At 45.9% G+C, this 71,520-nt stretch overlaps 1 protein-coding gene across 1 annotated transcript; it reads left to right on the top strand.

The window, feature by feature from the left end:
- The first annotated feature begins 30,119 nt into the window (after window positions 1-30,119).
- Window positions 30,120-66,062, top strand: FBXO41 (F-box protein 41). Its single transcript, XM_060687208.2, has 12 exons — window positions 30,120-31,134; window positions 38,248-38,482; window positions 42,494-42,573; window positions 44,139-44,494; window positions 45,108-45,343; window positions 48,223-48,338; window positions 50,073-50,225; window positions 58,253-58,348; window positions 58,548-58,666; window positions 59,434-59,592; window positions 62,991-63,106; window positions 64,155-66,062. The coding sequence occupies exons 1-12, from the start codon at window positions 30,389-30,391 to the stop codon at window positions 64,215-64,217; spliced, it is 2,475 nt and encodes an 824-aa protein (XP_060543191.1). The 5' UTR covers window positions 30,120-30,388; the 3' UTR covers window positions 64,218-66,062.
- Window positions 66,063-71,520: the final 5,458 nt, after the last annotated feature.

The following is a 71,520-nucleotide window of genomic DNA, read 5'->3' as shown; positions in this document are numbered from 1 at the left end:
ATAGAATAGAATGGAATTAGAATAGAATAGAATAGAATAGAATAGAATAGAATAGAAAATAGAAAAATAGAAAAACAGAATAGAATAGAAAATAGTATAGAACAGAAAATAGAAAATAGAAAATTAGAATAGAATAGAAAATAGTATAGAATAGAATAGAAAATAGAAAAATAGAATAGAATAGAATAGAATAGAATAGAATAGAATAGAAAATAGAAAAACAGAAAAACAGAATAGAATAGAAAATAGAAGAATAGAATAGAATAGAATAGAATAGAATAGAATAGAATAGAATAGAATAGAATAGAAAATAGAAAAATAGAAAAACAGAATAGAATAGAAAATAGTATAGAACAGAAAATAGAAAATAGAAAATTAGAATAGAATAGAAAATAGAAAAATAGAATAGAATGGAATTAGAATAGAATAGAATAGAATAGAATAGAATAGAATAGAATAGAATAGAATAGAATAGAATAGAATAGAATAGAATAGAATAGAATAGAATAGAATAGAATTCTTTATTGGCCAAGTGTGATTGGACACACAAGGAATTTGTCTTGGTGCATAAAATCTTTTTTTCTGTGTGCCCATGTAGAGGGCTCAAGGGCTCCCCTTGAAGAGCACCCGGAGGCTCCAACTGGTCCAGAATGCGGCCGCGCGGGTAATTACGGGAGCTGCATGGCGCTCCCACATAACACCGCTCCTGCGTGAGCTGCACTGGCTCCCAGTGGTCTTCCGGGTGCGCTTCAAGGTGTTGGTTACCACCTTTAAAGCGCTCCATGGCATAGGACCTAGTTATCTTTGAGACCGCCTGCTGCTACCGACGACCTCCCACCGACCCGTGCGCTCCCACAGAGAGGGCCTCCTCGGGGTGCCATCAGCCAAACAATGTAGGCTGGTGACCCCCAGGGGGAGGGCCTTCTCCGTGGGGGCTCCCACCCTCTGGAATCAGCTCCCCCCAGAGATAAGGAGAATCCAAGACCTTAGCGCCTTCCGCCGTGCCCTTAAAACCTTCTTTTTCCTTTTTTTTTTAATTTTAAATTAAACTTTATTGTTTAAAAGAAAAAACATTTAAAAGCATACAAGTTTCTCACAATTGAGAAACAAATTTACATATACAGTACATAAACATCACCTATTAACTAATTCCCATTATTCTATATAAATATATTTTATGTATTATATGTACATATATACAAACATACAATAAAGTATTCCATATTCTATACCTCTGACAGTGCTGTTTTTTGTTATATTAATTTCTTCTAAATTTCATCTCTACCCATTTCCTTTCCTCTGGTTTATCCATTGGTACCATCTATTCCATGTTTCATAATATTTAGAGTCCTCCTTGTCCTGTAACTCTAAAGTTAATCTATCCATCTCTGCGCATGTATATATTTTTTGTATTAGTTCCTGGTCCGTTGGCAGTTGATCGCTTTTCCAGAATTGTGCTAATGCTAATCTTGCCGCCGTGATTATATGAAGTATTAGGTATTTTATGTCATTTCGGATGTTCTTTTTGATCATGCCCAATAGGAAAATCTCAGGTTCTAATTCAATTTCACAATCTGTAATTTCTCTTATCCATATCCTTACCTTGTTCCAGTATTTCTTAAAAACCTTCTTTTTCCAGCAAGCCGGGCTGGCTTAAGAAGAAATTTTAAATGTTTTAATTGGTTTGTGATTTTTAATTTTTGGGCCAAATTTATATATATTTTAATTGTTTTTAATATTTGTATTTTATGTTCTTAATTTTGGCTGTACACTGCCCTGAGTCCTCAGGGAGAAGGGCAGTATATAAATTGGAAATAAAATAAAATAAAAATAAATAAATTAACCGGCTGAGTGACTTTGGGACAGTCACCAGGAGACGGTGAGTTCTAGTCCCGCCTTAGGCATGAAAGGCAGCTGAGTGACAGCCATATAAAATTATTCTGTGAGATGGGTAGCAAGCAAATTTAATGAATTAAAAAAAGGCTAAGCACTCTGGGAATTGCAGATCAGCAGAGCCTCGTCTTAAGTTAAGCTGCCTTACCACATGCAGATTAGTGGCAAATATTCAGCAAATATTCCACGTTGCTGTTTTGTACTAAATACCGGCAAATACTTTTAACTGGGCTCAGGAAGGGCTCACCAGGTGTCCCAAAAGCATTTTAAAAAATTCAGGTTCAGCGAGCTAACATTCACCATTCTTTGGGGTTATTCCCTGGCCTTAGAAAAGTGGTTAAAAAATGCTATAAAAATGAATACTTTTTAAAGAACTTAGTATTTTCTGTAAAAAATGAATATGTTTCAAGTGTCTGGGTTCTATGATTCATTTAGTGACCGTTCCAAGTTACAACGGCACTGAAAAAAGTGATTTATGACCGTGTTTCACACTTACGACCGTTGTAGCAAACCCTTGGTCACGAACGGCAGTGATTCGCTTATTGACTAAACTGTGGCAAGAAAGGGGGCAAAACTCACTTAACAACTGTCTTGGTTAGCAACCAGAATGTTGGGCTCAACCGGCCTTCTCCCTTGGCTTTGCTGGTCAGAAAGGAGATGATGTGACCCCGGGACACTACGACCGTCATAATATGAGTCAGTTGCTAAGCTTCTGAATTCTGGTCATGTGGCCATGAGAATGTTGCAATGGTCGTATGAAAAATGCTCATAAGTCACTAAATGAATTGTTGCAAGTCAAGGACTACTTGCAACAATAATACAAGTATTATTATTGTTGTTGTTGTTGTTATTATTATTATTATTATTGGTTAATCTTTAGTGAGATTCACAGCCTTTGAGGCTGGTTAATAGCTCAGCAGCTCGAGTCCTAACCAAGGACCTAGGAACTGTTAAGGTGGTATTATTATTATTATTATTATTATTATTATTATTATTATTATTATTATTATTCACATCTGCTCTACTACCTCTTCTTATTGGTGTTATTATTATGATTTATTATTACCTTGTTGCTTTGCAGGTATAACTGAGAGTTTCTGCACCGGGGACAAATTCCTTGTGTATTTAATCACACAATGAAAGTATTTTATTCTATTCTACAAACAAATGTAAAAAATCTGCGTAAAAATGAAGGATCTTGGCCGCCACAGAACAGGAAACAATATGTGCTGCCCCCTAGTGGAGCTCAGAAGAAAAGCTCCATTTTTCCGATGAGTAATGAAGAGGTACAGCTTGTTTCTCGACTTACGACCATAATGGAGCCTACCTATCATGGGCATTAGTCCTGAATGTCGTAAAGGCGGGTCATTGTGTGACTGACCAGATTTTAGGGCCTTTTCCTTGAGGCGGTCGTTAATCAAACTCGGTGGTCGTTAAATGAACTCATTGTTAAACCACCGCGTGGTTTCGCCGGAAACCGGAAGTGACTTTCATTTTGAGGTTGGTCGAAGGCGGTCATGTGACAACCGCCCGCTGCAATTGGCCGAGAATGCGGTTGTGTTGACATGTCCCTGACGTGCCGACATGTGGGTGAGGCCATATCGGAAGCAGCTCCCAACACACTTTTTCCAGATAGTCATAACTTCAAACGGCCACTAAGGGATCGGTCGTAAGTAGAAGACCACCTCTAGACCAGGGCTGTCCAACCTTGGCCAGTTTAAGACTCACTGTGGACTTCAACTCCCAGAATTCCCCAGCCAGCTATGCTCCTCCTCCTCTTCTTCCCCTCCTCCTCCTCCTCCTCCTAACAGTGAGGACAATTAACCAGTGGAACAGCCTGCCTCCAGAAATCGTGGGCACTCCGTCACTGGAAGCTTTCAAGAGAAGACTAGACTAGAGTAGACCAGACAGTCACTTGTCTGAGATGGTAGGTTCTCCTGCTTGAGCAGGGGGATGGACTAGAAGACCTCCAAGGTCCCTTCTAACTCTGTTTCTTCTCTTCTCTTCTCTTCTCTTCTCTTCTCTTCTCTTCTCTTCTCTTCTCTTTTCTCTTCTCTTCTCTTCTCCTCTCCTCTCCTCTCCTCTCCTCTCCTCTTCTCCTCTCCTCTCCTCTCCTTCTCTTTTCTCTTCTCTTCTCCTCTCCTCTCCTCTATTTCTATTCTATTCCTCCTCCTCTTCCCTCCCCTCCTCCATTTCTTCCTCCTCCTTCCTCCTCCTCCTCCTCCTCCTCTTTCTTCTTCTCCTCCTCCTCCTCCTTTTCCTTCTCCTTCTCCCTCTCCTCTTCCTCCTCCTCTTTCTTCTTCTCCTTCTCCCTCTCCTCCTCCTCCTCCTCCTTCTTCTTCTCCTTCTCCCTCTCCTCCTCCTCCTTTTCCCTCTCCTTTTCCCTCTCCTCTTCCTCCTCCTCCTCTTTCTTCTTCTCCTTGTCCCTCTCCTCCTCTTCCTTTTCCCTCTCCTTCTCCCTCTCCTCCTCTTCCTTTTCCCTCTCCTTCTCCCTCTCCTCCTCCTCCTTTTCCCTCTCCTTCTCCCTCTCCTCTTCCTCCTCCTCCTCTTTCTTCTTCTCCTTGTCCCTCTCCTCCTCTTCCTTTTCCCTCTCCTTCTCCCTCCTCCTCCTTTTCCCTCTCCTTCTCCCTCTCCTCTTCCTCCTACTCCTCTTTCTTCTCCTTCTCCCTCTCCTCCTCCTCCTTTTCCCTCTCCTTTTCCCTCTCCTCCTCCCTCTCCTCTTCCTCCTCCTCCTCTTTCTTCTTCTCCTCCTCTCTTCCTCCTCCTCCACTCTCTCTTCCTCCTCTTCCTCCGCCTGCCTTCCCCATTCTCCATCTCCTTCCCTTTCTCCTCCTCCTCCTCCTCCTCCCCCCCCCCCGCCTTCCTGCCTTGACTTCCTGCTGTTTTAAGTCTCCTTGCAGAGACTTTCCAGCTTAGCCTCCGGGGCGAAACCTCCCGCTAAGTCTCTTAGGCTGGCATCTCGGAGATACCTTCTTCCTCCTTCATGCTCGGCTGCTTCCAACGTTGCCTTGGTGCCCCCCGATGCCATTTGGAAGGCCCCATCTGCTCAGAGCAAAGAAAAAGCACATTTTGTTAAAAACACACATACACACCAGGAATCACAGATTGTACCAATTGAATCTCACACACACACAGAGTCACACACATGCGGAGACAGAGAAGCTGAAAATAGAAGATGGTAATAACCCATGGAGAGGAAAATATTATTATTATTATTATTATTATTATTATTATTATTATTATTATTATTATTATTATTATTATTATTATTATTTAACAAAGAAACAAGCTAAACCATCAACAAACGAAGATAAACGCTGAAGGCAGACGGACAGAAGGAAGGAAAGAAATGGTATCTTTTTCAGGAAACGCTACCCACACTCCAATCCTTTCCAATTTTCCCCTACATTACGCAGGGTTCAAACATTACAGAAGGCCTTGGTGCAGTTTAAGTTTGTCTCCCGTTATGCCAGCTGCCCAGCTACGGCGTCGCACACAACATCCTAAGGATCATAAGCCGAGATTGATGGCTTGGGCGTGACGAGGGAAGTCAGCTCTCTCGCAGATGATGTGCGATGGTGTCAAATCGGTTTGCGATGTGGGTCGTTGTTGGGTGTTGGCTTAGCATCCTCGGGGGTCGATGGCTTTGCGAGTTGTGCATATCCCGTCCGTGGTCTTGTAAGAAGTTAGCACCTACCACTTTCCTAGAGGAATGAAATATTTTGGGAAATATTAAAAAGGCAGAATATTATGTTTCCTTGGATGAGAAATGGAGAAGCATGTTTTAAGGATGAAGCAGCTCCCATCATCCTGCCCCCACCCTTATGTTAATGGGCCAGAGGCAAAAACTCAATCTTTGTCAATGGACCATCATCTGCAACACAATAGGACCCATCTAGCAACAGAAACTAACACAATAGGACCCGTCTGGCAACAGAAACTCACCACATGGCACCTGGGAAGATTACATCAGCCAACAAGGCTAGCTAAGACCCCCACCCCCTGGGAGTCTGACAACCAATCAGGATACTCTTTCGGGGTCCCAGGAAGTTCAAAGCCAGAGAGGGCATAAAACCCGAAAACTTGCTGTATTCCTCCCCTTTTCTGTTCAGGAACTCAAGCCATGTGATCCTGTCCACCATTAAACCATCTTTCTAAGCAGTCTCCATGTTTCCAGTGTCTTTTTCCCCACTTGGAGCTGAACCCAGAAGGAGAATTCTTCTTACAGTCTTTTCACCTTCCTTCCACTGCTAGGCAGAATACTAATTCATTTAGTGACACTGGGAAAAAAGTGACTGATGTTTTTTTCACACTTATGACCGTTGTAGGATTCCCGGTGGTCAGGTGATCAAAATTCAGACGCTTGTCAATTGACTCGTATTTATGACGGTTGCAGGGTCCCGGGGAGGGGGGGGGCTGTCACGTGATCCCTTTTTGCGGCCTTCCAACCAGTCAAGTCAGCTAGCAACCACGTTGCTAACTTATCAACGGCAACAATTCACTTAAGAGCAGCGGCGGCAAGAAAGGTGGGGCAAAGCTCACTCAGCCACAGAAACGTTGGGCTCAACAATGGTCGTAAGTCAAGGACCCCCTGTATTTAGGCACAGAGAACTGCAAACGGGACCAATGGTAAGACCCTCTAAATCAGCGTTTCTCAACCTTGGTAGCTTGAAGATGGGTGGACTTCAAACGGCCATCAACGGGCACATAGAGACGGACCACATTTACACACCATTCAAAAGAGACAATCCAAAAGCTAAAAGATCACTGCAGTTCCTGGCCAGAAATAAAATACCCACAAGAGCAGAGATTAACACAGTGTTTCTCAACCTTGGTAGCTTGAAGATGGGTGGACTTCAACTCCCAGAATCCCCCAGCCAGCAGCACTCAGGCAAAACGGCCATCAACAGGCACATAGAGACGGACCACATTTACACACCATTCAAAAGAGACGATCCAAAAGCTAAAAGATCACTGCAGTTCCTGGCCAGAAATAAAATACCCACAAGAGCAGAGATTAACACAGTGTTTCTCAACCTGGTCATTTCACACTCATTTCATAACAGAATCACAGAGTTGGAAGGGACCTTGGAGGTCTTCTAGTCCAACCCCCTTTTCCTCAGGCAGGAGGAAACCCTATATCCATGATGGCCAACCTATGGCACGCATGCCACAGATGGCACGTAGAGCCATATTGGTGGGCACGTGAGCTCAGCTCTGGCGTGCATGTGTGTGCCGGCTGGCTGATTTTCGGGCCTTTTCGGCCCACCGGAAGTCAGGAAAAAGGCTGTTTCCGGCTTCCAGAAGGCCTTCAGGGGAGTGGGGAAGGCCATTTCCGCCCTACCCAGCCGCCTAGAAAGGCTCTGGAGCCTGGGGAGAGCAAAAAAACGGGCCTTCCGGTGGGACCGGAAGTCGGCAAACGGGCCCTTTCTGGCCTCCAGAGGAAAAAGGCTGTTTCTGGCCTCCAGAAGGCCTTCAGGGGAGTGGGGAAGGTTGTTTTCACCTTCCCCAGCCGCCTAGAAAGGCTCTGGAGCCTGGGGAGAGCGAAAATCGGTCCTACCTTGCCATCAAATGCCAAAAGTGGGGTGACCATGGGGGGGTCGTGTGCGCATGCGTGGGGGGTGGGCCGCATATAATTGTGGGTGTGGGCATGCGCACAAGTGACACCTCCCCCTGCACTTCCCCTCCCCCCCCCCCTTTTGGCACACGATGGCAAAAAGGTTGGCCATCCCTGCCGTATATATACCATTTCAGATGAATGGGTTGTCCAATCTCTTCTTCAGGAGAGAATCCAGGTAACTTTAAGTCCTGGAAGGTGTGGGGGGGGGAGGGACAGACTTCAACTCCCAGAATTCCCCTGCGAGCGTCTTAAAAGTTATCCAGAGTTCAGACAGACTGGGTTACACACCTGTGTGTGTTGGGGGAGGGGGCCCGAGGTTGCAATTCCGACTTTCTGGATTTTCATCAAACCTCCTTCCAGACAAGGAGGGGGGGGTGCGTGGGGGGGTGGGAGGCTGAGCCAGGGCTTTCCACGGGGCTGTTTGCCCAGGGAAGTCTTTGAGGGTGGGGCTGAGAGGAGGGGGGAGGCCAGAGCTTTGGGGCTTGTGGGCCGCATAGTCCAAAATTTGCGGGGACCTCCCCACGCCCCCACTCCGGCCCGGCCACTACACGCGCGAACACGCCCCCCCCTTGTCGCTCCCTCCCAGCATCCACAGCTTGGGGTGACCTTGGCTGGGTGGGTGGGCGAGGACGGAGAGAGGGAGGGAGGGAAGAGAAGAAAAGCCGGGGGGCGTGCAAGGGGCAGTCACGCGTGGCATCCAGCCTGGCGGAGCCTCTCCCCCAGAAAGGGGGTTTTTAAGCCAGACAGGCAGCCCACCCACCCACCGCCGGGCACAAAAAAAAAAGCGCTGCGTTTGCAGGCAGCTGGGTGGCCCGCTGCGCTGCCGGCTTGGAGTGGATAAGTGGGTGGGGGGCGCGGAGAGGTGGGGGCTGCCAACCCAGCACCTCCCCCCACCACCACCCCACCCCTCTCATCTCCCGGGTGCTGAAGCCTCTGCAGCATCTTCCTCCTCTTCCTCTGCAAGCCGAGCTAGGGGGGGCGCTGCAAAGGCAACAAAGGGCTTTTTTTGCGCCCCCTCCCCAGCCTTTGCGCGCCGCGCCAGCTGCGCTCCCCGGGCACAGCTGCTGAGCGCGCGCGGAGAGGGGGCGGGCGCCCCCTGTGGGAGAGGAGAGGAAGCGCCCTTCCTCCTCCTCCTCCTCCTCCTCTCCTCCTCCTCCTCACCGCCGCGTCTCTGCCCAGCCGGCCAGAGGGTCGGGAGCTGGCCGCCTCCCCTTCCCAAGCCGGGCGGCGCCTCGCCCGCCAGCCCCTCCGCGGGCCCGGGCAGCTCCTGAGCCGCGCCCCCCCCCCCGAAGCAGCCCCTGCGCATCCCTGCATCTTCGCTTGCTGGACCAGGAGAGGTGGCCGCTGCAGGTAAGGCGCCGGGGACCCCGCAGGTGCGGCCAGGGGAGGGGAGAAAGGGGGGGAGGCAACCTGGTGGAGGGGTTGAGCCGAGGAGGGTCTCTATTTGTGAGTGGGGGGTCTCCTTCTCGGAGCCTTTCCATCCTTTTCCCTTTGCAGCCCGGGAAGGGTTAAGCCTCGGCACCGGGAGGGGGGCGGGAAAGGCTCGGCTGAGTCCAAAGGGCAGGAGAAATTGGGGAGGGGTCGTCTTGCTATTCGTGGCAAGGCCGAGGCTTCTTCCCAACCCTCCCCCCCACCCCACATCTCTCTCTTTCTCCCACCCTTCCTTCCCGGCCATGAATTCTGGCTTCTTGGCCAGGTCTCTCTCTCTCTCCGCCTCCCCCACCCCATCCCTTCCTTCCTCGTGCCCCCCTCTCTGGATTTATTAGCCAGGGGTGCCTGGCTGGGACCCTGCTCGGGATTTGGGGGAGGGGGGGAAACGCCTCCGACCCCACCCCCGCCTCCATCCCTTCCCCTGGCTGAAAGAGCTGGGAAGAAAACAGACTCCCGCCCCCCTCCCGCTCGTAGATCGGGGCGAATTTGCTATGGTAGCCTGGCAGGCAGCGCGCTTATCCATGCTGGAGAGGCGGACAGACATGTGGACTATTGTAAAAAGAGAGAGAGAGAGAGAGAGAGAGAGAAGGATGGAGATAGAAAGAAAGAGAGAGAGGTGAGAGAGAGAGAGAGAAAGAGAAATGAAAGAGAGAGATGAGGGAGAAAGAGAGAGAGAGAGAGAGATGAGAGAGAGATGAGAGAGAAAGAGAGAGAGAGAAGGATGGAGACAGAAAGAGAGAGAGGTGAGAGAGAGAGAAAGAGAAATGAAAGAGAGAGATGAGGGAGAAAGAGAAAGAGAGAGAGAAAGAGAGAGAGAGAGAAGGATGGAGACAGAAAGAAAGAGAGAGAGGTGAGAGAGAGAGAGAAAGAGAAATGAAAGAGAGAGATGAGGGAGAAAGAGAGAAAGAGAGAGAGATGAGAGAGAGAGAAAGAGAGAGAAATGAGAGAGAGAGAGAGAATGATGGAGACAGAAAGAAAGAGAGAGAGGTGAGAGAGAGAGAAAGAGAAATGAAAGAGAGAGATGAGGGAGAAAGAGAAAGAGAGAGAGAAATGAGAGAGAGAGAGAGAGAGAGAGAATGATGGAGACAGAAAGAAAGAGAGAGAGGTGAGAGAGAGAGAAAGAGAGAGAGATGAGAGAGAGAGATTGTGACTATGACTGTGTGTCTTATCAGTTTTGACTTCTGCCATTTCATCCCACCAATCAATTACTCCTTTCCATTTCCCCCACACCCCCATATTTTTTTTCTTTCTTTCCTGGTTTGTAGAAATGCTAAGCCACAAGCACAACCATAAATGCCTCTTCATTCCTTTTTTTAAAAAAATACACACACACATATATCTATTTGAAAGAAAGAAAGTAGAATGCAGCTCTCCCCTGGGGCTGACTTCTCCAATGGAAAACTTTCCAGTTGGAATAGAGGACCAGTGAAGTACCCTACAGGCTTAGAAAGAAAAAAATTGGCGTGGCTCATCGAGTTAAAAGACCAACCTTTTATTTAAAAAAAATAAAAATTAAAACCAATTTGGGGGTTGTCGGTCCAGCGAGGGTCTTGAAAAGACGGTGTTATTTTGCGAAGCCAGGAAGTGGTTTAAATCTGTGCGGTGTGCAAGAGGGACCCAGCCTTTGCAAATATTGCGGGCCGCGTGTTGAAAACTCCAGACGCCCTTCTCCCTCCCCTTCGCTTAACTTGGGGGAAAATTTCATTAAAAAAACAGGGATGCCTGGCATGTTTGCCTTCTGGATTATTTGCGCATGAGAGGAAGAGTGGGTTTGGTGGAAAGGGGCGGTGAGATTTTTCTCACGGATCTGCCTGCTTTTTATAAATGGCTGGTGGTGCTACGGCTTAGTTTGCACACAGTGGGCTAAGAGCGCGGAGCGGGTGGTGGGATGCGGGGCCTTAGGGATTTCGGTTTGAACAGGTGCAAAGGTGCACACATATCCCTTGCAAAGGGGCAAATGACCACGCTTGGAATTCGGCATCCGGTTTTTGGTCTCCACGATGTTTAAAAAAAAAAGAAAGAAAGATGTTGAGACTCTAGAAAACATGCCGAGAAGAGCAACAAAGATGATTAGGGGACTGGAGAGATGAAACATACGAAGAACGGTTGCAGGAATTGGGTAGGTCTGCTTTAATGAAAAGAAGGACTGGGGGGGGGACATGATAGCATCCTCCATTATTTGAGGGGCTGCCCCAAAGAAGCAGAAGGGGTCCACCTATTCTCCAAAGCAGCGGTCACCAACTGGTAGTCCGTGGACCACTGGTGGTCCGCGAGAAAATGTTGGTGGTCCACAGAAAAATTATTTGCATTTTTTATATTGTACTAAATTAGGGGTTCTCAAACTACGGTCCAATGCAATGAACGTTTGTGTTGCTGTAGAGAGTCTCTCTCTTCGGGGTCTTCTTGTGTGGGTCGGAGGGGGGCAGGAATTCAGACTCGGGGTCTGCTTCGGCCTCCTGGTGGGGGGCTTTGGGCGAAGGCTGGAGGGAAGAGCCACTGGTGGCGAAGAGCCGGAGGGCCTCGTTCCAGTGGGACTGCATCATGGACTGGAACTGGCTGACCATCTCATCCTGCTGAGCCTCCAGGTGCCGGTACCTGGCCTTGCACTCCCGCAGGTCTTCCCTCTGCTTGGAAAGCCTATGCTCCTAGTCCTCAGTGAGGTGCTCCTTCTCAGCCAGATCCAATCTGAACAGAGCTGTTCTGCCAACTTTTTCTCATGGTGGCTGCTTAGCTCCAACAACTGCTTTCTCTTGGGGCCCTATGGAGCCTGGGCAGGGAGGGGAGGAGGGGCTGGGAGGGGAGGGGCGGGCACCCCTCGATGTGAATGACATTGAGTTGGCCACGCCCATCCAGTCACATGACCACCTAGTCACGCCCACCCACCCAGTCATTTGGCAGATCATATTAGTGGTTCGCGGGGTTTAAAATTATGAATTTAGTGGTTCCCGAGGTCCAAAAGGTTGGGGACCCCTGCTCCAAAGCCCCTGAAGGCAGGAAAAGAAGCAACGGATGGAAACTAATCAAAGAGAGAAGCAACCAGGAATTACAGAGAAATTTCCCGACAGCGAACAATTAATCCAGTGGAACAGCTTGCCACTAGAAGTTGTAGATGCTCCAACACTGGAGGCTTTCAAGGAGAGACTGAACAGCCATTTGTCTGAAAGGGTCTAAGGATCTCCTGCTCAAGCAGGGTGGGGTCAGACTAGATGACCTCCAAGGCCCCTTCCAACTCCGTGATTCTATTATTCGTGGGAAGATTCATTTCTGGCTGTTTCATTCCTTGCTCCGTGTGGCCAAGCAGCTGGCCTCTTCCAAATTCCAGGGAGTTCTTTTTGTGTGTCTTCATTTCAGGAAAAGAACTTAACCATCTTTCCTTTTTTGACACCACCACCCCCCCCCCCGATGTCATAGCAAACTCAACCCTTTCATTACACAGGGAGTCCTCGACTTACGACCACAATCGGTGTAGGAATTTCCATTGCTAAATAAAGCAGTTGCTAAATGAGTCATGGCCCATTTTTCTACCTTTTTTTTTGCGATGATGGTTAAACCAATCACTGCCGTCGTTAAGTGAACCACATGTTCGTCAAGCGAATCTGGCTTCCCCCATTTGTTATCGGAAGCCAGCCGGGAAGGTCACAAAAGAGGACACAAGTACATGCTGGTTGCCAAGTGCCTGGATTTTGATCCCAAGGGGATGCTGCAGTGGTCATAAGTGTGAGGACAAGTCATAAGTAACTTTTCCCAGGGCCTTTGTAGCTTTGAATGGTTGCTGTGGTGGCGCAGTGGTTAGAATGTGGTACTGCAGGCTACTTCTGCTGATTGCTGGCTGCCAGCAGTTCAGCAGTTCGATTCTCACCAAAAGTTTTATTTTGGAAAGGAAAAAAAACTTGCTGGGGTAACCGGGTTTGTTTGGTGTAGTTGGTCGGGCGCTGCCGTCCTGAGCTTGAAGGGTTACCTGTTTGCGCACAAACCATCTTGGTTTGGTTTATAAGCTCCCAAAGGTTTTAGAAGGCAGATGATCCTGGTTTTATTAGACGCTCAAAACAGATAGAAAAGGAAGGCTGGGGGAGGCCAGTCCGAGGTTATTGAATCGTACTTTGGCTTATTCTGCCACTTGGAATGTCTTGATACGTGGGAGGCTAGCAAAGCCACAGCTGCTATAAAAATGACAATCCGAAGAGCGACAATAATAGCAGTAATAATAATGTCACACTGGAGTGCAATTATAATTTCGCACTTAATAATAATTTCACACCGGAGTTTGGAATTAAGCCCGAATTAAGATCGGCTTTTTTCTTAACAAAAAGACACTTTAATTATTCACTTGTACAAGAGACGTTATGGCTAAGGTACCTGGTTTGTTGAAAGTGGAAAGAATGACAGGTTTTAACCTGGCCGCTGGCCAATGCAGGCAGTCCTCGTTTTGCAACGGTTCATTTACTGTCGAAGTTAGGGCACTGACAAAAGTGATTTATGGTGGGTTTTCGTAAAAGCGACTGTTGCAGTTTTCCCATCTTCATGTGATAAAAATTTGGATATTGGGCAACTGACTCGTATTTATGACCGTTGCAGCGTGCTGGGGTCACGAGATCCCCTGTTGTGACTTTCTGGCAAGCAAAGTGAATGGGGAAGCCAGATTCGCTTAACAACCGTGTTGTGGAATGATGAGACCAAACAACATTCCTGGGTCAGTCAGAGACAGTTTTATTGCGCAAGGTTCAGAGCCAGTTTTGTACCTGAAGCTTTGAACAAGGAGAGAACTCTGATACAACTGGTTTTATACATTTCTAAGACAAAGGATTCAGTGAGATCATACATTTTCCATATATGGTTAACATGAGATCATACATCCGATTTTCCCTATATGGTTACATACATTGGATAATATGTTCATCTAATTACTTAAACCATTAATTTTAGTTTATAAAATTATCTTAGCCACACAACTTTTCTTAAGTGCTTGTAGTTGTTAATGGGAGAGTTACTGCTGTCCTTGGGTAAATTTATTGGATTAAGTAACTCTTTTTTAACATATAGGTCTTTGTGTCATTCACAGTGAAGTCACTCAGATGTTTTCCATATGGCGGTCCTTTCGTGACATCTAGGTTTCATCAGAAGATATATTACCATTTAATGAGGTTTAACTGTTTGTTAATATAATCTCCAACAAGCACTTTCCTCTCTTATATTAATGTGAATAGAGAGGTTCTCTCAGAGTTCATGTATCTAAGCACGTCTTCCCCTTATAATAATGTGAATAGAGAGGGTCCTCCAGAGCCCATATATCTGACTCTGTATGCTTCCTTTCTTTTATCCACATTAACTCCAGTGATTCACTTAGCAACCGTGGCAAGAAAGGTCATTAAAAAAGGGGGCAAAACTCACTTAACAATTGTCTCGCTTAGCAAAGGAAATTTGGGGCTCAATTGTGGTCGTAAATCAAGGATTACCTTTAAGATTAAGTGGGTTTAATCTGCAGGTCATTAAAAAAAAAAACAATTAATAGGTGCCATTCCCCACCCAGCCCAAATTCTTAAAAGTACAGAAGCTAGAAACAAGATATAGAGCAATGTTTTTCAATCTTGGCAATGTTAATATGTGTGGATGTAAACTTTCAGAATTCTGGGAGTTGGAGTCCATCCCTCTTAAAGCATGCTGGCTGGGGGATTCTGGGAGTTGGAGTCCACCCCTCTTAAAGCATGCAGGCTGGGGGATTCTGGGAATTGGAGTTCATCCCTCTTAAAGCATGCTGGCTGGGGGATTCTGGGAATTGGAGTCCATCCCTCTTAAAGCATGCTGGCTGGGGGATTCTGGGAGTTGGAGTCCATACATCTTAAAGCATGCAGGCTGGGGGATTCTGGGAGTTGAACTCCACCCATCGTAAAGCTTGCTGGCTGGGGGATTCTGGGAGTTGAACTCCACCCATCTTAAGCCATGATGCCTGGGGGATTCTGGGAGTTGGAGTCCACCAGTGGTGGGTTTCAGAATTTTTTACTACCGGTTCTGTGGGTGTGGCTTGGTGGGCGTGGCTTGGTGGGCGTGGCAGGGGAAGGATACTGTAAAATCTCCATTCCCATCCCACTCCAGGGGAAGGTTACTGCAAAATCCCCATTTCCTCCTGATCAGCTGGGACTTGGGAGGCAGAGAATAGATGGGGGCGGGGCCAGTCAGAATTTTTACTACCGGTTCTCCGAACTACTCAAAATTTCTACTACCGGTTCTGCAGAACTAGTCAGAACCTGCTGAAACCCACCTCTGGAGTCCACCTATCTTAAAGCATGCTGGCTGGGGGATTCTGGGAGTTGGAGTCCATCCCTCTTAAAGCATGCAGGCTGGGGGATTCTGGGAATTGGAGTCCATCCCTCTTAAAGCACGCAGGCTGGGGGACTCTGGGAGTTGAACTCCACCCATCATAAAGTTTGTTGGCTGGGGGATTCTGGGAGTTGGAGTCCACCAGTGGTGGGTTTCAGAATTTTTTACTACCGGTTCCGTGGGTGTGGCTTGGTGGGCGTGGCTTGGTGGGTGTGGCAGGGGAAGGATACTGCAAAATCTCCATTCCCACCCCACTCCAGGGGAAGGATACTGCAAAATCCCCATTTCCTCCTGATCAGCTGGGACTTGGGAGGCAGAGAATAGATGGGGGCGGGGCCAGTCAGAATTTTTACTACCGGTTCTCCGAACTACTAAAAATTTCTACTACCGGTTCTGCAGAACTGGTCAGAACCTGCTGAAACCCACCTCTGGAGTCCACCTATCTTAAAGCATGCTGGCTGGGGGATTCTGGGAGTTGGGAGTCCACCCATCTTCACATGGCCAAGACTGACAAACATGGAAATAGACATTTTCAAGAGCTGTTTCTACTTCTTCTATTGGATCCTGCCTTTTTGCAAGCATCTCTTGTTTCTTTCTATACCTGGTTTTTTCCTCCCTCCTTATTAATACATCTGACCTCTTTTCTTTCCTGAGAAGACGTGAGACAATTTTGCTGAGTAAACTTTCTTGTTGATGACGTACAAAAATGAGATTTGTTTTTTATTTTTTGTTCCTCCTGCCCTCTCTGGAGACGTCCAGTTTGTTGGATTATTTTTGGCCCGTTCTCAATAAGCATCACAGGTAGTCCTCGACTTACAACCACCCGTTTAGTGACCACCCGAAGTTACGGCAGCACTGTCTTATAACCTCTTTTCACACTTACGACCGTGGCAGGGTCCCCATTGGTGCCGTGCGGTTAAAGTTGGGACCAAGTGACTCGTATTTATGACGGTTGCGTTGTCCCCGGGGTCGTGTGAGCACCCTTCCCAGCTGGCTCCCGACAAGCAAAGTCAACGGGGAGGGAAGCCAGATTCGTTTTAACGACCGCTTGGTTCGCTTAACAACTGCAGCGGTTCACTTAAGAACCGCGGCCAAAGGGTCGTAAAATGGAGCGCACGCAACACTCTGAACGGTCTTCCTTAGCAATGGAAATGTGAGGCTGACTTGTGGTCGTAAGGCGAGGACTAGCTTGGTCTGTGCCGCGTTTCCCAGCCCTGCAGCCTTTGGTAGCTCACTTGTGTGTTAAGCTGTATATATTTAGCCTCTGACAAATTTTTCTCGCTCTTTTCATATACTTTACACTTCTGGGGGTGTCATGCCAGGGCCCCGCCTGTTTCTCCCTCATATCCATGGTTTATTTTGGGGATTGGCTTCCTTCCTCCATTACCGGGAGTGGGTGGGGCACAAGGTCCTTTGCCCTGCGGGCCTCGTTGGCCTTTAAGGGTCAGTGCTAATCTTTGCACCTTTTGGCTGATTTCAATGGGACAGCTGAGAACTGCAGATCGGTGGCTCCATCTATTTAACAGAATGACAGAGGTTGGGAAGGGACCTCGGAGGTCTTCTAGCCCAACCCCATTGCTCAAGCAGGAGACCCTGTGCCATTTCAGACAAGTGACTGACCAGCCTCTTCTTTAAAACCTTCTTGATGGATGTATCTTTTCTTTTTATGTACACTGAGAGCCTATGCACCAAAGACAAATTCCTTGTGTGTCCAATCACACTTGGCCAATAAAGAATTCTATTCTATTCTATTCTATTCTATTCTATTCTATTCTATTCTATTCTATTCTATTCTATTATTCTATTCTATTCTATTCTATTCTATTCTATTCTATTCTATTCCATTCCATTCCATTCCTATTTCTATTTCTATTTCTATTTCTATTTCATTCCGTTCTATTTCTATTTCTATTTCTATTTCTATTTCTATTTCTATTTCTATTTCTATTTCTATTTCTATTTCTATTCTTTTCTATTCTATTCCATTCCATTCCATTCCATTCCATTCCATTCCATTCCATTCCAATTTCTATTTCTATTTCTATTTCTATTTCTATTTCTATTTTGTTCCGTTCCGTTCCGTTCCGTTCCCTTCTATTTCTATTTCTATTTCTATTTCTATTTCTATTTCTATTTCTATTTCTATCTCTATCTCTATTTCTATTTCTTTCCGTTCCGTTCCGTTCTATTTCTATTTCTATTTCTATTTCTATTTCTATTTCTATTTCGTTCTGTTCCGTTCCGTTCCGTTCCGTTCCGTTCCGTTCCGTTCCGTTCCGTTCCGTTCCAGTTCCTATTTCTATTTCTATTTCTATTTCTATTTCTATTTCTATTTCTATTTCTATTTCTATTTCTATTTCTATTCTTTTCTATTCTATTCCATTCCATTCCATTCCATTCCATTCCATTCCATTCCAATTTCTATTTCTATTTCTATTTCTATTTCTATTTCTATTTCTATTTTGTTCCGTTCCGTTCCGTTCCGTTCCCTTCTATTTTTATTTCTATTTCTATTTCTATTTCTATTTCTATTTCTATTTCTATCTCTATTTCTATTTCTTTCCGTTCCGTTCCGTTCCGTTCTATTTCTATTTCTATTTCTATTTCTATTTCTATTTCTATTTCTATTTCTATTTCTATTTCTATTTCTATTTCGTTCTGTTCCGTTCCGTTCCGTTCCGTTCCGTTCCGTTCCAGTTCCTATTTCTATTTCTATTTCTATTTCTATTTCTATTTCTATTTCTATTTCTATTTCTATTTCATTCCGTTCTATTTCTATTTCTATTTCTATTTCTATTTCTATTCTTTTCTATTCTATTCCATTCCATTCCATTCCATTCCATTCCATTCCATTCCAATTTCTATTTCTATTTCTATTTCTATTTCTATTTCTATTTCTATTTTGTTCCGTTCCGTTCCGTTCCGTTCCCTTCTATTTCTATTTCTATTTCTATTTCTATTTCTATCTCTATTTCTATTTCTTTCCGTTCCGTTCCGTTCCGTTCTATTTCTATTTCTATTTCTATTTCTATTTCGTTCTGTTCCGTTCCGTTCCGTTCCGTTCCGTTCCGTTCCAGTTCCTATTTCTATTTCTATTTCTATTTCTATTTCTATTTCATTCCGTTCTATTTCTATTTCTATTTCTATTTCTATTCTTTTCTATTCTATTCCATTCCATTCCATTCCATTCCATTCCATTCCATTCCAATTTCTATTTCTATTTCTATTTCTATTTCTATTTCTATTTCTATTTCGTTCCGTTCCATTCCCTTCTATTTCTATTTCTATTCCGTTCCGTTCTATTTCTATTTCTATTTCTATTTCTATTTCTATTTCTATTTCTATTTCTATTTCTATTTCTATTTCTATTTCGTTCTGTTCTGTTCTGTTCTGTTCCGTTCCGTTCCGTTCCGTTCCGTTCCATTCCATTCCAGTTCCTATTTCTATTTCTATTTCTATTTCTATTTCTATTTCTATTTCTATTTCTATTTCTATTCTATTCTATTCTATTCTATTCTATTCTATTCTATTCTATTCTATTCTATTCTATTCTATTCTATTCTATTCCATTAATGGAGCACCCACAATGTCTGGTGGCAAGAGGTCCCACAGTGATTAATTAGTAGAATTGGATGGGACTTCGGAGGTCATCTAGTCCAGCCCCCTTCTCAAGCAGGAGACCCTGTACCGTTTCAGACAAGTGACTGTCCAGCCTCTGTCCTTTTACAGCAAAAGGAAGTTGAACTTCATACACGGGTGAAAAAGAACGCAGGGCAACATAGCCAGTGTCTAAATTAGAGATCGTCCTTGATTTATAACCACTCGCTTAGTGACTGTTCGAAGTTGCAACGCCAGTGAAAAAAGTGACTTAGGACCAGAGGTATTTCTGGTCCTAGAAATTAGGTATTAGAACTGGTATTCAGCCGGTTCGTATCGGTTCGGGCGAACCGCTAGCAGAGAATATGGGTGGAGCCATCCACCTGCCCCGGCTCTATGCCATCCTATTTAAGAGCGTGCAGTGCTTCTGCGCATGTGCAGAGAGTTTTTGACCACGTCCAGATGGGTAGGCAGAGCCTCCCACCACCGCCGCTACCAGTTTGCCCAAACTGGGGTGAACCAGTAGCAACCCATCACTGCTATGTATGTAATGTTGAAATATATAAATAAGCTGTTTAAAAAAAAAGAAATAGGAATAAGTGTATAGAGCCGGGATGGCGAACCTATGGCACGCGTGCCCAAAGTGGCACACAAAGCCATGTCGCCTGGCACGTGTGTGGCCTTGCCTGTTTGTCTTCCGGGTTTCTGATGTGCATGTGCACGGGACAATCAGCTGTCCTTTGTGCACGCAGCACTGCTGAAAACCAGCGTGCACATGCGCGCAGGCCAGCTGATTGTCGGGCGCTGTTCTGCCCCAGCTACGGACCCCAAAGAACGCAGCACACACAAAGTCCGTTCAAAGCTTAATTTACTGAATAAACCAGTCTTTTACAACAGACTGTTGTTAATTAATTGCATTAACAGCCGCCAAGAATTCATAGCATAATAAATGAAAGCTTACTGTGGTTGGCAGAATGCCCAGAAGCAAATTGCAGGAAGCTGGTAAGATAAGCAAGACAAGATAGGAAGGTATGTGAACTAAGTTGTTCCCTGCAAATTGCTTCAGTCGGCGTTCCTCCTTAAATAGGCTAAGGGAGTGGCCAATTAGCCCCAAGCCTTACTCTCGAGGAGACCTCCTCCTGAGGAGCCACTCCTGCCTTTTGGCAGCTCTGCACACCCGTGCACTGAGAAGAGGCTCCTCCTCTTCTTCCTCTTCACTTATGGGAGCTTCTGGAGGTTCTGAAGGCCCTGGCTGAATCCCCGCCTCTGGCACCACATCTTCTCCAGCCTCCTCACTGTCCGACTCAAGCGCCAGCTGCACAGGCTGCTGGCCCAGCACCACACCAGCCTCCTCGGTGTCCGAATCAGCTACTAACTGCACAGGCTGCTGATGGGCCACAACAGGTGTGCATGCATGCTAGAACCCGGACATTTGGCTTTTCCGGAGCATGGCTGACAAGCGCACGCACGTGTGAAGTTTCCACGCAACCGTTTTGGCACTCGGTGCCGAAAAGGTTCGCCTTCCCTGGTATAGAGGAACTGTACAGGCATAACTCCGAGATTGACCCATCCTTCTGTCTTCGTGGTTCTTGGGTCAACAGCGTGAGACCTTCCCACGTGGCAAGGGCGGCCTCTGAACCCCGAGCGCCCAGCAGGTGACCTTCCATGGCGGGTCTGCCCAGCAAGCCAGGGAAGATCAACATGGAGGCCACCCCCCCCTTTGGAGAAAGCTGGTTTATTCCCCAACCCTCTTTTATCTCGATCCGTCACACTACCGCAATTTCCATGACAACCTCTGTTTACCTGCCGCGTTCATCCAGGCAGGGAAAGAAAGAAAGAAAGCCACCATGGCAGCTGCTTTTCACGCAGGCCAGACCAGGCTCCATTCTGGGGTTTCAGTCCTCCGAACATTAAAAACATAGGGCAGTGTTGGCGAAACTTTTCGGCACCGAGTGCCAAAACAAGGGCACGTGCGCATGCCGGAAACCGGAACAGCAGCCGCCCAGTGAGTCTGTGCACACCAGGAAGATGATTTTCCAGTTTCCGGTACACATGTGCGCATTGGCCACCTGTCTTCCGGTATCTGGCACTCCCGCACACATGAAGATCAGCTGGTTGGCGTGCCGGAATCCAGAAGAACTACGGGCGACGGATTGCGTGCCCGGAGAGATGGCTCCGCGTGCCACTTCCGGCACGCCTGCGATAGGTTCCCTATCATGGACATAGGGAAAAATATCCCCGAAGGAGAAAAAGAGAAACTGTGTCCACAACACACAACCGCTGAATCAAGGAACCGCAACAATATTCCCACCAATGCTGACAGGGCAAGCTGGGAGTACAGGATGTCGTCAATTTACGACCGCTAATTGCACTAAGCAAGACAGTTGTGGAGCATTTTGTAACCTTTTTTTTTGGCCATAGCTTTTTAAGCAAATCACCGCCCGTCAGTGAATCTGCCTTCCCCAGTCATCTTGAAGCGTCAGTCACAAAAGGGGATCACACAACCCCAGGACGTTGCAACCGTCATAAATAAGAGTCAGTTGACAAGCGCCCAAATTCTGATCACGTGGCCAACCATGGGGAGGGGCTGCCACTGTTGTAAGTGTGAAAAGAGGTCAAAGTCACATTTTCAGTTCCGTTGTAACTTTGAACGGTCGCAAAATGAATGGACGTAAATCAGGGACCACCTTTATTGACTTTGGTTGAAAGCCAGATCAGATAGATAGGTAGGTAGGTTGATAGGTTGGTAGGTAGATAGGTAGGTAGGTAGGTAAGTAGGTAGGTAGGTAGATAGATAGATAAATAGATAGATAGATAGATAGATAGATAGATAGATAGATGATAGATAGCAGACAGATAGATAGATAGATAGATAGATAGATAGATAGATAGATAGATGATAGATAGATAGATAGATAGATGATAGATAGCAGACAGATAGATAGATAGATAGATAGATAGATAGATAGATAGATAGATAGATAGATAGATAGATAGATAAATTACATAGATAGATAGATAGATAGATAGATAGATAGATAGATAGATAGATAGATAGATAGATAGATAGATAGATAGATAGATAAATTAGATAGATAGATAGATAGATAGATAGATAGATAGATAGATAGATAGATAAATTAGATAGATAGATAGATACCAGATAGATAGAGAGATAGAGATAGAGATAGAGATAGATACAATAGATAGATAGATAGATAGATAGATAGATAGATAGATAGATAGATAGATATTGATAGATGAGATAGATTGATAGATAGATATATAGATAGATAGGTAAATAGATGATAGATAGCAGATAGATAGATAGATAAAGATAGATAGATAGACAGACAGACAGACAGATAGATAGATAGATAGATAGATAGATAGCAGATATAGATATATAAGATAGATAGATAGATAGATATATGATAGCAGATAGTTGAGATCGATAGAGATTGATAGATGATAGATAGATAGATAGATAGATAGATAGATAGATAGATAGATAGATAGATAGATAATAGATAGCAGATAGATAGCAAATAGATAGATAGATAGATAGATAGATAGATAGATAGATAGATAGATGAGATCGATAGAGATCAATGGATGAGATACAGATAAATAGAGATAGATAAATAAATAGGTAGATTAGATAGATGATAGATAGCAGATAGATAGATGAGATCGATAGAGATTGATAGATGAGATAGAGATAGATAGATAGATAGATAGGAAAGATGGATGGCTGGATGGAGAGAGGGAGAGAGTCAAAGGAATCTCAATACAGGCAGTCCTCCACTTACAACAGTTCATTTAGTGACCGTTCAAAGTTACAACGGTGCTGAAAAACGTGACTTCTGAACATTTTTCACACTTACGACCGTGGCTGCATCCCTGCGGTCCCATGATCAAAATTCAGGCGCTTGGCAATTTATCTGACTCATAGTTATGACGGTCGCAGTGTCCCGGGGTCGCGTGAACCCCTTTTACGACCTTCGGACCAGCCAAGAGTCGCTTAACGACCGGGTGACGAACTTAAGAACTGCAACGATCCGCTTAGCCACTGTGGCAAGAAAGGTGGTAAAACAGTGGCAAAAATGCTCCCCTGAACCGATGTCGTAAAAATTTGGAGCTCAATTGTGGCCGCAAGTCGCGGAATAGATTCAGGACTGAAATATATTGGGTGAATTCAAGGCCGCTACGGATGCCGAGAGACCACGGAGGCTGATTTGACACCCCGTTGAGGATGATGGGTACAGGAATACTACGTTAATGTGAGTGACCCCCGCACTAGTGTGGTGGTTTCAGACACAACAGCTGATGATTTATAGCAGAGGTCTGCCAAGTTTGAAGACTTGGCCAAGTTTGAAGACTTGGCAGCTTTAAGACTTGTGGACTTCAACTCCCAGAATTCTGCAGCCAGCTATGCTGGCTGGAGAATTCTGGGAGTTGAAGTCCACAAGTCTTAAAGCTGCCAAGTTTGAAGACCTCTGATTTATAGGCTGTCGACTTGACAGCCGCTGGAGGGGAGGGTTGAGTTGCGTGTCAGAGGAGTCATTCAGTTGTGCAACCGTAGGCTGACCGCTTGCCTGCAGCTCTGGAGAGTTCGATGCAAACCGTCGATTTCAGTCTGGAGAGCCGAAAAGGGTTTGTCCTTGGAGCTCGGGGTGGGATTGATATTCGTCTCTAGCGGAAGATGGCAGCCGGCCACGGCCTTCCCCCTCGACTCCTGAAAATGAAAAAAAATTAAAGTTCGCACCGGTGGAAGACAACCAGAGAAAAACCCACTGGGTAATAATGCAGGCAGCCCTTGACTCATCACAGATGAACAGAGTTGGAAGGGACCTTGGAGGTCGTCTAGTCCAACCCCCTTCCCAAGCAGGAGACCCTACATCGTGTCTGACAGAGGGCAGTCAAGGCTCTTCTTGAAAGCCTCCAGGGATGAAGCTCCCACAACTTTCGGAGGCAACGTCTGTTCCATCGGTTGAATTGTTCTCACTTGCAACCACAACCGAGCCCAACATTCCTGTTGCTAAGCGAGACGGGGGCTAAGTGAATTTTCCCTCATTTTACGACCTTTCTTGCCACGGTTATTAGGCGAATCGCTGCTGTTGTTAAGTTAGGAACATGGTAGTTAAATGAATCTAGCTTCCCCATCGGCTTTGCTTGTTCCTGCCTTCCTTCCTTCCTTCCTTCCTTCCTTCCTTCCTTCCTTCCTTCCTTCCTTCCTTCCTTCCTTCCTCCCTCCCTTCCTTCCTCCCTCCCTCCCTTCCTCCCTCCCTTCCTTCCTCCCTCCCTCCCTTCCTTCCTCCCCCCTCCCACCAGCCAGCCAGCCAGCCAAAATGCCAGTCCTTCCTTCCTTCTTTCCGCCCTCCCTCCCTCCCTCTTTTTCATTCCTTCCTTCCTTCCTCCCTCCCTCTCTCCCACCAGCCAACCAACCAGCCAGCCTGCCAGCCAAAATTCCAGGCCTTCCTTCCTTCCTTCCTTCCTTCCTTCCTTCCTTCCTTCCTTCCTTCCTTCCTTCCTTCCTTCCTTCCTTCCACCAGCCAGACACAGCCAGCCAAAATTCCAGGCCTTCCTTCCTTCCTCCTTCCCTCCCTTCCACCCTCCCTCCCTCTTTTTCCTTCCTTCCTTCCTTCCTTCCTTCCTTCCTCCCTCCCTCCCTCCCTCCCGCCAGCCAGCCAGCCAGCCAGCCAGCCAGCTGGCCAAAATTCCAGGCTGGCTTGTCTTCCTTCCTTCCTTCCTCTCTCCCTCCCTTCCTCCCTCCCTCCCCCCTCCCACCAGCCAGCCAGCCAAAATTCCTGGCCTGCCTTCCTTCCTTCCTTCCTTCCTTCTCCAAGGAGGCTATTGCAAATTGAAAGGGTCTCATTTGGAAGGTAAAAAGCCCTGTTTCTGAGTTAATCATGCAACTTTAAGACTTGTGGACTTTAACTCCCAGAATTCCCCAGCCAGCCATGCTGGCTGGGGAATTCTGAGAGTTGAAGTCCACAAGTCTTAAAGCTTCCAAGGTTGGAGACTGTAGTTTAGATGGCATTTCGGTGTCTCTTATTTCTGCACGCCCACCGTTTTTGGACAGAGCTTTCTTGCACAGGAGGACTAAATTTTGCTTCTTGAAAAGCCTCCGAATCAACGCGGCAGCCGTGAAATCGAAAGAGCCTCTTGATTCCAGTTTACAAGTGATTTAACGACAGGAGAGGGAAGGAGGGAGCCAAGGGAACGGCCCTCTAACGAATATAAAGATGCATAAATGCGATAAGAATCTCTAGCGCGAATCGATGACGGACTTTGCCAAGTAGTTCAGGACGGTGAGCCCGGGAGCCGCTTTCTGGACCGAGCTGGTGAAATATGAACGGGGGTAATGAAATCTAAAAATGGTGCATGACATGCGGGGGATAGAACCCATGGCTGAGAAGGTTTGCATATTTGTGAATAGTCAGCACTGATATATGATACAGCTTTGGGGGGAAATTAATACACTAAATTGAAACATCTTTCTTTTCTGTCTTTTCCTTCCTTCCTTCCTTCCTTCCTTCCTTCCTTCTTTCCTTCCTTCCTTCCTTCCTTCCACCACCCATCCATCCATCCTAAATTCTAGGCCTTCCCTCCCTCCCTCCCTCCTTCCTTCTTCCCTCCCACTCACCACCCTAAATTCAGTCCTTCCTTCCTTCCTTCCTTCTTTCCTTCCTTCCTTCTTTCTTTCCTTCTTTTCTCCCACCATCCATCCATCCATCCTAAATTCTAGGCCTTCCCTCCCTCCCTCCCACCCACCACTTTAAATTCAGTCCTTCCTTCTTTTCTTCCTTCCTTCTTTCCTTCATTCATTCCTTCCTCCCTCCTTCCCTCCTTCCTTCCTTCCTCCCACCCACCACCCTAAATTAAGTCCTTCCTTCCTTCCTTCCTTTCTTCCACCATCCATCCATCCTAAATTCTAGCTCTTCCTTCCCTCCTTCCTTCCTTCCTTCCTCCCACCCACCACCCTAAATTCAGTCCTTCTTTCCTTCCTTCCTTTCACCATCCATCCATCCATCCTAAATTCTAGCTCTTCCTTCCCTCCCTCCCTCCTTCCTTCCTTCCTTCCTTCCTTCCTTCCTCCCACCCACACCTTAAATTCAGGCCTTCCTTCTTTCCTTCTTTCCTTTTTTCCTGATTGTTGGTCTAGTATTAATCCCTTAATTAATTAATTCCTTTTGAGTCTTTCTGATGGTCTCCCTTGAGTGGTATGTAGAATTACACACAACAACCTACTGTTGGATAAAGTTGATGGGGTCCCTGGCTTGTATTTCTTTTCTTTTTTTCTTACTATTTCTTACTCCTTTTCTGGGCTTTTCATGGTACTACAGGTCTCAAAATGGGAAGGGCATGATGGGTATGTAGGTATGAAAGCTAATAGATTAATTGGGAAGCTGCCATTCTCGCCTGCTGTCCAAGGTCCTGAAATTTTCCTGACTTGTTCTCATAATCCACTTCACTCAGTCTCTGGTCTTTATTAAAGGTAGTCCTTGACTTACGACCACAATTGAGCCCAACATTGCTGTTGCTAAACGAGACAGTCACTGTTAGTTTTGCCCCATTTTATAACCTTTCTTGATGCAGTTGTTAAGTGAGTCTCTGCAGTTGTTAAGCTAGGGACACGGTTGTTAAGTGAATCTGGTTTTGCTTGTCAGAAGGTCGCAAAAGGGGATCACGTAACCCCGGGACACTGCGACCGTCATAAATATGAGTCAGTTGCCAAGGGTCTGAATTTTGATCACATGACCCTGGGGATGATGCAATGGTCGTAAGTGTGAAAAACAGTCATAAGTCACTTTTTCCAGTAAGTTTGAGTGGTCGCTAAACAAATGATTGTAAGTCAAGGACTATCTGTATTTCCCTTTGGATCTTCTCCAGCATCCTGCAAATGTCAACAAAGGGGGAAGAATTTTGAAGCTCAGGTAGTCCTCAATGTATAACAGTTCATTTAGTGACGGTTCAATGTTACAATGGCGCTGAAAAAAATGGACTTAAAAATGGATAGAATAGAATAGAATAGAATAGAATAGAATAGAATAGAATAGAATAGAATAGAATAGAATAGAATAGAATAGAATAGAATTCTTTATTGGCCAAGTGTGATTGGACACACAAGGAATTTGTCTTTGGTGCATACACTCTCAGTGAATCACTGAGAGCATATGAATCATAAGGTATAACACTTAATGATAGTCATAGGGAACAAATAAGCAATCAGGAAACAATATCAATATAAATAGTAAGGATACAAGTAACAAAATTACAGTCATACAGTCATAAGTGGGAGGAGATGGGTATATAAGCATATAACTATATAGGTATATAAGTCTATAAGTCTATACTTATATATGTTATCTAATACATGCTTGATGAAATAAATAAATAATAAATAAATTAAATAATAAATAAAGTGACTCACTTTAACGTCATAAAAGGGGGCAAACTTCACCAATTGTCTTACTTAGCAACAGAAATTCAGGGCACAATTGTGCTCGTAAGTCGAGGGAAGAAAGAAAACAAAATATACTAGTGGTATTTGTCAATCTTGCCCAGCTTTAAGATATATGTGGACTTCAACTCCCAGAATTCCCCAGCCAGCCAGCCAGAAATTCCAGATCAAAATATTCCCAGCAAACAGTGGTTTAGCTTCCATCTGAACACTTAATACTGAAGTGGAGGTCAGGATCTCAGCGGATGGTTGATTCTACTGTTGAATTACTCTTATTTAAACCGTTAATCTGTGTTTTGTTGGGGTTTTTTCTCCCCCTTCTCTGTTCTCACGATCAAAGTTTTTGAAAAGCCTTGAATGATATGCAGGAAATTCAAATCACCCATCCCTTTTATGCAACAACAAGAACAAAAAAAAAAGACGAGATGGGACAGATATAGTTTTAAACTCCAGACAGCGAAGTAAACAAACATGGATAGATCAAGCAATTATTAATTATTCTTATTTAAATTTATAGGCTGCCAGACTGCCTGCAGCTCGGGATGATTTTCAAACTGTTTAAAAGATGAAAGGCATGACAATAAAAACGAAGAGAAGCAACCAAGAAATGGATGGATAGGAGGGGACGGAATAAACTGTGTGATAGGAAGAAAAGAAAAGAATCTAAGTTAAAAGAAGGGAGGAGCAGCTCTTCAGGTGCCTTCAAAGCCACCTGGGGGAGGGCTGTTTGGATTACAGGGGGTGCCCCTTTCCAGAGGACAGTCATTGCAAGAGGGAAGGTTACTGACAGATGTCAGAATTTAGCTGAAGAATTTTGGAGTGTGACAACTTTACAGCATTAAATCAGCTGGGAAAATGTTACGGGAGGCAAGTGGCCCCTCCAATGCAGGTAGTCCTCGATTTACGACCACAATTTTGAGCCCAGAATTTCTGTTGCTAAGTGAAATATTTGTTAAGTGAGTTTTGCCCCATTTTACAACCTTTTTTTTTTTGCCACAGTTGCTAAGTGAATCTGGTTTCTCCATTGCTTGTCAGGAGGTCTCAAAAGGGGATCCCATGACCCCTGGACACTGTGACTGTCATAAGTATGAGTCAGTTACCAAATGTCTGAATTTTGATCATGGGGGTGCTGCAACGGTCGTAGGTGTGAAAAATGGTCGTAAGTCGCTTTTTTCAACGCCATTGTAACTTTGGACGGTCATTAAATGAACTGTTGTAAGACGAGGACTGCCTGTAATCAGGCCTCATGCTATGTAGGGCTTTGTAAGTAACCTCCTATTGCAGCCAGAAGCAATTCAACCAGTAGAAAATCACTAAACAGAGGAGTTAAGAGGGACATACCCAGGGATTCCCCATTATTGCTTCTTCTGCTGCATTCTGGACCAGTTGAAGCTTCAGGATAATCTTCAAGGGCAGTCCCATGTGCAGCACATTGTAGTAGTCAAGCCGTGAGTGATTACCTGAAGGGCCCTCAGTTGACAACAAAGTTTTGAGGACAAACCTTAAAGCTGCTAAGTTTGAAGACGGCTGGAATGAGAGGGATGTTGGAGTTCCTAGTGATTAATCCTTTAAATAGGAGCCAGCCGTGTGCAGCAGCTGCCAAAAAAGCCAACACAGTTCTAGGCTGCATCAACAGAGGGATAGAATCAAGATCATGTGAAGGGTTAATACCACTTTACAAGGCCTTGGTAAGGCCACACTTGGAATCCTGCATCCGGTTTTGGTCGCCACGATGTAAAAAAGATGTGGAGACTCTGGAAAGAGTTTAGAGAAGAGCAACAAAGAGGATTAGGGAGCTGGAGGCTAAAACATATGAAGAACGGTTGCAGGAACTGGATAGGTCTAGTCTAGTGAAAAGAAAGACTAGGTAGCACTCAAATATGCTTTTCCAAGAGGCAACTGGACTTTCTGGTTTTTCTTTGAAGAAGTTTTGCTTCTCATCCAAGAAGCTTCTTCAGCTTCTTCTTGATGAGACGAGCTAATGAAGCTTCTTGGATGAGAAGAAGCGAAACATCTTCAAAGAAAAACCAGTTGCCTCTTGAAAAAGCACCTTCGGGACAACTCTCACCTGGAGGACTGAGAATCTCCATAGACTAGGTAGCAGTCTTCCAATATTTTGAGGGGTTGCCCCCAAAGAACCTATTCTCAACCTCTTCTCCAAAGCACCAGGAGGCAGGACAAGAAGCAATGGATGGAAACCAATCAAGGAGAGAAGCAACCATCACTGGAGGTTTTTAAAAAGACACTGCACAACCATTTGTCTGAAATGGTATAGGGTTTCCCGATGGAGTAGGGGGTTGGACTAGAAGACCTCCCAGGTCCCTCCCAACTCTGTCATTCTGTTGTTCTGGATGTCAGCGTTCCAACGCTGACATATGAAAGGAGAGGAGAAGCTTGAACTTTTGCCTACTTAATTCCTTTGAAGATTCTGTTTCCTCGGAGATGGGAGGAGGGGGGGGACATTCCTGTGATCTGACGGAGATGGGATGAGGAGAGTGGCTTGGAAGATAGCCAATGAGACGCAGAGAATTGGGGATCGGAAAGAGAGGGCTTGGGGGGTAAAGGTCAGTGCTGACCGCGAAAGAGCCAGGGACAGATCACTATGCTCAATAAAGAGAAAATTTCCTCAAAGATCGGCAGTTTGGAAATTCATTCATTTTGAGATAGCATCGAAACCTGACACTGAGTTGTTTGGGGTTGCTTCTCAGCATCTTCCCTAAATCAGGAGATCACTGATGGGGAAGGGGTGCCTCAGACGACATAGGAGAAAATGCTGACCATCTCCTTTCTTTGCAGGGTTACCAGCTGTGCCTGATGCCAGCCCATCCTCCGGCTGTCTCTCTGCCTTGGCTGCCAGGGTGTGCCACCTCCAGGCCTTCCTCTCCTCTCCCTTAGCCAGCAATGACTTTGTGGAACTGGCCTTCTGTCCTCCCACGCTTCCGACTTTCCTGCTGCCCGAATCCCGCGTCTCTGTTGGCCAATCGATCTACACCATGACAGGGTCCCGGCAGCTGGTTCCCGGCGGAGGAGGGCTGCACGAGAGGTTGTGTGGCTTGGGTTGAAGGATGGCCTCTCTGGACCTGCCCTACCGCTGTCCGCGCTGCGGGGAACACAAGCGTTTCCGGAGCCTGTCTTCTCTAAGGGCTCACTTGGAGTACAATCACACCTATGAAACTCTCTACGTCTTGTCTAAGACAAACAGCATCTGCGATGCCACCATCTTTCCCCTGCCGACCGATGCCAGCCTCTTGAGTCCAGCAACCCGCCGGGACATCTTTGAAAGCACTTCCTTCCAGGGTAAAGAGCAGCACCTCACTTGTGACCTCCTAACGGCCGAAGAGCTGGAGTCGTCCTCGTCTACCGCGTCATCCCGCTACTTCCACGAGATCGAGATCCCGCTGTCGGAGATCTTCACCCGCAAAGCCATGACTTCCTCCGCTACACCTCCAGCAGCCGCTGCCACCGCCGCGGCGACTGTCGCGGCGGTGGACGCAGCTTATGAAGAAGGTTTGACCCGTTTGAAGATCCGGGCTTTTGAGAAGCTGGAAGTAGACAAACGTTTGGAGAAGTTCACCGAAGAAGTGGAGCAGAAGATCGCCTCCCAAGTGGGGCGTCTGCAGGTGGAATTGGACCGCAAGACCACTGAACTGGAGAAAGCCAAGCAAGAGAGCCTCAAACTCAGCCGCGAGAAACAAGAACTGGAAGACCGGGCGGTAGAGCTGTCCCGCCAGGTGGACGTCAGCGTGGAGATGTTGGCGTCCCTCAAGCAAGACCTTGTCCTGAAGGAGCAGGAGTTGACCCGCAAGCAACAGTAAGTCCTCATTTTTGAGTTCTTGGGTTGATTCTCCAAATGGGGGGCTGTGTTGGGAACCATTGTGTCCGATGGTTGTACCGTCCGTTGCGTTGTACAAGAAGTTTCAACCTCTGTGGTAAGAGTTATCCAAAAGTGTTAAGGTATTTAAATTTAGTAGCTGAAACAGTGAGGTTGTACAGGAACCTCGATGACAATGGTTCGTTTACTGACCGTTGTTATAACGGCATTGAAAAAAGTGACCTGAGGCCGTTTTTTACAATTTCGACCTTTCTAGCATCCCCATGGTCATGTGATCAAAATTCAAATTGGCAACTGATTCATATTTATGATGGTTGTAGCGATCCCCTTTTGTGACCTTCTGACAAGCAAAATCTCAATGGGGAAGCCACATTCCCTTAACAAATCGGTTATTAACTTAACAACGGCAGTGATTCACTTAACAACTGAGGCAAGAAAGGTCATAAAATGGGCAAAATTCACTTAAATGTCTCTCTTAACTACAGAAATGTTGGGCTCAATTGTGGTTGTACATTGAGGACTAGCCGCACAATGAGTCAGAACACATAGTTATAGCTGATTGGCTGGAGAGAGCTGGCTCCTATGTGAGGCAATCTGCTCTGTGATTGGTTGCTGTGGGTAAAAGGGGGCATTTCCTTGTTTCCCGCCTTTTTCTTCTGTGTGCTCTGTAATTTACCTCATGATAATGTTCCTGTGTGGATTTTACCTCAGGATGCTCCTGTTTGCCTATCGACTGATATAAATATAGACGTTAAATATATTTATTTATATAAAACTACATGTCAGCATCCCTGACTTCATTTGGATGCCTGCTGTGCAATTTCTCGACAAAAAATATGGAGATTCTCAATCATCTAATCATGGTTGTCTCAAAGGTCCTTTTTTCCCCCAAAAAGGCGCCTGGAATTTCTTCATCTTTTTTCCTTTGAAAATATTTCGCTTCTCACTGAAGAAACTTCTTCAATTCTGAAGAAAAAAAGCACCCAGAATTCCACATACTCGGGAAGGTCGACAAGTTGGAGAAATCTGGTTTAAATAAAACCATTAAAAATTGTGTTATAATTAAGAACGCAGTTAGTGACCATGCCAAAGAGCACCTCCAGAGGAGGAGGCATTAGTCAGGGCAATCAAAAGGTCCTTGGAAGGTGGCAGCTCTGCTCTACAGCGCCCTGGTGGTGCAGTGGTTAGAACGCAGTATTGCAGGCTGACTCTGCATGCCACTGCTAGCAGTTCGATCCTGACCGGCTCAAGGTAGACTCGGCCTACAAATTCTGATCTGCAAGCGGGAAAATGATCCTAAGTTCACTTTTTTTTTCAGTGCCTTTCTAATGTCCAACGGTCACTAAATGAACTCTTGTACGTCAGGTTTCAAACAGGAAAGCTGCGGAGGGGAAAATGCTTCAGGGGGTTTTTGGAGCCCCTTTTCCAGAGAAACGGAAGAAAATTTGAAATGCCCTAAATTTGGAATTGACCAGAGTGTTTCGAAGCGAAACTGTTGAATTGTTGCTTGCTTGCAAAGGCTGACTTTTCCTTTTTGCCGTGTGGCTGCCTTGACGGCTCAACGGTTGGAGCAAGGCCTTCAGGAGGAAAGCTATTCTTGAGAGCAGAAGCTGCTCCCTGTAGTAAGTCTCCCTTCCCTGATCTTTATTTAACACCGGCATTTGCATAGAGATGAGAATCTTCGCTTCGTTTCCAATTAAGTCCCTGCAGCAGATCAGCCGGCTTTATTTTAAGTGCAGGAGAAGACGGCGGTGAGGTTGTGCCGTCTTCATCTTTGAAAATCGTAGAATTCTAGGGCTGGGAGGGACCTTGGAGGTCATCTAGTCCAGCCCGCTACCAATGCAGGAGACCTTGAATACCTCCAGTGATGGAGCCAACACAACGTAGGGTGGCTGTTCACATAACAACTTCCAGTCAGTATTACTAGTGGAATGGTCAGGAAATCCAGCTGGGTGACTTTGGGCCAATCGCCAGGGGGCTGTGAGTTCTAGTCCTGCCGTAGCTATTAAAGCTGGCTAGGTGACTTTGGGCCAATCCCTAGGAGGTTGTGAGTTCTAGTTCCACCTTAGGTATGAAAGCCATCTGGGTGACTTTGGTCCAATCATGAGGAAGTTGTGAGTTCTAGTCTCAGACGTGAAACTTGGTTGAATGACTTGGAGCCGATCACCAGGAGATTGTGAGTTCTAGTCCTGTCTTAGTCATTAAAGCTAACTAAGTGACTTTGGGCCAATCACCAGGAGACAGTGAGTTCTAGTCTCACCTTAGGCATGAAAGCCAGTTAGGTGACTTTGGGCCAATCACTAGGAGGTTGTGAGTTCTAGTCTCACCTTAGACATCAGTAGGTTGAGTGACTTTGAGCCAATTACCAGGAGACTGTGAGTTCTAGTCTCACCTTAGACATCAGTAGGTTGAGTGACTTTGAGCCAATTACCAGGAGACTGTGAGTTCTAGCTATTAAAGCTGACTAGATGACTTTGAGCCAATCGCCAGGAGACTGTGAGTTCTAGTCCCACTTAGTCATGAAAGCTGACTGGGTGAGCTTGGGCCAATCACCAGGAGACGGTGAGTTCTAGTCCCGCCTTAAGCACGAAGCCAGCTGATCTTGGTAGGAAAAAAACTTTGCCAAGAAACTGCAGGGACTTGTCCAGACAATCTCGAAGAATTGGACCTTAAGTTCTGAGTGAGATCAGAAAACTGATTGCTTAATTGCAATTTATTGAATAGGCTCTAACTTCTCATTCAGCCATAATCTATGGGTTACAAGCCTGAATGGAACATATCCCAAATATGTTAGTTCTTGTATGAACAAAAATAGTTGCAGGAATGCGGTAGGGCTAATCTAGGGAAAAGAAGGACTAGGAGTGACCTATATCCTCACCTCTTTAAGAAGATCCATCCCTGAGATTATATAAATTCCAACCACATTAAATATTCTGTTTGCTGGAATTTCCATCAGCAACTTTTTGCTATTTCCTTGTCTGCTCGGTGCCAATTAAACTGATGCAATATCTGAAAGTACAGCAAATAATTCAATTTTTATTTTTATTTCGGCTTGCTCTCCCTGACTCGAACTGTCAACCTCAGTTTGAAGGTGCAGACCAAGCAGGAATAAACAGTTGATGTGTGGGAACCTCCCGCGTTTTAAACGGAATTGAATTTTAACAAGGAATAACCTTCATGGCTCACAGGAAGACCATTCCGTATAGAATGCATTTCTTTCCCATCTGCAAACTGGGTTGTTTGTGAGCAGACTGAGTCCAAATATCGTACATCATGGGTCTCATTTGGTTTTTTTTTTGGTTTTGCATGGGGCAGGATTCCAATGACCGGTAGTCCTCGACTTACGACCACAACTGAGCCCAACGTTTATGTGGCTAAGTAAGAAGTTTGTTGCAGTGAGTTTCACCCCCTTTTTACGGCATTTCTTGTAACCGTTGCAAGAAATTGCTGCAGTTAGTAACTCAGTCGTTAAGTGAGCCTGCCTTTCTCATTGACTTGGCTTGTCAGAAGGTCACAAAAGGGGATCACGTGACAAAACCCCCCCACCCCGGACACTGCACTGCATTCCCTCCCTCCCTCTCCCACCTCCCATCCTCCCTCTCACCTCCCTCCCTCCCTCCCTCCTACCCTTCCTTCCTTCCTTTCCTTCCTCTTCCTTCCTCCCTCCTCCCTCCAGGCCATCCATCCATCCTAAATTCCAGGCCTCCTTCCCTTGCTCCGCCCTCCCTCCTTTCCTTCCTCTATCTCCCTCCCTCCCTCCCTCTCCTTCCTCCAAGCGTCCTTCCCTCGCTCCTCCCTCTCCTTCCTTCCTTCCTTCCTCCCTCCCTCCCTCCCTCCCTCCCTCCCTCCAGTCCATCCATTCTAAATTCCAGGCCTCCTTCCCTCGCTCCTCACTCTCCTTCCTTCCTTCATCTTCCTTCCTCCCTCCTCCCTCCTGTCCATCCATCTACAGTATCCTAAATTCCAGGCCTCCTTCCCTCGCTTCTCCCTCCCTCCTTTCCTTCCTCTTTCTCTCTCCCTCCCTCCCTCCCTCTCCTTCTTCCAGGTCTCCTTCCCTCGCTCTTTCCTCTCCTTCCTTCCTTCCTTCCTTCCTTCCTTCCTTCCTTCCTTCTCTTCCTTTCTTCCTCCCTCTTCCCTCCAGTCCATCCATCCATCCATCCATCCATCCATCCATCCATCCATCCATCCATCTTAAATTCCAGGCCTCTTTCCCTCGCTCCTCCCTCCCTCCTTTCCTTCCTTTCCCTCCCTCCCTCCCTCCCTCTCCTTCTTCCAGGTCTCCTTCCCTCGCTCTTCCCTCTCCTTCCTTCCTTCCTTCCTTCCTTCTCTTCCTTTCTTCCTCCCTCTTCCCTCCAGTCCATCCATCCATCCATCCATCCATCCATTCATCCATCTGAAATTCCAGGCCTCCTTCCCTCGCTCCTCCCTCCCTCCCTCCTTTCCTTCCTCTCCCTCCCTCCCTCCCTCCCTCCCTCCTTCTCCTTCTTCCAGGTCTCCTTCCCTCGCTCTTCCCTCTCCTTCCTTCCTTCCTTCCTTCCTTTCTTCCTTCCTTCTCTTCCTTTCTTCATCTTCCTTCCTCCCTCTTCCCTCCAGTCCATCCATCCATCCATCCTAAATTCCAGGCCTCCTTCCCTCCCTCCCTCCCTCCTTCCCTCCCTTCCTTCCATAGAGGGGGCCCCTCTCCATCCCCCTCCCCTGAAGCCAGCCGGCCGAGGGCATTTGGCTCAGCTCCTCTGAAGAAGCCCCGTGAGCCGTTTCCCTGCCATCCACCGTCTCCCTGGGATGCAACTCCGCCTGAGTTTATTGTGGCCAATTAGCGCCTGGTGCTGCCACCCGTTTATTCACCTAAGCTTTTAATTAACATCCGCAGCGTTTCCCTGCTGCTTGCTAGCGGTTTAATGCTTCTCCCTCGCCTTTCCTTTTCCCCGGATTTTATAACATTGCGGCGTTCTTCCTTTTTACGGAATATCCCTCCGGTGTGGCTGCTTTTTCACTTTTCCGAGCTCCGATGGGGAAGATCTGCAGAGACATTTTTACATTTAAAAAAAAAATCAAGGTTGATTTTTAAAAACAAATAATAGATGTCATTTTCAGGCATTCAGGCACGGGAGTTTAGCAGGCTGACACACATCGTCGGAAATATTGCAGGGCCTCTGGGTTATTCCTGTACAAGTTGCCCTCGCCACAATGGAGCCCAAAATATGAGCCGCTAGATTATGTAAAAAGAAAATATATAAATGGAAATCATGAATTAATTTTTATTAAGGTTAAGATTATTTTTATTAAGATTAGTATACTGTCTTTGGTGTAAGCCGCCCAGAGTCCTCAGAGAGTGGTCAGCATAGAAATATGACAAATAAATAAATAAATAAGATATTGGAAGGTATTGTTTGAGAAAATCGATAGCTATAATAATTGGGATATTGTTTAAATATGTCTAGCGATTGCAATAATTTGAACATTTTTTTATTTAAGCAAAAAAGAAAAGGAAATTGAAATAGCATTCTTTGAATTAAGAACTAAGTTTAAATGTCAAATGTTAAATTGCTATATTTTTAAGATTAGAGATAAGGTTTAAATTTGATAAATGAACTATGAGTTATTAACTGATTTAAGATTTTAGGTGGGTTAATAGAAGGGTAATTGTTTTGATTAAGTAAATAAGAGTAAACTCTTTTTAAGATAGTATTAGTTGAATAAGTGACTTAAGATTGAGAAATAAGTGTTATGGCAAAATAGAATATATAAAATTTTGTTAAAGATGACAAAAATTGTATAAATTGATGACTGGATCAAAGCTCTGTTCCAAAAGGATGTAATTGGTATGTTTGGTTAAAAGAAATAAAAAACTTTTTGCAAAAAAAATAAATAAAATAAATATGAGCTGCTTGCCAAGCGTCCGAATTTTATTCACTTTTTCACGGGGGATGCTGCAACAGTCGTAAGTGCGAACAACAGAATCAGCTGCTGTTTTCAGTTCCGTCGTAAATCTGAACGGTCATTAAATCAACCGTTGTGAGTTTAGCACGACCTGAATTCACTGGCAGGTAGTCCTCAACTTACAACCAAGGTTATAACAGAACACACCCCTCTCCCCAAAGGAACTTGTGACTCGGTTCCGAAATAACTCGGTATAAAAATCTAATAAATAAATAAATAAATAAATAAATTCTGAAATGGCTGAGCAAGTCCCATGTTTGATTTATCATGTTTTTGCCAAAAAATCTGGTGTTTTCGTTTCCAGTTTTCAGCAAAAACGCCCCAAAAAAGTTGTACAACTTTGTACAAAGTTGTTTTCAGCAAAAACACCTACAAAAAAGTTGTAGTGAACAACTTTTTCGCTTGATGGCTCTAGATTCGTTCAGCAACCATGAGGATTCGCTTAACAACAACTGCAAAAAAGGTTGCACAATCAGGTCTGACTCGTGATGAACCACCTCATTGCCGTCGCAACTTTCAACCAAAACGATGCAGGCTCCGCTGTGGTTGTTAGCCGAGGACTATAGGTAATCCTCGACTTACAACAGAGGTCTTCAAACTTGACAGCTTTAAGACTTGTGGACTTCAACTCCCAGAATTCTCCAGCTATGCCCGGCTGGAGAATTCTGGGAGTTGAAGTCCACAAGTCTTAAAGCTGTCAAGTTTGAAGACTTCTGACATACAACTTTTCATTTAGTGACCATTCAAAGTTACAAAGGCCGTGAAAACATCATCGTGACATTTTTCACACTTAATGACCATTGCATCATCCTTATGTTGCATCAAAATTCAGACCCTTGGCAACTGATTCATATTTATGATGGCCGCAGCGTCCCGGGGGGGGGTCATGCGATCCCCTTTTTGCGACCTTCTGACAATGGGGAAGCCCGATTCACCGAACAACGGTGTTACTGACTTAACAACGGCAGAGATTCACTTAACGACGGTGGCGAGGCAGGTCGTAAAATGGGGCAAAACTCACTGAACAACGGTCTCGCTGAGCCGCAGAAAGGTTGGGCTCAATTGTAGTCGTAAATCGGGGATTGCCTGTAATCCGTACGTACCTCTCTTAATCCAGGTGTGTGGCTCTAATTCTCCGCTTCTTGCCCGCAGGGAGGTCATCCAGATTGACCAGTTCTTGAAGGAGACGGCCGTCCGCGAAGCCAACGCCAAAGTGCGCCTTCAGCAGTTCATTGAGGAGCTCCTGGACCGAGCAGACCGAGCCGAGAAGCAGCTTCAGATCATCAGCAGCAGTTGTGGAACTACTCCGAATTGTAGTTTGGGAAGATGTAGTATGCCGGGATCCAAAAACACCAACCGAGGCGTAGCTAATGAAGCCAAGAGTGAGGTGGGTCTTCCCGGAAGAGACGGAGACTGTGGTCAAGGCAGGACCTCAACTTCCTAACCGTCAGGACAATTAACCAGTGGAATAGCTTGTCACCAGAAATCGTGGGTGCTTCATCACTGGAGGTTTTTAAGAAGAGACCGGATAACCAATTGTCCGAGATGGTATAGGATCTCCTGCTTGAGCAGAGGGTTTCGACTAGAAGGACCTCCAATGCCCCTTCCTACTATTCTATTCTATTCTATTCTATTCTATTCTATTCTATTCTATTCTATTCTATTCTATTCTATTCTATTCTATTCTATTCTATTCTATTCTATTCTATTCTATTCTATTCTACCCTACCCTACCCTACCCTACCCTACCCTACCCTACCCTACCCTATCCTATTTCTATTCGTCTAGTCTAGTCTAGTCTAGTCTAGTCTAGTCTAGTCTAGTCTAGTCTAGTCTAGTCTAGTCTAGTCTAGTCTACTCTACTCTACTCTACTCTACTCTACTCTACTCTACTCTACCCTACCCTACCCTATCCTATCCTATTTCTATTCCTCTAGTCTAGTCTAGTCTAGTCTAGTCTACTCTATTCCTCTACCCTACTCTACCCTACCCTACCCTACCCTACCCTATCCTATTTCTATTCCTCTAGTCTAGTCTAGTCTAGTCTACTCTATTCCTCTACTCTATTCTACTCTACACTACTCTATTCTACTCTGCTCTGCTCTACTCTACCCTACCCTACCCTACCCTATTCCTATCCTATCCTATTTCTATTCCTCTACTCTACTCTACTCTACTCTACTCTACTCTACTCTACTCTACTCTACCCTACCCTACCTTACCCTACCCTATCCTATCCTTTTTCTATTCCTCTAGTCTAGTCTACTGTATTCCTCTGCTCTACTCTACTCTACCCTACTCTACCCTACCCTACCCTACCCTATCCTATATCTATTCCTCTAGTCTATTCTATTCTAGTCTACTCTACTCTATTCCTCTATTCTACTCTACTCTACCTTACTCTACCCCACCCTACCCTACCCTATCCTATTTCTATTCCTCTAGTCTATTCTATTCTAGTCTACTCTACTCTATTCCTCTATTCTACTCTACTCTACCTTACTCTACCCCACCCTACCCTATCCTATCCTATTTCTATTCCTCTAGTCTAGTTTAGTTTAGTCCACTCTACTCTACTCTACTCTACTCTACTCTACTCTACTCTACTCTACTCTACTCTACTCTACTCTACTCTACTCTACTCTACTCTACTCTCAACTCCTCTGGGTTCCTTCTTCAACTCCGGGAAACTCTCTGCTCATTCAGGGCAACCTCCAGTGTTAAATGCATAAAAGTCCTTCAGCAAGGTTTACACGGAGTCTGTCGATGCAAGCGGGGTCAGCGTGAGTAAATAGAAACTCCATGTTCAAGAGTACGATGCTTGTCAGTAACAGAACCACAGAGTTGGAAGGGACCTTGGAGGTCTTCTAGTCCAACCCCCTGCTCAAGCAGGAGACCCTAGACCATTCAAGACGAATAGTTGTCCAATCTCTTAAAAACCTCCAGTGTTGGAGCACTCACAACTTCTGGAGGCAGGCTGTTCCACTGGTTAATTGTTCTCACTGTCAGGAAATTTCTCCTTAATCCCAGGTTGCTTCTCTGCTTTGATTAGCTTCCGTCCTTTGCTTCTTCTCCTGTCTTGTCTTGATTCCAAACCAGATCACCAGGCTTTGAATGGATGAAACTCATAGTGAGGCTGTTTTTTTATTTAGGAATTTTATTTTATTTATTTATTTTTATTTATTTTTATATGCCGCCCTTCTCTGGAGACTCAGGGCAGCTTACAATGCGTTAAGCAATAGCCTTCATACTTTTGTATATTTATACAAAGTCAGTTTATTGCCCCCACAATCTGGGTCCTCATTTCCCCTACCTTAGAAAGGATGGAAGGCTGAGTCAACCTTGAGCCTGGTGAGAATTGAACTCGCAGTAATTGCAGGCAGCTGGATGTTAAATGCTGCCTTAGTAGGAGGCATTAGCCTCCTACGCCACTCAGGCTCCTTATTCTGGCTCAATTCCTTCATACCAAGCTGAGGAATTCTGAGAGTCCATTAGGTCTTAAAGTTGCCAAGGTTGGAGACCCCTATTCTAAAAGAAAACTATGAGGACAAGCGGATGAATGGAGCTTATTCAGCTTATTGATAGATGTCAAGATGTTCTTAAAAAGATGCACCAAGGGGAACATTCGGCTTATATTTATATCGCGCGGTAAACATCTGTTTTTGCTCTAAGCTCCTTAAAAATCTACGTTTCAATCTGTGAAAAACCCTACGGTGGGTTTTTTTTGCTTCTTAAGCAATCGTGCGAGAACATCATTCTTCTCAGCCTCGGCTCTGATAAGGTAGATTGGCAGACTTTAACCTGTATCCTTGGAGACTGTCGGAGTTATACAACGAGTTGCATAGTTACACATAGTTACTGAGCAATGTGTCGCACCACCTAGAGTGTAGATCAGCATCCATGTTGGAAGAAGATCTTGGCTTTTCGGAACAAAATGGTTCCTGCTGAAATACAGACCTTCCCACATCTGGACCTTTTGTTTAAGTCCTCTGCCGCGGTCAGATTTCATCCAAGTTAAAAGCAGATGATCAAGCAGCCAGGATCTCTGTAGGGGGAAAGAGAACCGATTAGACGGATCTTCTCCAGTTTTCTTAGGAATTCAAACATTCCAATTCAGAATAGAGCTGGAAGGGACCTTGGAGGTCTTCTAGTCCAACCCCCTGCTCAAGCAGAAGAACCTATACACGTGATGGAGAATCGATGGCGCGCGTGCCACAGATGGCACCCAGAGCCACATCGGTGGGCATACGAGCGTTGTCCTAGCTCAGCTCCAACGCACATGCGCATGCTGGCCAGCTAATTTTCAGGCCTTCCGGGCCCACTGGAAGTTAGAAAACGGGAAGTTTCCAACCTCCAGAGGGCCTCCGGGGATGTAGGGAAGGCTGTTTTTGCCCTCCCCAGGCTCCAAGAAAGCCTCTGGAACCTTGGGAGGGCGAAAAATGGGCCTACCGGGCCCACCAAAAGCCAAAAGCAGGGGAAATGGGGGGTTGCACGGACATGCGCAGGGTGCAGGGGGCATTGGATTATGGGTGTGGGCACGCACACGTGTGAATCCTCCCCTCGCGGCCCCCGCTTTTGGCACGCGACAGCAAAAAGGTTAGCCATCACTGACCTATATCATCTCAGACAAGGGACTCCTCTTGAAAACTTTCAGTGATGGAGAACCCAAAACTTCTGGTTCCACTGATTACCGTAATTGTCCTCACTGTTAGGGAATTTCTCCTTAATTTCAGGTTGCTTCCCTCCTTGATGAGTTTCCATCGCTGGTTTCTTGTCCTATTTTCAGGTGCTTTTGGGAATCAGTTGCCCCTCCCTGTTCTTTGGGGCAGCCCCTCAAATATTGGAACAATTCAGAGGTATTTGAATCATCTGGAGGCAGGGTGTCTGGTATTATGCAATGAAATCAATATTGTAAAATACAGATCTATGAAAGAAACTCCCCTTTAAATCGTTACTGGTAGTCCTCAACTTACAACAATTCATTTAGTAACCTTTCAAAATTAGAACGGCAGTGAAAAAAGTGACTTGTGACATTTTTCACATTTACGACCATTGCGGCGTTCCCATGGTCACGAGATCAAAATTCAGATGCATCCTGAAGTGTTGCAATCATTTTCCGCATACATACTGTAAAATCTCCATTCCCTCCCCATTCCTGGGGGAAGGATACTGCACAATCCCCATTTCCTCCCGATCATCTGGGACTTGGGAGGCAGAGAATAGATGGGGACAGGGCCAGTCAGAATTTTTACTACCGGTTCTCCGAACTACTCAAAATTTCCACTACCGGTTTTCCAGAACTGGTCAGAACCTGCTGAAACCCACCAATGAGCGGGAACTAGTGGTTTCATGGACGTGGGGTGAACTGGGGTGACCTCCCTGTTGTCTCTCCTTTCAGAGAGACAAGCATTCGATGGCTGACACAACGCCGCACAGCTCTTACGCCGTTTCCAATCAGAGGTCATCGTCCAGCACCGGGTATGAAATCAACTTGTAGACGTGCGCTTTTGCATGTCTGGTTGTTTCCTTTTTTGCTTTTTCAATTTATTTTCTTTTTCTTTTTTTTTTATTTTTATCGAAAGCGTTAAAACAGCAGGCCCCCCCAACCTTTCCAGCTTTGGAGAACCACCGGTGGCAGGGAGATGGGATGATTCCGCGTGACTCCATTTGCACACGCGCGGCTCCATTGGCACAAGTGGCGGGCTGAATTCGCTCTCTGAAAAGCATGGCGCGATTGTGCCAGACACAAAGTTTCCAGAAACCAGGCTTGGTTCATTTTTATTCCAGCCTAAGTCCCAACTTGTAAAAGGCGATTGAAAATCAGCTGACGTGCATCTTCTAAGGCAGGGGTCTCCAATCTTGGCAAGTTTAAGACTTGTGGACTTCAACTTCCAGAATTCTGGGAGTTGAAGTCCACAAGTCTTAAACTTACCAAGGTTGGAGACCCCTGTTCTAAGGAACACAGTTAAAACATGGCTGGGATGAAACTGGCAAGCTTTGGATTGAGGGTGCGTTTCTACCTGGGCTTAACCTGTAAATTTTTGGAAACAGGGAAAGAAAAAGGCTGCCTCTTATACAATCAGGTCTAGGAAAAGTCGCCATGGCCAACTTTCTGCTCCTTAACTTGCCATGGGAAAACTCACTGTAGACCCGTTCCTCTCTTAATATTATCGAGAATTGAAAGTGGCTGAAACAGCAAAAAGCGAAATTCGACGCTTGACAATCATTATGAATGATAATATTGTCGTTTTCTTCCGTTGAGTTGTCCCACAGCGAGTTAGCGGCGAGTTCTCCGTTCAGTTTGACCATTGGCCAGCCTTGTATCTTGATATTTCTATTGTCAAGTGAGTAGGGTCTTCTCATGAGGCCCCACCACCAAAATACTAGCTCTGCCACTGCACAGCTCAGAGACCAGAGACCCCGAAGTTGGCTTCTCTCTGTGGGTCTTGTCTAGATCAGAGGCCCCTCAATCTTTGGGGCACCAGGGACCGGTTCTGTGGAGAGAAAGTTTTTTTCTGTGGACCGGAGGGGACGTGGTTTCTCATGCTGACTGCATCCCTCGGATGAGGCTGGTTTGCGCGGCCCGGTTTTTGGCATGCCACAGCACAGGGTTTTGGGGATCCCTGTTCTAGATAATGCTGAGTTGATTCTTTGACCCTTCCACCAAGGACCCCTCATACTATCCCTGAGCTACAAATAATCTCCAATTTTCAAAAGAAATTCAGTTATTTATTAGGAGCAACATTTCGGTAATTACCCAAGCGGAGTCAGCTCTGCCTCCACGTAATTTACGGCTCCCTATGAACCTGTCTACCCCTCCCCCCCGGGTGTCATAAATCACATTCTTCGGGCTGTAGAAAGCACATCTTTCCTGCTGACCTCAGTAACCTGGGATACAATCTGGAGAAAGGCACGCGCGGAATGTGCTTTTGGTCGAGGCAGCTGAGCAGCTCCGTCAGTTTTCCCCCCTCCTGCTTATGGCAACTCGAAAGCAGACCTAGAAGACTTGATACTTTATTAGATTTTTGGCTCTCTCACTTCAGGGCCTCCAGCTGCGCCAAGGCGATCTCCCAGAGTTCGGGGTGCTATGACAGCGACAGTCCTGAAGCCTATCATGGGGGCGAGAACAGCAATGGGCCATCCTACCAGTCTCGAGGCTCAGAGAGCGGCTTCGACCGGCCCGCCGGTGTGCGCAGCTCGGCTTTGCGCAGACAGGCCATTCAAAATTGGCACCGCCGGCCGTACCGGAACAGCACCGAGGGCGAAGAAGGAGACATCTCTGATATCGGATCCCGGACCACCGAGTCGGAGGCGGAAATGTGGGAGCTGGAACCCAGGGTGCCCACTGAGGTCCAGCAGGTGAATTTCTCCAGGCCAGGACACAATTCCAGGATGGCAGGTAGGGTATGTCCACCAGGTAGACCAGTGTCCAGTAGGAGTAGTGGGTTAATCATCGGTTAACTGTAACAGAATAACAGAATTAATAATAATTGTATAATAACAGAATAACACAATTAATGGGACGCGGTGGCTTAGTGGCTAAGATGCTGAGCTTGTCGATCGAAAGGTCGGTAGTTCAGCAGTTCGAATCCCTAGTGCTGCGTAACGGGGTGAGCTCCCGTTACTTGTCCCAACCTAGCAGTTCAAAAGCAGGTAGAAAATGCAAGTGGAAAAATAGGGACCAGCTTTGGTGGGAAGGTAACAGCGTTCCATGCGCCTTTGGCGTTGAGTCATGCCGGCCACATGACCACGGAGACGTCTTCAGACAGCGCTAGCTCTTCAGCTTTGAAATGGAGATGAGCACCGCCCCCTAGAGTTGGGAACGACTAGCACGTATGTGTGAGGGGAACTTTTACCTTTAACACAATTAATAATAATTGTAAGTCGAGGACTACCTGTATTTAATCTCTCAAAGTTTGCACCTCTGTTTTGGTGATGCTCGTAAACCACCCAGTGGCTTGACAGTGAGCTGAGCGGCATATAAACATAATTAATAATTTTTTACGCCCCAGCCAGGTCCGATGCTGGAAAAGCGGCCCGGCCGGAGAGGGGAAGCGCCTCCCGTTCCAACGAGGTCATCAGCCCGGAAATCCTGAAGATGCGGGCTGCCCTCTTCTGCATCTTCACGTACCTCGACACCAAGACCTTGCTCAGGGCCGCGGAAGTCTGCAAGGACTGGAAATTTGTGGCACGACACCCCGCAGTGTGGACTAGGGTATTGCTGGAAAATGCCAGAGTCTCCTCAAAGGTAAAACAGAGCTTTCTGCTCCTGAGGTTGGAGGTTCTTCTCTTTTATTACAGGTACTCCTCGACCGTTCATTTAGTGACCAAAGTTACAACGGCACAGAAAAAAATGTCTTATGGCCATTTTTCATATTTATGACCATTGCAGCATCCTCATGGCCAGGTAATCAAAATTCAGATCCTTCGGATTTTGGAGTTTTCAAGCCGCTTCTCGATGTCGAAGCGGCTCTACAGACGGCGGGGCTGGCGGTCCTTAAGAAGAGACCGTCTTCGCCGGCGGCCAGCAAACCGGAAGTCCCCTATGACGGACTTTCTGACAAGCAAAATCAATGGGGAAGCCAGATTCGCTTAACAACCGTGTTGCCAACTTAGCAACGGCAGTGATTCACTTAACAACTGTGGCAGGAAAGGTCATAAATGGGGCAAAAATTCAATAATTGCCTCACTTCACAATATAAAATTTTGGGCTCCGTCGTGGTTAAAAGTCGAGGCCTAACTGTATATGCCAGTTGCCAAATATCTCCATTTTCATCATGTGAACATGGGGAGGTGCGACCGTCGTTGTAAATCATCGTGTTTCAGTGCCGTTGTAACTTTGAACGGTCACTAAACGAATGGTTGTAAGTCAAGGACTACCTGTACCGATATTTGTCACAAGCGTCTCAGAGTCTCTGAGGGTTTTCTGGATGTGGTGTGAACTGATGTTCCCTTTTCTCCTCGTCCTGGGCTGTCATTCCAGCTGCCATTTTTCATTCTGCAGTGGACTTGCAGAATGTCCACTGAGTGGACTTTCATTTGAGTGGACTTGCACGGAATATTTATTTTCCTGGTGGAGTCTGGATTTGATACATGCTTATACTTTTTTTTTTTCTCGATTCAATATTTGCCCTTTGTTGATTGCCAATTTCTTTATTTACTCGCTGTGTCCCAACTTCCTGCTCGTTGAAGGCAGGCCAGCTCGCCATAAAGAACAAAACTTAATATGCCATTTTAAAAAAACCAGTTAAAATTAACTATACATCAGGGGTGAAATGCTCCCGGTTCGGACCGGATCGCCTGATCCGGTAGCGATGGCGGCTGGTGGTTCGGAGAACCGGTAGCAAAAATCCCTGCGCCCTGCCCCTCCATGCCCAGCTGAGCCGCAGGATCATCAGAGGCTTTTTTTTTACTTTTAAAAGCATTTTTTCTACAACCTCTTCCGATGAAAAAATGCTTTTAAAAGTTAAAAAAAAAAAAGCCTCTGATGATCGCGCAGCTCAGCTGGGATCGTCAGAGGCTTTTCAAAGCATTTTTTTCTGCATCTTCTTGGCCGAAGAGGTGGTAAAAAAAAATGCTTTGAAAAGTCTCTGACGATCCCAGCTGAGTTGCCTGATCGTCGGAAAGGCTTTTCAAAGCATTTTTTTAAAAAGCCTCTCTGACGATCCCAGCTGAGTTGCCTGATCGGCAGAGGCTTTTCAAAGCATTAGAAAAAATGCTTTGAAAAATTAAAAAAAAAAAGTTGGCCACGCCCACCAAAACCAAGGCCTTGAATTGTGTCCAGCAAACAACATGCACAACATGGATGTGATGTGCTGCGATACGGTGCCTCGAGATATAACGTGGCGGCCTTTTTTTGTGCCATTGGATGCTGGTGGATAGTGTTCAAGGGTAGCTCCTCGTTCGACTCCTGCAGTAGTCAAGCGGGGATGCTAATCTGATTCTGGTTCCTACCCCATTCCATAAAGTACAGGGAGTTCTCAACCTAAGCTCACAACTGAGCCCCAAATCTCTGTGAGGCAGTGGTTCAGTGAGCTTTGCCCCGCTTTACGACCTTCCTTGCCACGGTTGTTAAATGAATCCTTGGAGCTGTTCAGTTAGCAACATGGTTGCTAAGGGAATCCGGGATACAGTCATAAATATGAGTCAGCTTGCCAAGCGTCTGAATTTTGTTCACGTGACCAAAACGGTCGTAAGTGTGAGAAAAAGGTCATGCATCACTTTTTTTCAGTGATGTTGTAACTTTGAACAGTCACTAAACAGCGTGTTGTAAATCGAGGACTACTTGTATCAGTTTATTGTGGTTGCAAAGCAGACTCCCATTTGGAGTGTAGTGGAGAAATGGAGCCCATTTCTCTTTTTTTTTCTCCAGTGTCTTTGCATAATAGCGCCTCTATAAGATATTTAATCTTATTAAAGATTAAATATTACTGTAAAGTGTACAGTATAATGAGCCACAACACACCATTGTAGTTGATTGATTGGAGAGTGCGGGCTGCTGCATGAGGCAACCTTCGTTATGATTGGTTGATGGGTGTAAAAGGGGAGTTTCCCTTTTTTCCCGCTTTTTTTTCCCTTTTGTGTGCTCTCTATGCTGTTTACCTCACGATTTACCTCACAATGTAGTGATGTGCCCGGCTCTCGTTTGTTTGTTGCATATATACTGATAAGTCCTCGACTTACAACACTTCATTTAGTGACCATTCGAAGTTACCCTATCATTGAAAAAAGTGACTTGTGACCGTGTTTCACACTTAACAACCGTTACAAGCTTCCCCGAGATCAAAATTCAGCCACTTGGCCACTGACTCCTATTTATGACGGTCGCAGTGTCCCTGGGATCACGCGATCCCCTTTGGCGACCTTCTGTCAAGCAAAGTCAAGGGGGCAGCCAGATTCCCTTAACAACCGAGTTACTAACTTAACCACTGCAGTGATTCACTTAACAACGGTGGCAAGAAAGTTGGGGCAAAACTCACGTAGCATAGGTCTCGCTTAGCAACAGAAATTTTTGGCTCAATTATGATCGTAAGTCGAGAACTACCTCTAAATGTGAAATATATAATTGTAGAAAACTACAACTTCGTGCCGGCGGTCTCTGACTCCATGTTTGTTTTTCTTGCACAGTTCCTGGTCATGTTGTCACAATGGTGCACCCAGACCCACTCTCTCACCCTCCAAAATCTCAAGCCCAGGCAAAGGGGGAAGAAGGAGACGAAGGAGGATTACATGAAAAGCACACGGTGAGGAAGAGAGCTGACTTCCAATATCTGAGGGGCTGCCCCAAAGAAGAAGAGGGGGTCCACCTATTCTCCAAACCACCTGAAAGCAGGATGAGAAGCAACGGATGGAAAGTGATCAAGGAGAGAAGCAACCTGGAATTAAGGAGAAATTTCCTAACAGTTAGAACCGTGATGGCGAACCTATGGCACGCGTGCCACAGGTGGCACGTGGAGACATATCTGTGGGCATGCGAGTGTTGCCTGAGCTCAGCTCCAGCGCACATGTGCGCGCCGGCCAGCTGATTTTTGGGTTTCAAAAATTGGGAAATGGGCCGTTTCCGGCCTCCCCAGAGCCTCAAGGGGGTGGGGAAGGTTGTTTTAGCCCTCCCCAGGCTCCAAGAAAGCTTCTGGAGCCTGGGGAAGGCGAAAAATGGGCCTACTGAGTCCACCGGTAACCCTTTTGCCATCATGTGCCAAAAGCGGGGGAAACGGGGGGGGCTGTTGCGCACGCATGCGCGGGGTTGGGGCACAGGGGAATATTGAATTATGGGTGTGGGCATGCATGTCCGCGACCCCCTCCCCTGTGTTCCTCCCGCTTTTGGCACGCGACAGCAAAAAGGTTAGCCATCACTGAGTTAGAACAATTAACCAGTGGAACAGCTTGCCACCAGAAGTTGTGAATGCTTCATCACTGGAGGTTTTTAAGAGGAGATTGGTACACCCATTTGTTTGGAATAGTATGGGGTTTCCTGCTTCAGCAGGGGGCTGGACTAGAAGACCTCCAAGGTCCCTTCCAACTCTGCAATTCTGATAAGATCTATAGAACGTGGGGAGACGGGTCATACAATCCAGTGGCCCTCACTTTTCCTGGCTCAGGAGAGGAGCTACTGACAATGTTCCCGGTGGCCGTCCAAAGACCATCAGCCACTGCTGTTGGCACAGAGGCAGGGCACTAGTTTTGGGGGTTCTGGCAGGGACACATGGGTTGGTGTTTGGTGTTTTCAATGGAGTTTACATTGGGTTTTCGTTTTAATGTGATTCTCTGTTCTCATTGGTTCGCCCCTGAGAGGATCTTGGTGGATAGGTGGGCAGTTGTTAATAAGCTGAAACTTAATAACATCTGGTACAAGGATTCCCATCGTCCCCAACCAGCACAGCTCTCAGGTTCCACTGGGAAGGCTGGCGTTTGTCAATGATTTGGAACTAAGCATTTGAACTCATATTTTTATAAGCTATACGGACTTCAATTCCCAGAATTCCCCAGCCTGCATGCTGCTGGGGAATTCTGGGAGTTGAAGTCCTACCTGAAGAATTCTAGGAATTGAAGTCTATATATGCTGGGTAAGGAATTTTGGAAGGTGAAGTCTACATAGGCTGGGTGGGGAATTCTGGGAGTTGAAGTCCACACATCTTAAAATGGCCACATTTGCAAAACACAGATTTAAACAATCCCTTTTCCAAATAAATTGCATTAATATATTTTTTCCCAATTTTCTCAGCAATTGACAATGTTATAAGTTGAGAACATTGAAAATCAAACACAGGATTTTTTCAAACCACAACATGCAAACAAATCATGGTATAAATTAGGCCTGCAGCTGATCAACGTAGTTTCATATTGATTTAACCCTTGTTTCTCTGAAGAGTTTTAATTTGCAGAAAGGCTCACTACGGGCATAAGCAACTCCACAGAGCCCTCTATTTAAATAATTTGTAATTTTTCTCTTTCTTTTTGGGCGGGATTTGCCTTGCTAGGGGATGCCTCGAAGCAGGACTGGAGTCCTTACTCAAAGCCTCTGGGAGTAACCTCTTGATCCTACGGGTTTCCCACTGCCCCAACATTTTGACGGATCGTTCCCTCTGGCTGGCCAGCTGCTACTGCCGAGCTCTCCAAGCCGTCACCTATCGGTAAGTGGCAGGAGTGGGCTTCAAAAATTTTAGCAAGGAGTTCTCTGCCCGGTTGCTGAGTGGGCGTGGCCATGGTGGGCGTGGCCTAGTCGGCCTCCTGCACCATGGTGGAGGGGCGTTTTTGCCCTCCCCGGGCTCCGGAGGCTTTTCTCAAGCCTCCGGGAGGACGAAAACAGCCTCCCCAGGCTCTGGAGGCCCTCTTGAGGCCCTTCCCGAACTTCCAGTAGGACCGTTTATTGCCCTCCCCGAGCCTCCACACTGCCCTGCACTTACCTGCATCCAAAAAGGACCACATGGGGAAACCTGGGAAGGGCGGGGTGGGGTGGGTGGGGCCAGTCAGGAGTGGGATTTGGGGGTTCTCCGAACTGCACAGACTCTTACCTAGAGGTTCTTCTGAACCCCTGCGAACCCCCAGCAGCCCACCCCCAATAAGCGGGGGCCACTGGGGGCTTCCAAGCAAATCAGAGTTTCTCAATCTCAAGAAGAAGGACTGACCCTGTTTGGCCGGCCAACCTCAGGCCAAGGTCGGTCCAGTTTGACCAAGAAGGTCCTTCTAGCAAGATTGAGCTGCTGTAGGAAAAGGAGAGGCAGAGCTGGTGGCGGAGTCAAGAGAGGAATTAGCCTAGACTCCTTACGTTCCCCCAACTTAGAAGCAGTTCTCCATTTAACAAGCACTCGTTTAGTGGCCGTTTGAAGTTACAATGGCATTTTAAAAAGTGACTTATGACTGTCACACTTAACGACCATTGCAGCATCCCTATTGTTGTGGAATGATGAGACCAAACAACATTCCTGGGTCAGCCAGAGACAGTTTTATTGCGCAAAGTTCAGAGCCAGTTTTGTACCTGAAGCTTTGAACAAGGAGAGAACTCTGATACAACTGGTTTTATACATTTCTAAGACAAAGGATTCAGTGAGATCATACATTTTCCATATATGGTTAACATGAGATCATACATCCGATTTTCCCTATATGGTTACATACATTGGATAATATGTTCATCTAATTACTTATACCATTAATTTTAGTTTATAAAATTATTTTAGCCACACAACTTTTCCTTAAGTGCCCAGAGTTGCTAATGGGAGATTTACTACTGTCCTTGGGTAAATTTATTGGATTAAGTAACTCTTTGTAACATATAGGTCTTTGTGTCATTCATAGTGAGGTCACTCAGATGTTTTCCATATGGCTGTCCTTTCATGACATCTAGGTTTCATCAGAAGATATATTACCACTTAATGGGGTTTAACTGTTTGTTAATATAATCTCCAACAAGCACTTTCCTCTCTTATAATAATGTGAATAGAGAGGTTCTCTCAGAGTTCATGTATCCAAGCATGTCTTCCCCTTATAATAATGTGAATAGAGAGGGTCCCCCAGAGCCCATATATCTGACTCTGTATGATTCCTATTTTATTCACATTATTTCTTTTATCTACATTACTATGGCCAATCAAAATTCTGACACTTGGTAATTGGCATGTGACTTTGACTCAGTGGTGGAATTCAAATTATTTTTACTACCGGTTGTGTGGGTGTAGCTTGGTGGGCGTGGCAGGGGAAGGATACTGCAAAATCCCCATTCCCTCCCCACTCGGGGGCCAGCCAGAGGTGATATTTGCCAGTTCTCCGAACTACTCAAAATTTCCACTACCAGTTCTCCAGAACCTGCTGAATTTCACCCCTGTGACAGTTATAGCATCCTGGAGGTCACGCGGTCCCCTTTTGCGACCTTTTGACCAGCAAAATCCATGGGGAAGCCAGGTTCGCTTCACAACCAGGTTCCTAATTTAGCAACTGTAATGATTCGCTCAAACAACGGCGGCAAGAAAAGTAAACCGGAGCAAAACTCACGTAACTGTTTCACTTAGCAACGGAAAGGTTGGAGTCAGTGGTGGTCGTAAGTCGAGGACGACCCATATTGTCCTTTGGGACCAATAAAAATGGAAACAAGAGGAGCCCCCGGCCCATCAGTTCTGTTTTCAGGGTTTCTCTGCTGCAAATCTGAAGCCGTACTCCCCAGAGGCATCTCAGAGTCCCAGGGAGAACAACGGCAAAGTTGGCAGCGATGCCAACCAGACAGTTCTTGGCACCCGCACAGAGAAGAGAGAGGCGGTGTGAAATAATCACAGCCTTTACTGTCTCCGTCGGGGCTGGAGAAGCAGCAAGAGAACAAAAGATTGGGGGTGGCAGCACCCATCTCGCTAAGGCTCCGTTCTTGGCATAGTTGGCACTGCCAGGGAGACAAGCTCTCCAGTGGGTTGTGACGGGGTTATTGTGGTGTCAAGCTTTGGAGGGAGACACCTTATAATTAGCCCAGCTGGAATCAGGCAATGAGACGGTCTCTGGGGAAGGAAAAAAAAAAAAAAAAAGAGGGGGCAGCCCTCAAAATAGAAAATAAAGGAATAACAGAGAATTCACCCTAGAGGTCATCTAGTCCAACCCCTCCTTGAAATTCGGATGCTTAGCAACTGGCCTGTATTTATGACACTTGTAATGTCCTGGGATCATGTGATCCCCTTTTGCGGCCTTCTCACAAGCAAAGTCAATGTGGGGAGCGGGGGGGGGAGCCAGATTCCCTTAACAACCGGTTGTAAAATGGGGCAAAATTCACTTTACTGTCTGTCTCTCTCTCTCTCTCTCTTAGCAACAGAAACTTTGGGCTCCATTGTGGTCGTAAACCGAGGAGCACCTGTCCTTATAGTGGTTCTCAATGTTTCCTGAGCAGGGGGTTGGACTAGAAGACCTCCAAGGCCCCTTCCATCTCTGTTGTTCTCTTTAGGTTTGATCACGTTCGTTTTCCCTCCGGGATTCAGGCGTGGGAGATTATTTCAATGGCTGCCTGTTTGCAACCCTCTCTGACTCATTTGCTGTGCCATTGTGTTTCTGCCGAAGGAAATTAGCGGCATAGACAACGAGGCTCCTGTCAAAAGGCGGCAGCGGCGAGGTGTGGGCTCGAGGTGGCATTCGGACATGACGCCGCTTCTAAGAATAGAGGGTGCCGGGGACACATAGCTGGCAGGAGAGAGGAGCACGGAACAATATCTCCACTGCAGAATTTTCCACAGCAGATTGTGTGAAAGGAAACACACAACACCCCTGGCATCTGTTGAGTTGGCATCTCCGTCCCTGCCGTTCTTATACTCCAACCAGCCTGGAGATTAATTCATTGTTGGTATCTAAGAGGGCATCGTGTGGACAACCTGTTCTAGGGACCATCTGTTCTGCCCCAGCTACGGACCCCAAAGAACGCAGCACACACAAAGTCTGTACAAACCTTAGTTGACTAAATTAAATCAGTCTTTTTCAAACAAAGGCTGTTTATTAACTTTCTTAACAGCCTATAAGAATCCAAAGAATAAATAATCGTAATCTTACTAGGATTGGCAGAAAGCCCAGAAGCAATTTGCAGGACACTGATAAAAGAACTAAGATCCGGTCGCGAGGAATGTGAATGGAGTTGTTCCCTTCAAATTGCTTCAGTCAGCATTCCTCCTTAAATAGGCTAAGGGAGTGGCCAATTAGCCCCAAGCCTCCTCCTGAGGAGCCACTCCTGCCTTTTGGCAGCTCTGCGCGCCTGTGCATTGAGAAGAGGCTCCTCCTCTTCTTCCTCTTCACCCATGGAAGCTTCTGGAGGTTCTGAAGGCCCTGGCTCAATCCCCGCCTCTGGCACCACATCTTCTCCAGCCTCCTCATTGTCCGACTCGAGTGCTAGCTACACAGGCTGCTGGCGCAGCACCACACCAGCCTCCTTGCTGTCGGAATCAGCTACTAGCTGCCCAGGCCGCTGACGGGCCACAACACCATCTAGCATTCTCCTGATTCCTTTCTTGCCCACATCAGAGCTTTGGTGAGGTAGAAGGTGGTCCAGATTGTGGTCAGGTCCTCTGTGGAGCTCTCCAATTAAAAGTGGAGGAGCTGACTTGGCGTAGGTGGCTTCTGAGGTGGAACGGTGGTGATCCCGGCTTGCAAGAACAGTCAGAAAGCATCTCCATAGGTTTAGGAGAACCCCAAAGATGAGGTTGGAGAACTAAGCGACGACAAATCCGCTTTAATGTTGGGATCTGAAGAAACCTGGTTTTTTTTCAAGGTCATCTCTGGGACTTTAGAACATCTGCAGAAGATGTTGCTGAATTATACCACTCCATCCATTGTAGTTGAGCAACATCTGGAGAAGCAGGGATCTCCCAACATCTGGAGGACTTTAGGTCTCCTGTTTTTGTAATCTTACCCCGGTGGATCTGTCTGTGTTCTTGGTGTTTTGGTCCTCCTGCACCACCAAGACTGAGAGTCGTGAGGTGCTACAGAAAGTTGGTTCCTATCATCTCATCTCGTCCCATATCTCTCGTCTCATCTAGTTTAGTTTTAGTTTAGTTTTATTAAAATTATATACCGCCCTTCTCCCGAAGGACTCGGGGTGGTGTCCAGCCAGGATAAAAAACCAACAATATAATAGTTAAAAACAATTTAAAATTATTAAATAGTTTGGCCCATGATCTAAAATAACATAAAATAACCCATTAAAAATAATAATTTAGGCCAGCCCGATTCACTTAACCATGTTCCTAACTCAACAACTGCACTGATTCACTTAACAACCATGGCAAGAAATGCCGTGATCCCCTTTTGTGACCTTCTGACAAGCAAAGCCAATGGGGGAAGCCAGATTCACTTAACAACCGTGCGACTAATTTAATAACCGCAGCCTTTCACTGAACCACGGTGGGAACAACAGTTGTAAAATGGGACGAAACTCATTTAACAACTGTCTTGCCGTTGGAAGAAATTTCCCCGATTCGTTCCCAGTTGGGATACACCACAGACGCTGAGAAGAAATGGATGCAGAAGCCAGCTGCCAGAAAGTGGAATTCTTTTAATGTAGGAAGGCAAGAAGCAAAAAATGACACAGCTGGAGCGACTCTGGCTTGTTTCTGATTGCCCTGCGTTTTGTTTTCCTGTTTTTTGGCACAGTTTTCCAAGATTTCCGGTGCTTTCCTTTTGGGGTGTACTTCCCACACTTGCTTAGCAACGGAAATCATCGTAAATCGACGATTATCTTTAATTCGGGTTTAACGGTCTGGCTGGGAGCAATGCATCACATTAGATCTGCAGTCCTTCCGGGTGCAAATGTCCCATCCTCCACTCCCTCCCTTTCTCCCTCTTTTTCACTCTGGCTAGTCAGATGTACCTGCAGAATTTGGCAGTTTTCTAATCTGTCAGGATGACTCATCCTTTTAATTAAGACGACTGCCAAACAATTCAGGAGCCTTGGCTGGAGAGGCAGATGAATTTTTCCAGATAATTCATGCTTGCTTATTTTTAGGCTCCTCTCTAGCGTGGAACTGGGTCATGCAACATGACAAAAAAGCCCAAGCCAGTTTTACAAAGGTTATTTTTTTTATTAAATTGATTGATTTGCCACCTCTAAGACTCACAGGGATGTGCAGGAATTTACAATGCTTACCGTTTTATGGAGAGAAAGGGACCGAAGATGGGTGAGACGCCGTAATCTCATAACAGGGAGCCGACATCTTCCCACAAAAATCCACCCATTGGCAAAAGTTTCAATTCAGTTTTCATTTAGGCTTGTTGTCGTCTACGTGGCCTCTTTTGCCTACAGGAATATGTAAGGCACTTCCTACTGGATGGGGGTACTGGAGACCACCCTTTTGTTCTGCCCTATCATGAGATGGTGGTCAACTGGAAATAGGGTACTCTTTGAGCTTGGTGCTTTTCTTGCAGACATTTCATGGCCCAGCTAGGTAACATCATCAGTGCTAGAAGAAAGGGGAATTTGCAGAGTGGAGGAAGAGGAGGAGGACTGTGGGGTCCTTGGTGGCAGTGGTGGGTTGCTACCGGTTCTCCCCGCTTCTTGCGAACCAGTAGTGGAAATTTTGAGTAGTTCGGAGAACCGGTAAATACCACCTCTGCCTGGGCCCGCCCCCAATCTATTCGCTGCCTCCCGACTCCCAGCTGATCGGCTAGAAAGAAAAAATCAGGACTCACTTGACAAAGAAGAGGGAAAAAAAACAAGACACCGTAGCTTTAAATTGAGAAGCCAAGAAGCCTCCCAACTGATCGGCTAGAACCGATCCGCTCCTTGTAAACCGCTCGGTGGTGGTAGATGGGCAATTGAGGCCAAGCTGCCTGAAAGGGGTTTCTGATGCTCTCGGTGATAGCAGAGCAGCAAAAAACTGTTTAAACTCTTGCTGTGGCGCTTCAAAGGGCCGCCCTACAGCTGATCAGTGGTAAGAGGCAGTGTGGTGGTAGACCAGTGTGCTCCAAAATCAAATGGGTAGACCGGTATGGCTCTGCAAGCAGTTAAAAGCTTTGTAGACCAGTACCTCTGCTAAATCCTAAAGCATTGTTTGGTCAAAAAACTCACAGTGACTCTGAGTAATCGAACAGACAATGGCTGAAAGCCAAATCTGCTAGAGATGTTTCTCTCAGACTGACTGAGTCAAAACTGGGCGTGAGAGAAAGGAACAAGGGGCGTGGTCAAAAATCTATGACTCCCCTTGACTTAAGTGACATTGAGTTGACCATGCCTACCCAGTCACATGACCATCAAGCCACGCCCACTGTCACATGACCATCAAGCCATGCCCACAAAATAAGCCACGCCCACAGAACCGGTAATAAAAAAATTTAGAACCCACTCCTGCTTGGTGGTCTCTGAGCTTGGTTGTTTTCTTGCAGATATTTCATTACCCAACTAGGTAGCATCATCAGTGCTAGAAGGGAGTGGGGATTGTGGAGGGAGGAGGAATAATAATAATAATAATAATAATAATAATAATAATAATAATAATAATAATAATAATAATAATAATAATAATACGGGGTCCTTGGTACTCTCTATTGTAAACTGTGGTTTTCTTGCAGACGTTTCATGACCCAACTAGATAATATCATCAGTGCTAGAAGGTAGTAGGCTTTGTAGAGTGAGGAGGAGGAGGAGGACTGTGGGTTCCTTAGTGCTGAGGTTGGTAGTTTTCTTGCAGATGTTTCATTATCCAGCTAGGTAGCATCATCTGTACTAGAAGGGCTGGGGTGTGCTCTCTGTTTACATACAAGTGGCTTGCCTTGAAGTCAATATTGGTAGGAGAATTCTTGGTGATTCCTTAATTAGGCTGTTATTTACTGCTGGATGGTTGGTCTGAGATGGTAGTTCCTTGACTGAGGTGTTGTTTATGTCTTGGTTGTTGGTCTAGTAGTCTTAATCTTGGGGTTAATGCCTGTCCTATTTGCCTGTTGATTGCCGTCAAGAAGGTGGTTTCATCTTTTTGTTTCCTTTTTAGCTTTTTCATTGTCTCTCTTTTGAAAGGTGTGTAAGTGTTGTTTATCTTTATGGCCGATGGCCAATTTGTCTGAGTACCTGCAGGTTTCTGGGAATTCCCTAGGGTTTTTTGGGGGGATTTAGCTTAGTCAAGGATGCTCACACCTTCCTAATGGAAAACTAAGGTGAAGTCTGCCAATCTCTTGTGCAATTAATTCCTCTGACTTCTAGTAAGTCTGGTTTATTTAGAAACAAGTACAGCCTACCTCTGAGAGCGTACAGATAAGGCAACTGGTGACCCAAAAAATTACGGTAAATTGCAAACCAATTTCCTCCAACTCTGCCCTCGTTTTGTGATTTTTTTAAAAAAAAAAAAACACAGACAAATATCAGTATTTGTTTTCCTATGCAGCTCCTCTACCAGGGGTGAGATTGTACCGGTTTGGACCGGTTCGGGTGAACCGTTAGCTCCGACGATCAGCTGGGAGCAAACCGGTTGTCCCCGACGATCAGATGGGCCCACCCGTACTATTTTCCTACCTTTATCTTTTCAGTTGATTCGCGCGGCAGAGCAGATTGCCGCGAAGCGCGCGATCACCAAACCAATTGTTAAACTGGGAGGATCTCACCACTGTCCTTTGCCAAACCTAATCTATGGGTCTCTTTCCCTAATCTATGCCCATTTTCCAGAAGAATTAATCTCTTTTTTCTTCTTCTTCTTCTTCTTCTATTTTCCCGGACCAGGAGCTCCACCGATCCTGTGGGCCATGAAGTCATCTGGGCCTTGGGAGCAGGTTGTCGAGATATCATCTCTCTGCAGGTGGCACCCCTCCATCCTTGGTAAGAGCCACCCCCGGATATTCACAGGTCTCTTTTCTCTTTTTTGGCAACCCACCCACCCACCCCCCGCTCTCTGGAGATCAAGCTACGAAGAAGCTCCAACCAGCTCCGTTGACATGTTCTCTTCCTAATTTGTATCTCCGCGACGTGATCTTCACGATTCGTTTCTTGTCTCTCTTCTTTTAAAAATATTTTCCAGCCAGCAACCCACCAGGTTTAGTAACCGTTGTCTGCAGATGATTGGGCGTTGCTGGCCACACTTGAGAGCCCTGGGCGTCGGAGGAGCCGGCTGCGGCCTGCAAGGACTGGCTTCCTTAGGTAAGTCCAGATTTGGGACCCTTTCTGGCCCAGGAAGAAGGAAGGAAAAGAGGCACGGAAGGTGGTTTTATCATGTCTTCAGGCTGACCATGGTTTAAGGCAGGGGTGGCCAAACCTGGCTATTTTAAGACTTGTGGACTTCAATTCCCAGAATTCTGGGAGTTGAAGTCCACCCATCTTAAACCCTGCTGGCTGGGGGATTCTGGGAGTTGAAGTCCACCCATCTTAAACCCTGCTGGCTGGGGGATTCTGGGAGTTGAAGTCCACCCATCTTAAAGCATGCTGTCTAGGGGATTCTGGGAGTTGAAGTCCATCCATCTTAAATCCTGCTGGCTAGGGGATTCTGGGAGTTGAAGTCCACCCATCTTAAAGCATGCTGGCTGGGGGATTCTGGGAGATGAAGTCCATCCATATTATATCCTGCTGGCTGGGGGATTCTGGGAGTTGAAGTCCACCCATCTTAAACCCTGCGGGCTGGGGGATTCTGGGAGTTGAAGTCCTTCCATCTTAAACCCTGCTGGCTGGGGGATTCTGGGAGTTGAAGTCCTTCCATCTTAAACCTGCTGGCTGGGGGATTCTGGGAGTTGAAGTCCTTCCATCTTAAACCCTGCTGGCTGGGGGATTCTTGGAGTTGAAGTCCACCCATCTTAAACCCTGCCGGCTGGAGAATTTTGACCAGCTTACTATATCAGGACCGTGACCCCTTGACCACTCAGGTGCAACGTCCAGTCCGGTCTGAGTCTCCAATGTTTCTTCTTCTCTATCAGCCCGGAACTGCATGCGTCTTCAAGTGCTGGAGCTGGACCACGTGACGGAGGTCAACCAAGAGGTGGCGGCCGAGGTGTGTCGGGAAGGCTTAAAAGGCCTGGAGATGCTGGTTCTGACATCTACCCCAGTCACCCCGAAAGCCTTACTGCATTTCAACAGTGAGTAGAAGCTCAGGAAGGGGGAGGCAGGCCTTGAAGGTGGGGGCACTCCTCATCGGGGACACCGGGAGGAAATGAGGGGGTCTCTGCAGGCTGTGAAAAGTAGGGGGTGTAAATCTGGGTCAGCCACTAGGTGGCAGCAAAGAGCTAGGCCAGAGATGCCCAACCTCGGCTGCTTTAAGACCTGCGGACTTCAACTCCCAGAATCCCCCAGCCAGCTTTGCTGGCTGGGGGATTCTGGGAGTTGAAGTCCGCAGGTCTTAAAGCAGCCGAGGTTGGACACTTCGGTGCTAAGAGTTTTGTGTGTCCTTTGACCGACCTCTACAGGTCAACCTGGATATTGCAGCCCAGATACAGGCATTCCTTGATTTACGACCGGTCGCTTAGCAAAACCGTTCAAAATCACAACCTACTTATGACCTAGAGCTGAAATGAGGATAGTCAGCCCTCCATTCCACCCGTCCATCCATGCTCACGTGGCCACACCGTGGACGCGTCACTACCTGGCCACATGAACCGATGTTCGCAGCATGCCACCGTCACGGAACTCTGTTTTTTTTTTTGCAGAAAAGCAAGACTTATTATTTCCATTTCGGGCAAAACAGCATCTATTCTATAGCGAGGGACGGATTCCCACTTACGACCCCCATATTTGCTTAATGTTTGCTGCAAAAAAAAAAAAAAAAAAAAGTTGGTCATGTGACCTGATTCATTTTATGACCGTCACGACCTATGACTATAAAGGGCAGGCTCCGTGACAGTCATATGTCAGGGACTAGAGTTAATCCTTAACTTACACCGCCTTAACGGTGGCCTAATTCTTCTTTTTTAAATTTTTAATTTGTGATTTTATAAATTGGGTGTTTTAATCTGTGTTTCGGCCAAGATATTTAATCATTTTAAGGGATTTTTTAATATTTGTATTATTTGTATTTTATCTTGGCTGTTCACCGCCCTGAGTCCTTCGGGAGTAGGGCGGTATAGAAATTTGATTAATAAATAAATAAATTAATTAATTAATTAATTAATTAATTAACGGAATCCAAAAATTCTCTTGCTAAGCAAGAGGTTGCTAAGTGAGTTTTGTCCGATTTTACAACCTTCCTCGCGGCAGTTTTAAGTCAATCCCTGCAGTTAATTTAGTCACATGGCCATTAAATTAATCTTGTCGGAAGGTCGCAAAAATGGATCACGTGATCCCGGGGACGCTGCGACCGTCATAAGTACTGCAAACGGTCGTAAGTGTGAAAAACGGTCATAAGTCACTTTTTTCAGCGCCGTTGCGACTTTTTTTTTTATTGAAAAAGTTTTTCAAATACAGATTTTTCCCCCTTTTTTCCCCCCCTCCTCCCTAACCCCCCCTCCCCCTCCCCTCCCCCTGTGGCTTCTCCAAGCTTGTAAGCCGAGGACTACTTGTATAAGAAGTTGGTGCTTTCAGCAATCTTATTTGTATGTTCCGCTTGGTTACCTTTTATTGTTCTATATTTTTTTTAAAATCCGGGCTGGCTGTTTAATGTGAGTTTTTTTTTTAATGGTTTCATTGTTTGGGGGCCTTTTGTAAGCCAGCTGAAATCCCCTGGAAAGAATGGCCGTAACAAAGCTAATTAAATTAAATTACTCATGTAAAAGTGCCCGGTAACCCATCCTCCTTAAAAACTGAACAAGCCTATCCTTCAGTCCGAAGAGCCCAGGTGCTGATAAAATCTGCTATGAAATTGTCTTGTTCTACGGATTGATGCACACTCTTGATTAACGATGCAATTAAAAACGGGCAGCCCCGTTAATCAAAATAAAAAGCACGTCTTTTATTTTCCATTTTGGGAGACCTCAAAGAGAAATGGGCCTGCTGGGAACAAGGCAGCCGTGAACAGAAATAGCCATTCTTGTCAGCACGAACGACAAACGGTTGTCCTTGACTTATGACCGCCATTGGGACTGAAAGTTCCGTCGCTAAGCAATGCGGTCACTAAGTGAGTCGTGCCCAATTTTGCAACCTTTTGGCTGTGGTCCTTTTAGTGGCTCACTGTGTTTCAGTGAATTGGGCTTTTCCCCCTTAATTGGGCTTGTCGGAAGCCAGCTGGGAAGTCGCAAAAACACTGCAACCATTGTAAGTAAATACACGATTGGTTCAGAGTGCTCAAAATTTGGACCGCGTGATTGTGGAGATGCTGCAGCTGTCGTAAGTGCAAGGACCAGTCCTAAGTCACAGTTTTCAGTGGCATCGCAACTTTCAATGCTTGTTAAACCAATGGTCATAAATCAAGGATTACGTCAACCCACCTCACAGGGTTGTTGTGGGAAAATAGGAGGAAGGTACTTGTGTGTGTGTGTGTGTGTGTGTGTGTGTGTATTTGTTTTCTGAGGTTTTCGCAGGTGTTTGTATGTAGGTCTTTGGTTATTCGGGTCTTCTCCCACGTAAAATTGGAAGTGTCTTGGCAACGTTTCAACGAAGTCTCATTCGTCATCTTCAGGCTGGTGTTCTCGGCTTCGTGCTCCTAGAAGCACGGGAGAAAACCCGAATAACCAAAGACCTACATGCATATATATATATATACATATATATATATATCTATACATATATATATACATATCTATACATATATACATATATACATATATACATATATACATATATACATATATACATATATACATATATACATATATATATATATATATATATATATATATATATATATATATATATATATATATATATATGTATATGTATATGCATATTCTTTCTAGCCAGGTTTTACCTACGTAAACTAAGTTGTTTTACAGCCCAACTTAGTTTACGTAGGTAAAACCTGGCTAGAAAGAATATGCACATAAAAGCCTACGAAAAAGAAAAAGACACACACACACACACACACACACACACACACACACACACACACACACATATATATATATATATATATATATATATATATATATATATATATATATATATATACTTTTAAAAGTATTTTTTCTACAACCTTAAGAGGTTGTAGAAAAAAAAATGCTTTTAAAAGCCTCTGACGATCCCAGCTGAGCCGCACGATCATCAGAGGCTTTTTTTTTTTTTTTACTTTTAAAAGCATTTTTGTAGAAAAAATGCGTTTAAAAGTAAAAAAAAAAATAGCCTCTGATGATCCCGCGGCTCAGCCGGGCATGGGTGGGGGGGAGGAGTGCACAGGGATTTTTGCTACCGGTTCTCCGAACCACCCGCCGCCATTGCTACCGGATCGGGTGATCCGGTCCGAACCGGGAGCATTTCACCCCTGATAGATAGAGGGATGGATGAATGGATGGAGGGATGGATGATAGCGCCTTGCCTTCATGGAAGCCATCTTGTTTTTTTGTGAACCTCGGCGTTCCCAGTATCAAACCAAATTCTCTCCCCCTTCAAGGTGTTTGCCGGAACCTGAAATCCATCGTGGTCCAAGTTGGGATTGTCGATTACTTTAAGGAACCAAATAGTTCGGAGGCCAAGAAAATGTTTGATGAAATGATCAACAAACTCCAGGTACTCCCCCAACCCATTGTGACTTATTGATGGGAATGGCAGGTGTCCCCTTATAACAGGCCTCCAGCCCAGCGGTGGGTTCTACTTACCTTTACTACCGATTCGCAACGGGGCCTCCAGCCCAGGGAGGGCAAAAACACACACACACCCGCAGCGGCCGTGGTGCAGGAGGCCGGCTAGGCCATGCCCACCATGGCCATGTCCACCCATCAACCGGACAGAGAACCCCTTGCTTAAATTTTTGAAGCCCACTCCTGCCACTTACCGATAGGTGACGGCTTGGAGAGCTCGGCAGTAGCAGCTGGCCAGCCAGAGAGAACGATCCGTCAAAATGTTGGGGCAGTGGGAAACCCGTAGGATCAAGAGGTTACTCCCGGAGGCTTTGAGTAAGGACTCCAGTCCTGCTTCGAGGCATCCCCTAGCAAGGCAAATCCCCCCCCAAAAAGGAAGAGAAAAATTACAAATTATTTAAATTGAGGGCTCTGTGGAGTTGCTTATGCCCGTAGTGAGCCTTTCTGCAAATTAAAACTCTTCAGAGAAACAAGGGTTAAATCAATATGAAACTACGTTGATCAGCTGCGGGCCTAATTCATACCATGATTTGTTTGCATGTTGTGGTTTGAAAAAATCCTGTGTTTGATTTTCAATGTTCTCAACTTATAACAGTGTCAATTGCTGAGAAAATTGGAAAAAAAATATATTAATGCAACTTACATCAAACGAAACAATCCCAATAAATACAAATTAAAATATTCTAAAACAGACTAAAAACCAATTTAAAACAGTCCCGGCTAGGGCGTTTAAACAGCCAGGTCTTAAGCTCACGGCGGAAGGTACGAAGGTCGGGGGCCAGCCGAAGACCCACGGGAAGTTGATTCCAAAGGGTGGGCGCGGCCACAGAGACGGCTCTACCCCTGGGGGTCGCCAGCCGACATTGTCTAGCCGACGGCACCCTGAGTAGGCCCTCTCTGTGGGAACGCACCGGGCGATGGGAAGTCGATGCTGGTTGCAGGTTACTTCCCCTCTCCTCTCCCTCCTCTCCCTCCAGGCTTTGAAGAAGAGGCCGGGCTTCTCAAAGATTTTACACATTAAGGTGGAATCCGGTTGCTAACCTTGGCGAGGGACAAGCCCGACCGACCGTCGCTTGCATCTCCTGACCGCCCGTTTTGAAAGACTGTCTGGGATACCCACCAGCAGCCATGCCGGCTTCAGTTGCTCCTGAACTGGCAATCTTGGAAGGCCATCAAGCCCAGCTGATGCCTCCTCATTTTGGAGCAGGTCTTGAGTTCCGGAAGAGATGGGCTCCTTCTCGTGGCGGGAGGACCCGAGGAACATCAGAGGTGACGGTGCTACCAAAACTCACCCGAGACTGCGAAGAAGATCCGTCCTCCCGCCGTCGTCTCCCCCCGTTTTTCTCGCTCGCTCGCTCCTCTGGCAGAGGCAGCTGCGCAACCATCTGCCTCCAACCGTCGCATCGTTTTCGTTGTCCTCTCTCGCCTAAATTTGGGGTGATTTTCTGCAGGAAGGCCGAGAACTCACTCACCAGGCCGGGATCGTGCAGAAAAAGAGGTTTTGCAGTTCCTTGCTGGGCCCTCCTGCACTGACGGGTAACCGTAGTTTCCTGCTGCCCCCAAATTCAAAACTCAGCCACACGGCTGGCCTCTGTCCTTTTGCTTGCTATTCTATTTTCTTTTTTACCAACCGGCATTTATTTTGGATTTTTTTTTCCTATTTTTTAAGGATGGATGAGCTTCTACGGTGTAAAGGAACACGGATCTTTGTCATTGTTTTATTTTGAAAGGATAAAGCAGCATTCAGCAAGAATTTCTCCACTCAAAACATCTGGACAGGTCGAATATCGCTCTCCGCAGCGTGGAACTGTTACGGAATACAGCTTAACGGAATCCACATTTTTTTTTCTGTCTCCAAAGTGAACATTCGCAAATGCACGTCCACTCTTTTCTGAGCCAGGATGCTTAACCCCCTCATCTTGCCCGGGGTGTAAAAAAAGCATTTTGCCAGCGTTCGGGTGGCCTTGTTTTTTCTATCAGTCTCTTCATCTTTTCTGATAGACTGTAATAAATTGGTTCCTCTCCTGGATGGCAGCTCCAGCAAGGAACCCCTGAAATTTAAGATGGGGGCTGGAGGGGGGTGAGAAAAAAAAATGGCCTGCTCGTATGTAGGCATCTTTCTCGAGTTAGGCTGGCTTTGTAAAAGGGACACCAGATCCACCAACTTTCCATTTTTATTTTTAGAGCTCTGTAAATTTCTCCTGGACAAACCTTAGCTTGGATCTGCTGGTTTCTGCCAACCGACTAACGGAGTTGGAAGGGACCTTGGAGGTATTCTAGTCCAACCTTTGGGAGATATCGGCGATCAAGGAGGGTGGAATCGCTTCCCTCCCGTTTCATTTTTTACAACATCGCTTTGATTCCTTGAAGAAAAGCGAGTTTGAAACTCAACAGGCTGGTTTGGTCTCACAAGAAAAAGCTTGCAAAAAGCCAACTATCAGCTGTCAAGGATGGGGAAGCTGACTTCTGGAAGGTGGTAGCTTCTACTCGGGAGTAGCAGAACTTGCCTGGTGGAGCTTGGTTTAGAAGTTTCGAACGGAAGCTTTGGCTCTAAATTTATCCTTTTACGAAGAGCCATTTTTGGGGGAAGGCTTGAAGGCATCAAAATCTGGTCTTCGAAGAACTCTTTTCCCAACCAAACTCCAGAATTGGGTCCAAAAGTCCAGCTGTGCCAAGACATCTCAGGACTCTTGAAGACCAAGGAAAACATCTGATCTGTGGGACATCTACTCATTACACCCGGAGCCTTGTCAAAAAGAGAGTTGGGCTGCCCTCTTCGAGCACAACTCACAACTTCCAAGAAACAACTGGTGCCAACTCTTTTTCAAAGCCAGAGCTGGTGTCGTCTAAACTTTCTGCAGCCAGAATAAATGATGCCAAGAAAATTGGATTCTCAAGGCCGGGAGCTGATAGGAGAGCTTCGTGGCATCTTGTCTTTCGGGAGTGACACACACACACACACCACAAAAAGACACAGCTGTGCCCACAAATGCTCCGAGCCACATTGGACCCTTTGAATCTGGATGGTTACCCAAGACCAAGATTAGAGAATTGAAGGTGAGATGCCCTGTGCCAAGGGCATCCACAAAGGGTCCTAAAAAAAAAAATCAAGATGATGATTGTCATTGCCCCATCAAAGCCTTCTCCATGGGCACCACACCCACCCCAAAAAGGCAGGGCTTTGCTGGTACAGCTGCCATCTTGACTTTTCTTATACCCCTCCTAAGGTCTACTTTCAGGAGCCAGCTCTAAATTGGTATAGAAATCTCATTTTCACTGGTTGCCCTGTAAATAATCTCCCCGTTCAAGGGAAAAAAAATGGTGGGTTTTTTTTGCTTGTTCCATTAAACAGGTGAGACCGGTTAGCGTCCAAAACGATAAAGGCGTCGTAGGAGACACGTTTGACGCCAACAGAGCTTCAAGTCCAGGCATCTTTGGACCGCAGGCCTCAAGTTGTTGAAATGTCATTCCCTCTTCTCAAAGGACCGTGGGATACAGGGTCGGTTTGGACCAGAAGCTCAGCATCCTGGCCAAACAAAAATTTTCTCAGGTGTCTTTGCAAGGAAGTGATGACTGGCCTAAAACTTCAGGTCCGTCTGGAGAGGGGAAACGGTGAGGGCCCAGGCCCACTATTTTTGAGGGTTTAAGAGGAGCTTCAGACAGGAAAGAGAGACCCCCCCATCACCACCACCACCGGCTGCAAATCAAGAGTTGGGAGTTTTTAAGTCCAGATGCAGGTCATTTTTTCTGGACCCCAAGACAGCTCGGGCTGCCCAATTGGTCATCGGTTAAAGTGCTAGGGAGTAGACCAATCAGGATGCCCAGGTCTTGCATGCACGAGACACACTCAGAAAACCAGGGGAAGGAAGGGCATCTCAAGATGTCTTGAGTAATCTTCCAAGCGTTTGTGTCAGATGATACCGCAAGCTCCAGATCTGAGCTGCAAGTCTTGATCTGCCCACAAGGAGGGCAGCAGAGAATGCAATTATTCTGCACCGTTTTGTTTTTGCTGCCCTCTAGTGGTAAGTCGCATCAGTATGCATGGAGGCTGTCACATCTCACAGCCTGGATCGTCAGCGTAATAGCTGCTGAGGTTCCTCTTGCAAGGAGGGGTGTGGGTCAGCCCTGCAATAGGCCACAGCTGGACTGGGTGGGTTCGGTATGGTTTTGAAAGTGAGTACAGCCTCCTAGGATAGGCATAGTCTTGACTACACGCCTGGAAATGGGATGGAAAGAATTTAGGTTGGAGAAATAGCCAAGGAGGAACTGGCCATGTCAGATTGCAGGAGGAAGTCCTTTCGATTGTTATTTTTTTTATAAAAAAAAAAGGGGCAATTGCAAAATTTGTATATCTGGAAGAGGAGGGGGAAAAAAACCCGGGAGGATTTGCACCCAGATCAGTCTCTCCGTCAAACCAGCCTGAGGAAATTATCAAGATCTCCTGTTTTAGAGGGATTTTTTTTTTAATTTTTATTTTTGCCCAAAAGAAAAATTAAGAATAGGTTAGCTCACAATTTCCCAAGCTTGGCAATTTTAAGATCAGCTGGACTTCAACTCCCAGAGTCGGACTTCAGATCAGTGGACTTCAACTCCCAGAATTCCCCAGCCAGCCATGTTGGCTGGGGAATTCTGGGAGTTGAAGTCCATGCATCTTAAAAGTTGCTCGGCTTTCTATTCCCAATTGCATAATTTATTCAACCTGTGGCAGGTTTTTCTTTTGGAAATAAGGATTGCAAGCTTTGGATGATTGTTTTAATTTTAGGCCTGGCTCAATGGAGGGAATTTGAGGTTTTTAGGGAGAAACCCTGGACCCAACCCCAAAACCTGTCCTGTATCAAAATGTGTTGATTTGCTAAGTTTGAAGTTTTCCAGCCAGGATTCCACAAACGAATTCGGCACTTTGCAGATTTATAGAGTAATAATTAGCATAATTAGCATTTAAAATGAGTGGACTTCAACTCCCAGAATTCCCCAGCCAGGCTGGCTGGCTAGGGAATTCTGGGAGTTGAAGTCCACCCATTTAAAGTGACCACAATTGAAAAACACTATTCTAAAACCTTTCTGAGTTGCTTTCATAATTCTAATTGCAAGCTTTTAAAAGAGACTAGGGTTTTTTATCTCTGGAATGTCAGGTTTGAATAAAGTTAAGTATCCATAGCTTGTCCGCTAAAGCTAAGCCAGGATACAAATTTCCATACTTGAGGCACAATTTTGGAGTCACTGAATTGTGCTAGCAGAGATTTGGAGATACTTATCTGGCTGAAACTGCTCTGTTGAGCCCATACAGGTAGTCCTCGACTTATGACAGTTCATTTAGTGACCGTCCAAAGGTCGTAAAATGGGGCAAAATTCGCTGAACAACGGTCTCACTTAGCAACAGAACATTTGGACTGAATTGCGGTCGTAAATCGAGAACTACCTGTACTTGATGGCAAACCGACTTTGGTGGCCAAATAATATGAATAATATTTCCCCTTGGTTTTTTTTTCAGTGCATTTATTCAGCCGTCCTCGATCGGCTGCCTCCCAAACCTTTTGGGCTTCACCTCCCATCATCCCCAAGCTCTCCTTTCACCGTGCTGCCTGGAGGATTCTGGGAGTTGAAGTCCAGATGGGGGTCGGAGGGGGTGTAAGCCAACTTTCTTTGCAGAACCAGAAAATCAGCAGAAAACTCGCAGAATCGGCTCCAGAGGCGAAGTGAAACTTTGGTTGCAGAGCTGCCCAAAATCCTTTTTTTCATTTTTATTTTTATTTTTTTTTTCGCAGCCCTCATCGGCATCAAAACTCTTTAAAATTAGTTGCGGGAAAGAAATATTTTTGTACCTTCTTTTTGCAAACTTGCACACGCTTCGACTTTCTTCTGTTGTGGAGGGTGGGGAGCACAACGGCCGACGTTCTCCGAAGCTTCTGGGGTGGGAGATGGATTAAAAAGGAGGCCACACGCCAGCTGCAGAATTCACCGTGGACCGAGATGCAAAACGGTGCTGGAATGAGAACTCAAAATACAAGCCACCTTCCAGTTTGCACAAGAGGTAGCCACTTTGTCGGACTACAGAAAGTTTTGGTGACCTGAGCCAACGATCCTGCAGGCTGCAACGGCTGAAGAGTCAAGGATGCCTCAAAACCAGCAAAAAAAAAAAAAAGGGTTAAATTCAGAGTGCAAAAAGATATATATATATATAGATATATATAGATATTAACAAGGAGCAGGGAGACGGGAAAGCCATCCTCCTGAAGTTTCACGTTTTTGATATTTGCCAACGAAACCCATCACCGCGAGCTGAACTTTGGGAGCCGGAGGACCGAAAACTCCAAAACCAAAACTTTCCGCGCGAGAAAGCGAGTTTTCATCCTTTTCCCCCAAAGGCGTTTCAAAGCAGCAGACCAAGGAGAGGTTTTCCGAAAACTTATTTATTCAAGCATGTGTCTAAAAGCTCTGTCCTTAGTGAGTGAGGCGTTTCCTTTTAAAGGGGGAAGAAGATCGTTTGGGAGGGGGTTTTTTGGGGGGGGCGGGTGGTAGATTCTGTTCGTTTCCTCATTCATCTTTTCCAGAGCTGGAAGAGGTTGATATCAAAGGCCGCGGGTACCAAATAGCATCCGTCATTCATCCTGGCTCTCCTTTGAGTCTTTCAGCCGAAAAGAAAAGACCGGTGGCCGTCGGATGCACAGAGGACTAGGAAGAAAGGAAGGAGAAAAAAAAAAATAGAATAATAAGGATAAGGATTTGAGCATCGCACCTTCATTTATTTATCTATTTATTTATTTTGGGGAAGGGGATTGAGGAGTTCCTTTATTGCCGGGGTTCTTCAGAGAACCTCGTTGAGGTTCTGAAAAATTGGAAAGAATGGGAGTGGGGGACCCCCTGATTAATCCAGGGGTGTCGCCAAGTAACTGTGAATCGAGCGGGATGGTGTACCCCCTCTTCTCCCAGCCAGGAGGAGGTGGGATTCAGCCCAGGAAAAATTGGGAAGCGGGTGGGAGGACGAGGAAGGCTCCCAAGCGAGAGGGGACATTCGCTCCCAAACAGAAGCCCTTGGGAGAAGACGAAAAATGGGTTTATTTTTATTTTATTTATTAATTAAATTGGGGGGGGGGGTTGGAGAGTTTTTGCACTGGCGTCCAGATGTGGAGAAGGGAGGCCAGCTTGAAGAGAAACAGGGTAGGGCTGATCGAGAGGCCAAAGGGATTTTTGAAGATATAAAATCCTCCGCTCCAAAGTTTGAAGGATCGAAGAAAGCAAGTGGATTGCTGGATGGGTGGGTGGATGAGCTGTCCTTGCCGTTTTTTTTTTTTTTCTTTTTCTTTCTAAAATATAATTGTAATTGTGGCACTCTTTACGAGCAGTGTTTTTTCAAACCCGGTAACTTGAAAATGGGTGGATTTCAACTCCCAGAATCCCCCAGCCGGCATGCTTTCAGATGCTTGGACTTCAACTCCCAGAATTCCCCAGCCAGCCAAGCTGGCTGGGGAATTCTGGGAGTTGAAGTCCAAGCATCTGAAAGCATGCCGGCTGGGGGATTCTGGGAGTTGAAGTTCAAGCATTGTAAAACATCCTGGCTGTGGGATTCTGGGAATTGAAAACCAAGCTAGCATCTGAAAGTATTCCTGCTGGGGGAATTCTGGGACTTGAAGTCCAAGCATCTGAAAGCATGCCGGCTGGGGGATTCTGGGAGTTGAAGTTCAAGCATTGTAAAACATCCTGGCTGTGGGATTCTGGGAATTGAAAACCAAGCTAGCATCTGAAAGTATTCCTGCTGGGGGAATTCTGGGACTTGAAGTCCAAGCATTCTAAAGCATGCCATCTGAGGAATTCTGGGAGTTGAAGTCCACCCATCTTCACGTTCCCAAAGTTGAAAACACTGGCATTTAACTGCTTGTGGTCAGATGCAGTTGTGAATGTATGTTTTACTGTTGGCATCTATTTGTTGGTTTCTGGCCTTAGGGCACCCCGACTTTGCTGTTTGGGGGTGCAAGAAAAAAAAGGGCTAGGAAGGAAACTTGATCCATCCTTTCCATTTGGGGGTGCGGGGTGCATCTCCCTTCCGTGCCAAGGTTTTTGGGGTGGAGGAAGGGAAAGTTAGAACCCCCTCCCCAAAACTCATTAATGTCAATGCAAGTTTGAGGAGAATAACTGCTCCCCCCAAAAAAAACAATCTGGCTTAAAAGGGGTTAACTCTGCATTCTTCTGCATCGTCACTAACGAATCCATTGCTCTGAAGTCAACTTTCAACTGTTGAAGAATTGTGTCCCTTGACATATATTTATGCCAAATCTCAACATTTAAAAAAAAAAAAAAGTCTCTACACCAGCGGTATCCAATCTTGCTTGGCCACTTTTAGACTTC

Source organism: Pantherophis guttatus, chromosome 8 (genome assembly GCF_059756535.1).
Source record: "Pantherophis guttatus breed Tessera chromosome 8, ASM5975653v1, whole genome shotgun sequence".
NCBI lineage: Eukaryota > Metazoa > Chordata > Lepidosauria > Squamata > Colubridae > Pantherophis > Pantherophis guttatus.
Note: the sequence above shows the minus strand (reverse complement) of the source record. Positions and strands in the feature narration are given on the sequence as shown.

Excerpts from the sequence above, each read along its gene's own strand:
- FBXO41 (XM_060687208.2), top strand. The coding sequence starts at position 30,389 with ATGGCCTCTCTGGACCTGCCCTACCGCTGTCCGCGCTGCGGGGAACAC. Across the intron at positions 38,483-42,493 it reads CTAATGAAGCCAAGAGTGAG|AGAGACAAGCATTCGATGGC; the intron begins GTGGGTCTTCCC and ends CTCTCCTTTCAG. Across the intron at positions 44,495-45,107 it reads ACACAATTCCAGGATGGCAG|CCAGGTCCGATGCTGGAAAA; the intron begins GTAGGGTATGTC and ends TTTACGCCCCAG.